General features: G+C 35.8%; 9 protein-coding genes and 1 pseudogene across 11 annotated transcripts; 8 read left to right on the top strand and 2 right to left on the bottom strand.

Moving 5' to 3' along the window:
• Positions 1-12,562: 12,562 nt before the first annotated feature.
• On the top strand, positions 12,563-17,175 carry LOC110382649 (vitellin-degrading protease). The gene is made up of 5 exons (XM_064041274.1): positions 12,563-12,639; positions 14,113-14,284; positions 14,765-15,017; positions 15,438-15,587; positions 16,709-17,175. Exons 1-5 carry the CDS (start codon positions 12,597-12,599, stop codon positions 16,886-16,888), a joined length of 798 nt encoding a protein of 265 aa, XP_063897344.1. The 5' UTR covers positions 12,563-12,596; the 3' UTR covers positions 16,889-17,175.
• A 4,733-nt stretch (positions 17,176-21,908) lies between these two features.
• On the top strand, positions 21,909-27,156 carry LOC110382758 (uncharacterized). The gene is made up of 9 exons (XM_049849925.2): positions 21,909-22,712; positions 22,841-23,063; positions 23,148-23,367; positions 23,616-23,894; positions 24,273-24,299; positions 24,531-25,383; positions 25,674-25,896; positions 26,280-26,499; positions 26,677-27,156. The coding sequence occupies exons 1-9, from the start codon at positions 21,909-21,911 to the stop codon at positions 26,960-26,962; spliced, it is 3,135 nt and encodes a 1,044-aa protein (XP_049705882.2). The 3' UTR covers positions 26,963-27,156.
• Positions 27,157-27,372: 216 nt separating this feature from the next.
• On the top strand, positions 27,373-29,543 carry LOC110382757 (UDP-glycosyltransferase UGT5). Its single transcript, XM_021343441.3, has 4 exons — positions 27,373-28,216; positions 28,310-28,532; positions 28,885-29,104; positions 29,252-29,543. Exons 1-4 carry the CDS (start codon positions 27,407-27,409, stop codon positions 29,535-29,537), a joined length of 1,539 nt encoding a protein of 512 aa, XP_021199116.3. The 5' UTR covers positions 27,373-27,406; the 3' UTR covers positions 29,538-29,543.
• A 105-nt stretch (positions 29,544-29,648) lies between these two features.
• Positions 29,649-32,172, top strand: LOC126056593 (UDP-glycosyltransferase UGT5-like; annotated as a pseudogene).
• Positions 32,173-33,095: 923 nt separating this feature from the next.
• On the top strand, positions 33,096-36,161 carry LOC126053513 (UDP-glycosyltransferase UGT5). The gene is made up of 4 exons (XM_049850158.2): positions 33,096-34,225; positions 34,668-34,890; positions 35,027-35,246; positions 35,679-36,161. The coding sequence occupies exons 1-4, from the start codon at positions 33,416-33,418 to the stop codon at positions 35,962-35,964; spliced, it is 1,539 nt and encodes a 512-aa protein (XP_049706115.2). The 5' UTR covers positions 33,096-33,415; the 3' UTR covers positions 35,965-36,161.
• Positions 35,956-39,554, top strand: LOC126056532 (UDP-glycosyltransferase UGT5). The gene is made up of 5 exons (XM_064041065.1): positions 35,956-36,087; positions 36,425-37,258; positions 37,628-37,850; positions 38,086-38,305; positions 38,664-39,554. Exons 2-5 carry the CDS (start codon positions 36,446-36,448, stop codon positions 38,947-38,949), a joined length of 1,542 nt encoding a protein of 513 aa, XP_063897135.1. The 5' UTR covers positions 35,956-36,087; positions 36,425-36,445; the 3' UTR covers positions 38,950-39,554.
• A 719-nt stretch (positions 39,555-40,273) lies between these two features.
• Positions 40,274-43,064, top strand: LOC135116581 (UDP-glucosyltransferase 2-like). The gene is made up of 4 exons (XM_049849910.2): positions 40,274-41,121; positions 41,626-41,848; positions 41,966-42,185; positions 42,504-43,064. Exons 1-4 carry the CDS (start codon positions 40,309-40,311, stop codon positions 42,787-42,789), a joined length of 1,542 nt encoding a protein of 513 aa, XP_049705867.2. The 5' UTR covers positions 40,274-40,308; the 3' UTR covers positions 42,790-43,064.
• Positions 43,065-45,427: 2,363 nt separating this feature from the next.
• Positions 45,428-54,678, bottom strand: LOC110382759 (uncharacterized). Its single transcript, XM_021343443.3, has 9 exons — positions 53,787-54,678; positions 52,589-52,811; positions 52,282-52,501; positions 51,806-52,088; positions 48,758-48,998; positions 46,526-47,367; positions 46,230-46,452; positions 45,928-46,147; positions 45,428-45,728 (listed from the first exon to the last, which is right to left on the bottom strand). Exons 1-9 carry the CDS (start codon positions 54,597-54,599, stop codon positions 45,443-45,445), a joined length of 3,351 nt encoding a protein of 1,116 aa, XP_021199118.3. The 5' UTR covers positions 54,600-54,678; the 3' UTR covers positions 45,428-45,442.
• On the top strand, positions 48,526-51,414 carry LOC110382754 (UDP-glucosyltransferase 2). Its single transcript, XM_021343437.3, has 4 exons — positions 48,526-49,448; positions 49,648-49,870; positions 49,959-50,178; positions 50,509-51,414. The coding sequence occupies exons 1-4, from the start codon at positions 48,639-48,641 to the stop codon at positions 50,789-50,791; spliced, it is 1,536 nt and encodes a 511-aa protein (XP_021199112.3). The 5' UTR covers positions 48,526-48,638; the 3' UTR covers positions 50,792-51,414.
• A 1,675-nt stretch (positions 54,679-56,353) lies between the features above and the next one.
• LOC110382749 (UDP-glucosyltransferase 2) lies at positions 56,354-62,902 on the bottom strand. Of its 3 annotated transcripts, none has more exons than XM_021343431.3 (4): positions 57,849-58,747; positions 57,433-57,655; positions 57,124-57,343; positions 56,354-56,729 (listed from the first exon to the last, which is right to left on the bottom strand). In XM_021343431.3, the coding sequence occupies exons 1-4, from the start codon at positions 58,710-58,712 to the stop codon at positions 56,447-56,449; spliced, it is 1,590 nt and encodes a 529-aa protein (XP_021199106.3). In that variant the 5' UTR covers positions 58,713-58,747; the 3' UTR covers positions 56,354-56,446. The 3 variants fall into 3 exon arrangements, with proteins under 3 accessions (XP_021199106.3, XP_063897133.1, XP_021199104.3); XM_064041063.1 differs by lacking the exon at positions 57,849-58,747 and adding an exon at positions 61,404-62,902 and having other exon boundaries at positions 56,388-56,729; XM_021343429.3 differs by lacking the exons at positions 56,354-56,729; positions 57,124-57,343; positions 57,433-57,655; positions 57,849-58,747 and adding exons at positions 60,193-60,589; positions 60,801-61,020; positions 61,096-61,318; positions 61,404-62,895.
• Between the last annotated feature and the right edge of the window lie 6,494 nt (positions 62,903-69,396).

Raw genomic sequence — 69,396 nt, 5'->3', positions numbered from 1 at the left:
AGTAGGTATACTGTATGCAATTCTTAAATTATTGATAAATTATTTTTAAATTATTTAATTGATGGTTTACCATAAAAAAGGAAAAACATATATTATGTCTATCTATCAAATTCATTGTGAATATTTTTTTAATATTTTTTTTTTTGTAACCGGTATGAAATGCCTATGTAGACAAATGTAACAAAAACACAATACAAATAAAGACATTTACAACATCTTATATCCGGATGCACGAAAACAAATGAAAAATATCTTGCACGACCCAAGAACCGAACAGCATAATTTGGACCTCCCAACTAACAAGGCGAGCCTTCCTTACCCAATTTTCTTTTTTTCGAAAATTGCATTTTTTGCCCACTGCCACGTTTTGTTCTTGTGATAAATCTTTCACATGAGCGGGTTCCGTACCTCGCTCAACCCTTGTCAGTTATATCGTACAACGAGATCTTATCACGTGGTTTTCCTAACCAATAAACACCATGTTTTAGAAAAAGAGTATTTGTGTTGTTTTTTGTTTGAAGTGTTCTTTGATTGTTAAATGAAATGGTATCGTTAGTAGCTTGATAGCATGACTTAGCTATGAGAAATAATGAAAATCTTGTCATAATTATCATATTAATCTATAAACGTGAATTTTTGGATGTTCTTTCTTATGTAAAAAATAATTCCAAGCAAATTTACAGTAAGTGCGTGAGAAGTAGTTCCCACGACACAGCTGTAGTTATGTGCAGGGTTATAGGGTATTTGACATTCATTATTTAAAGCTCATATTATTATGCAAAGGGAATCAGTCTTACCAAGGTATATCGCGATGCAGTTGACTGGTTTGAGGGAGGAGGGCACATAAACAGTCGCTCCGTGTTTAACAAATGGTACCCAAACAGCAGTATCTGGTAAAATTGGCAACTAATGAGATCTTCCCTACTAATATTATAAATGCGGAAGTAACTCTATCTGTCTGTCTGTCTGTATGTTAAGCTTTCGCGTCTAAGCCACTGAACTGATTTAAATAAAATTTGGTACAGAGATAGAGTTGATCTTGAGAAAGAACATAGGAGAGTTTTTATCCTGGACTTTTGAAGTTGATGTTTTTTTGGTCTCGTCTATTTTATGAGTCACTGAAAAAATATTTCAGGCAATACATTAATTGTCGAGTTAGGCTACCGATAAAGTAGTATATACGGACACGGGTGAAAAAAAAATTGGCCCATATGGATTGAAACATAGTTTCTAGCAAAAAGTTTTACGAAAATCCCAGAAGGTCTCCTTCATTCATCATCAGCAATCAAACATAACTTCTGATTGATGAACTTGAGAAAATCTAGTACTATACCTACACATCTTTTCCTTTGAGAAATCATTATAATTAATAGCTCCGAGATTCAAAGGGAAAAGTGTCATTTTCTTCAATTAACGCGGCTAAAAAGATTTTTTATATTTCTTTCTATTTTTTTTCTTTTTTCGTCCCGTCCGTCAAAGGAGGTTTGGGAAATGGACGGTAATTTGAAAATCGGTTTCGTTAAAATCGGGTTAAGGGATTTTTTAATTGTCCGGATTTTTAATTTGGTTACAGTTTTCTTCTTTTATTATAAAGCTTATATACTGGGTATATTATGACGTATAACACTGTAAATTGAAATGTTAGGAGGTCATTCCAGGTAGGCAAGTGCCTATGTAACTTTTCTAAAGCTATATGAATAGCCGTCAGAAAAGTAAGACAATTCACTGACGTAGATACAGCTCGCCTAGTCTATTTTAGTTACTTTCATTGCGTTATGTCCTATGGTATTCTACTGTGGGGCAAAGCTGCAGATATCGAAAACATTTTCGTACTTCAGAAACGAGCCGTTCGTGCAATATATCAGCTAGGTAGCAAGCATTCCTTAAGGGAGCTTTTCAAAGAAATAGGTATCCTTACTGTGGCATCTCAATTCATCCTTGCCAACATACTATATATTAGACAGAATATTCATCTGTACACTAAGAAAAGTGATGTCCACAGTATCAACACTAGGAACAAGCATAAACTGTGCGTACCCATTCACAGGCTTCACAAGGTGCATGGAACATTTAAGGGGCTAGGTATACGATTTTATAATAAACTTCCTCAGTCGTTATTAGAATTGCCATTTGATAAATTTAAAGTCCAAGTCAAATCTATTCTGTCGAAGAAAGCCTACTATACTGTTAATGATTACTTAAACGATAAGAGTAGTTGGTCCTCATGTTAAACACCGGACAGCTTCAAGAGTTATCATTGATAGTTGATGTGATTTATTTTAATTTTATACTTGACATTTTCCATTTTTGTATGTATCCTGACAGATTACCACCATCGTACTGTTTTCACGATGGGTTGTTTCGCAATTTTGTAAATGGTTTACTAGCGACTGTGAATCTATTAGTATTAACTGTTTTCTTGTTATGTGGTTGCAAGTCGTCATGCTTCCTTAGACGGTATTGCTTGCGGTAGCGTCGGTGGTCGGGTTGCCTCCCTCCCTCAAAAATGTGCGAGGGGGGCGATGGCTGATCCTCGCGTTATGCTCGTGAACGGGTGCTGCTTGTGGTACCAGGTCGTCTTGCTGACTACATATTTCTTGACCCGTAATATAATGTGTATGACTTTTGATTTGAACAGTAGTCCTAGTTCACCGTTTTCATTGTTTATGTTGTAAATTTGTTTAATTTTTTTTTTTTTTTTATATATATATAAAAACACGTCGTGTTTCACATGTCGGTAGGTACGCCCAAAAACTATACCTATTTTCACTGAATGGAGGCCTTATGTTCTCTCTTTTTTTGTTTTTTTTACACATTATATATATATATTTTTTTTTGTAGCTGCTTGAGCAATAGGTATGGGTAAGGTGTGTACTAGCTAACATGATTACATGTTTACTTGCTTTTTTTTTATACAAATTTATGTGTATAATTTTGAGTGATATTTTTATTTATTTTTTTGTATACGGTTCTTCAAACCATACAGACAGAATTGTGTTGCTGGGGAGTTTGTTCCACCACTTCTTCTTCCCAGCAAAAACACATAGGAAGTGGTGAAGGGCGGGCGTTTTGGGGGCTGTCTTTTGTAGATTTGACGTTCAAAAAGTGCTGATTTTCAGCCTACTTTGAATAAATGACTTTTGATTTGATTTGATTTAATATATTGTACTTAATTTCTGAGCCAAAAATAGCCAATCCGTGCTAAACAAGGAGGTGACTAACGCTCATTCCTTTTCTGTATGACAATAAAATAATAAAAAAGGCTGATAAAGATACAACAAAAGCAGCATAATGAAAAGCATATAAAAAATAATTATCACTTCTTTATCCGAAATTCTTCAAAAAATTACCAACACAATTACCGAACAAACACGACAATTTAAACGAACACGACTCCTTTTAAAAAAAAACATTAATAATATGACGTACCGAAAATACCCTTAATGGTCAGCAAAATGTACGAAATGTAATTAAAATGCCTTCCGCAAGAGATTTTGCTGTCGCAGCCGTTTTCATTAAAAGTTTGGCGACGCGTTGAATTCGTCACAGTCTCACTCCACATACCCAGCATACGGAGCCTTTAATTCACGAGTTAAGCCTTTAGATTTTGGTCCATTTGTTTCCACGTTTTTAGGCGGAGGAAATGGGCTATATTTGTCACGAGGTGGATAGAGCTACTTTTGTAGTAGTAGAAAAAGGGCAGCAAACTCTGAAATTATTTAGAGCTTCGGGTCATATCACGGTAAAAAAAAATCCCGACCCGGTTATTGTAAATTCCAGTCATAATGGTTTGCTAGCCTTTACGGTTTTCAAAAGTCTGCAACTTCTAGGTAAGAGTACCTCAGTGGCTGGGTTGGCTGTCTCTGAAAAGGGCTTACGTGTAAAAGAGATATAAAAAACTTCAACTAGACTTGTGTTTGCACACATTATCCCTTTTGTCCAGGTGAGCATTAAAAGATTTGAAACCGCTATCCTTTCGTCCACTTTAGCTTAAATCTTTTTGCCAGACCACTGAAAAGTATAAAGATATTAATCGTCAAGACACATTCGTGTGAGCTAGGCATATGTTTTTTAATCCAGAATGTTTTTTAGAATTGGTTTTTGTAATACTGGTCTATTTTATTTTCTCTGTCGACAAGATAATAAGTGAAAGCAATAGATTTAATGAAGCTTTAATTTTAATGGATTTTTGTGCAACTGACGGTTAGGCTTACAATGATCCAGTAGACCCATATACTAATGAATTATATACAAAGTTACAACAGTATTTATGTCTAGGTAGGAGAATATATCACAAAAGAAAAACCGAAAAGATAAGCTACAAATATCCGATAAACATACAAACGCCTCCAAAACCTACTTTAAGCTACCCCTTTTAATGTTTCCCAAAAGACATTCTGCTATCACTATTTACTTTTGCGTTACATCTGAAAAGCTTCAGCATTGACATCTGTCATTGAATTAGACAGCTTCGCACAATGATTTCAAATTCTTTTTTTGCAATAAACAGCTGGCATTTCAAGACGTCTTACAGCAAGCACATACTATAAACTTTTAGTCGGCCGATACTTTGTTTGGCACTTAATAATTCATTTTCCCTACACAAAAAAAGAAGTTTGGCTGTAGAAATACGGCTCCTGCCTTCTGTAAACAATTAGTAGGCCTTGAGATCGTTTGAGTTCGTAAATCAGTATGAAGATGAATCAAATGGTTGTACGCATATTACGAAGATCAAATATCAGAACGACTAAAAACTTTTATTGAAGTCACGCTTATTGTCTTAAATATATTTTTTTCAACCATTGGACCGACTTTCAGCCGACTTTTTGGTCTCCAGTGTGCGTGTAATCTTAGACTTTTATTTGTAAGAAAACATCTACAATTTTGTAAATCCAAAATGTGTGAATGTCAGGCTTATCTCCTAATGTGTTTAGATTTCACAAATTGTTTGTAAGATATAATGTAGGTGTTAAAAAATGCCTAGAAGTGAGGTTGACGACCTTTAAGAGAACGTGTGTAAGATAAAATTCTTTTTGGAAAATATAATATTATTTTTGTTAAGCCGAGATGAGCTTAAAATGTGAGCAGCAAATTGTATTAAGATTATCAAACAAAAAATATGATGTGAAATTGTTATTAGTCGCTTTTCACAGCAGTAAATGAGAAACTGTTTATGTTTATTTTCTTCTGTTGCAATTTAAATTAACTTTCTTTTTATCTTTGTCACGTATTAGCAAAAGGTAAAAAAGGTGTACCTTACTTATTTATAAAAACCTACGCTCAATTATACTGCATAAGTTGATAAAAAGTTTTTCCAATCAAAACTAAAAAATCGCGCTTGAAACTGCGTATCAAAAAACCAAAAGCTTCAAGTAACGACCCTAGGACCAAAAAAAATTATCAACAATAGCAACTTAAACTAAGAACGGTATTTAATCCCGCCCAATCGCTATGCAAAGTCCCGGCCCGGGCAACATAGAGGCTTCAACCAGATTATGTAGAGAATTCTCCGTTTCCCGTGCGTCCCGAATCCCGGGACTAAAGCCCTGTATTTCCCAACTCTAGCTAACTCTAGCTCTCTGGTTTTCGGTCAAAAGAGCCCGTTTTGGAAATCTAGGTTACGTTTGCCTGATTCTAAGTAGCATTTTGGCTATTGTAATGGAGTATGTATAGTTTATTTTAGCAATAATATTTATGTAAAATTAGCTTCTAGTGGCGGTTTTACTTCAGGCGTTGAGGTAAATAAATAGTAACAAAATAGAAACTATCACAGTTGAAAACTTTGTTTGATTGTATATTGGTGTGCTTGTGTGCTTTGACCCGTTAATTTCAAGAAGTACCAATCAGATTTCTAAAACCTTGCAGTTTTAAATATATCAATTATCGAAGAACGCTACACTAGATCACTACAGATCCGGGAAGTAGTCCCAACGGAACGCGAGTAAAACTGTTGGTACTAGGAGTTTCTGCATAAGTTTTTATTGCCAATCATTTTTCAGTGTAAGCTAAGATCACAGTAGGCTTACGGCATCAACATACTTTCCCTAGGCCTAATGGCGAGTTCAGATATTATTTTTAAACACAAAATACAGCCTTCACCATCACTTCAACGTCAAAAAAACTTTTACATTAAATAAAAGAAGTTAGCGGCCTATTTATAATTCCCAATACAACCTGTTTAGGTTAAAAGTTAAATATGAAGCCATCAATTTTGTTCTAAAATTGTTTATTATATATCAAAGTTATGTGGGTCATTTGGTAATTAGTAAAATTAAGCAAAAATGTTAATTGGTTCTAGGTACTTGATAACCTAATAGGCCTTGCTTACAAAATATTTCAATTTTTCGTGGAAAAATTTATTTAGGCCGGCGTGTAGTCATGGTAGTGGTTTATTATATGAGAGCTTACAACCTCCTATACCGAGATTTAAACATATCCCATGTTTTAGTGCATAAATAAAATATTATGTATTTACACCCGGAGTTGGGTACACTTGTAGTTATCAGAATGTAATGTAAAACAGGTATCTATCAAAATGTAGATGTACAGTTAGTTAAAAATTATGGCATAATTTGTTAAAAGTTTATATGAGTTTGCTAAGGTTCACTAATCAGAGAGTTTCTAATAATAGTAATGAGGTTCAAACAATCCCACCGGTGCTTAGCGTTGTAGATCACATTTTTCGCCGACTCTACAGCAAAGAATATTTTAGTAAATAATCAGGTTCTGGACGAAAAACTAGGAAGACATCAATCATCTCAAATCGTCAAAAATACCCAAATATACACATACACATGAAGAAAACTTCAGATCAAAACAAAAATATTTTCCTTGCCTTTACAAAATAGCTTCGGAATAAATCCTGTTTGCTGGGTACATTTATTGCAAGGGCCATCCCTTCATCCCTCCCCTCCACCCCTCGTACCCCGTAAGGGATAGACACGTACATAATTGTATTGGCGGGCTCTCCTTGCTGACGCGAAACTTCGAGAACGAAAAGATTTTTTAATGTTTGAGCTGAAGATGTTTTGGAAACTATTTTTGTAGGGTATGTTACTGAATTGGGAGTTTAAAGTATTTATATTTTTTTTTGCTATACGTACCCTTAACGAGTTCACTTAAATGCTGCAGACACAATAGTTAAACAATTGGTGTGTATCACATATACGACTCATAGGACAGTGAAGTTATTAAGATAGAGAGTACAGTTAGACTGGAAGTCAACCCCAACATAGTTGGGAAAAGGCTAGGCAGATGACGAGTCAATATTATGGTCTTATATTGAGAAATATGTCATCCGATTTACATTTTATTGAACTGACGATGGTAGTTTACATAAAAGCCCTTTTAATAAAAATATGATATTATACAATGTACATGAATGTAATACAAACGTGAAACTGACATGAACATCTAGAAAATAAATACAATGTTGGTATTGTCACTTCTTATATTATTGACTTCCAATGCATTGCAAGTTTCATAATGCAAAATGTATCTACGGCAAACAGTTGCAATCTTGATATGGGAATGTTGTGCCAAATGTTTTAGTTTATAACAAAGAATTGAGACTGGATCCAACAGAATAGAAATTGGATTGGATGACTTTTTCACTGACTACAAAAAACAAATGGAAATTGACTATAGGTTTATAGGTTCCCAAGACAAACTATATGGCTATACTGAAAGCAGCTGTACCTAAGATATATACAAATTTATTCAAAAATATAACTAAATAACTTCACTATTGTCATTCAAATAAAATCAAAAACCTTCAAAAGTTTTCGATACCAGTTTAATCTTTAAAATCACTACATTTAACTTTAAACTTTTGTGCTCCAAATAATAACCATTTGTGCTTACAATTATTAACAGTGATACCATCCTGAAGTTCTCAGAAATTTAGCGGTACTAACAATAGAAAATTCAATGTTAATTAAATTATTTCAAGCACATTTTTGAATGTCATTACAGACTAGCCACTTTTATGTAACTTATAGTTGCTTTCCCCTCCTTTTAAGACTACACTAAATCGATGGATGATATGTCCAATGTTGCTGGGAAACAGTGGATGTGGGTTACCAAAAATCAAGCAAATTGGCGAACCTTACACTTGTCCAACAGTAGACGTTTTTCGGCTGACACGACGTTTACACACGTTTTACCGCCAGTATTGTATAGATCACTATAAAACTGTGAAAAAGACTTCTTAAATAGCCCATTTATCGAGGAAAGCTTTTCAGTAGGTCTGATACTGGCTGGGTACCGAATACTTGTAATATTGCGCATATTGATTCACTATGGTTCATTTCCATACTATTTGAGCCAGACTATCGGCTGACTAAAAAGTTTGCAGTGTACGCAAGTTCTAAGACTTTACCAATTCTAGTTAAGCTACGCCTACAATTTGAACAAATAATGCCCAGTTATAACAAAACAATTGAGGAACAAACAAAGGTATTGTTTTAGGTTTGGAAGAAATGTTTTCATACCAGTACTTCTGAATACTAGGTTAATAAGGTTTCAATAAAGACCCATATGGCCTTACTACAAAAACTTTAAACCCTGTTTTACACTTGTCTAATAAAATTTTGGCTGCAAAATGAACCATATGTCAACGTCATAATTTGACATTTTTTTAGACAAGGCATAAACTGACGTTTAAAAGTTTTTGTGGTAAGACGGATAATGTTTTCATACTTAGCTGTCATTGAACATCTTTGGCAGTCGTTGTGGTAGTCAGCAGTTGTATAAGTCTGACAACCAGTCTTACCGTGGTTGCCCAGGTAACTGGGTTGAAGAGGTCAGAGATAGGCAGTCGCTCCTTGTAAAACACTGGTCCTCAGTTGCATTCTGTTAGACTGAAAGCCGACTCCAACATAATTGCTAAAAGGCGAGGCAGATAACGAATATTTTCATACTAGAACTAGGTTCTGTTTCAACAATATTGTATCAAAATCGTTAACCTCTATCTAGCAATACAGAGTACCTATAAAATCTCATTTAGCTAATTGCCAACTTTCATCCAAACTGAATCAGCAGTTTTACTACAAGAGCTTAACAAACAAACAAAGTTACATTCGTTAGTTACACATGAATGCGGAACTTTCCTTAACTCTAAATAGTTTTTTCCTTAATATGAAAAGGAAAAAATATTGTACCTGCTAAAGTAGAATAAATCAACCGTAACTCCTCAAAAATGACCGAAAAAAGAGTTAAGCCACTAACAAAAGATTTCCAAAGTCAAAGAAACTTACCGAAACAACTTTTGTTCGCAATATATATAGACGACTTAGAGCGCTTAATCAACCAGAAACGAAATATCTTATGTGTAAAAGTCTGCCTATTTCTGGGGGCGAGCGGGCGGAGCAACGCAGGAAAATAGTGATAGCTCATTCATGCATTTTTGATCACATCGTTCATACGCACGATAAAATTGACAAATACTGGCCTTAACGTGACATACATATGTAGTAAATTCAGCCCTAAAAGGAGGTGAACCCATCTACTACTAAACAACGTAGTATCCATAAGAATGCCAGAATTGACCTAACATGCTAAATGTCAAAATTAGCTGAACGAGATCTAACTACCTGAAAGAAACTACCTTTATTATCAGTTAAGAATGCGTTGTTTGAAAAAAAATACTGAAGAATGTGATAAGTACGACCAGCTCTCTCATAACTTTACCAGAGAATAATTCACAGCGGATCTCCAGTTGGCCACGTTCTCTAAGACAGATGACGACGCTTGACCGACCTTCGCTTATAACTTGAATATCCAATCAAAGATCGGGATATTTCCATTCACAACTTTGGCTGAAACTACTAACAAGTTTCTCGATACACTAAAATAAAACGTAAATTACCTGTGAAGTTGTATAATGGAATGGAAAGCAAGAAAGACTTTATTTTAGGAAAGAAGGAAACAATATCGTAAGTTATAAAAAAACTTAGAAGAGTCGCCTGGAGGCGGACACGAGATGTGAATACGGAATTTCGTTTTAATGTTGTAACACACTGTTGAAATTTCTGACGAGCATTTAAGATGTTTATACAAGTCCTAAAGTAGAGAAAAATCTGACTAAGGAACTTTTTTAGGTTATTTTCAGAAAAATAAGTCTACTGGCGCTATGGACTTAAATCAACAGCGGCACTTTCAGCAGATTTTTTAAAATCGTACTAATATTTAACTTCTGCTAGCAGTTTCTATAATTAAAAAGATTTTCGGATTGGTCAAGTAGTTTCTGTAATTATCAATAAACAAGAAAACAAACAAACCTCTCAGCTAATAAGCTTCAGTGTTTTTTTTTCCATCTACCTATATTACCTGCTTTTTACTTGTTGGATAAATATACTGTGTTTGTGTCAAATAGTATTATCACTTTGTAAACAAAAACAAACAAAATCGATAGTAAAAGCAATAGGAAATTAAAAAATATCGTTTTAATTTAATTTTGTGTTTGTTTTCACATTGAAAGACATTATATTTTAGAACTAAAGATAGTTTTTTTATACAAGTATGGTTTATTATACACAATGATATTTTACCGACTTATTTATGACCTACTTAACTTAGATTCTTTCTGCTTTCTTTTTAATAGAAACACACTAAAAATCAGTGTCACAATGGCTTTGAAATTCTTCTGCAATCAAGACCAAGAACAATTATAAAAGTACTCATCCCTTATCATATTGCGTAAATGTCACTAGAATTTGTGCTATTAACCCTGACACAGTGGTCTATCTTCTTATCAGATAAAGCCCTCAAACTGGAAATATTTTGAAAGATCTCTTGTTACTATTATATGTATTAATTAATTGCCACAATAGTTAATGATTAGATAAAATTATGCGCGCGAAGGATTTCGGTCAAAAGCGTGATTTCAATATATTGTGTTCCGTATATTTTTCACTTACAGATTTTTTTAACAATGATTCTATATATATATATATAATTTTTAACTGCTTTCTTTAGATGTCGGGATAAAACTTTGACCATTTTTCTATGACTAACATTTACTCGCGGTTTTCTCTGCATCAAGAGGAAACTAAAATCTACCTCAATAAACAGCCTACCGATATTTTTTCAAATCGAACCATTCAGTTCTTGAGTTTAGCGTGTTCTAGCAAACAAACAAACTCAACCTCTTTATAGTACACCGTATTTTTTTAAAATAAAATAATACGAAACTTTTCGTTGTTAGAAAATTTTATATTTTCCATTATTTTAAGGAAAATACAATAAAGGGAATCCACCGTTATCTAAAACAATAGTCCCTATATTTATTTAATATATCGGTCACGAGTTATTCAGTAGTATTTACAAACGATAGTTTATAGAGTTAATGAACCAATTACATAGAATAATACACTAAATAAACTCTTATAAGTGCTTCTGAGTATTAAATAAAACCTACTTGATCGAACAAGTGGGTAAATAATTTCAGGTTAGAAGTGAAATCCGTAATCTATGTAGGTAGAAGTTTGTGTAAAATGTTTTCGCAGGTATATAATAATAATGAAGAATTTTTTTATTAGTATATTGTCGAAATTGCTGTCTATTAAATGCACAGGTTAGGTTACGGACGAGTCAAAAATAAGATTAACCACCACATGCCTTGGTGGATGGGGACCGTCTATGCTATAATGAGTTTCATCGTGTTTCGGAAGAATTCAAGAAAATGGGTCCCGTATGTCATTTTAGCATCATTGACATTTGGCATCAGAAAGTCTGACCCCTCTGATTATCAGGTTATATAAGAAAGAGACACTTTTTTATTAAAATAAACATTTCTTAAATATTTTGGGAAAATAAAACATTTCTATACTCAGTAGTTATTCTCATAAATAGGTAAGGATGAGAACAAAATATTCCATCGTTAGGTAACCTGTTAATGGCGTTGATGACTCAATTAGTTAATGACTACGGTATTATGTTCCATTACTTTTAATTACCACTTGTCTGTCTCCGGGTAAATAGTTTAATGTTTTTGAATAACTTCTTTAAGCTGTGCCCTTTAGGGTTCATATTGTTTCTAATCATAATGTACCACCTGTAAAACATATGCTAATAAAGAATTGAGTATAAAAATAGATTTTGTATTTTTGGAAAATTGCCTTCAATTGGATGAGTAACTGTAGGACAGATTAAAGTGAAATTAAGTCGTTGGAGATTGATCATTAATAAAATAAATTGTATGTCATTCGTAGATAAATCTTATGTCTAATCAAGTTGGCCAACCCTGGTATGTCATGATTTCATGTTAAAACTGTTTTATTCTGAACAGCCGACTCTTCGGTCAAAAACAAAAACGGGCATAAACATAACTTTCCGTTTGTCACAGTCGAGTAAAGGCAGGAAGATGATAGTAATTTCCTTAAAAATTCAACAGAACCCCAAATAGTTAACTAAACTTGACACAACTTATCAATCACATAAACAAACATACAAACAAATATAAGATTCCTTTATCAGTCGAGTATAGTTTCAAGGCTACCCGTATCAGTTAAATTACGTTGACCTTAATAATCTTTTGTAATTTTCAGGTATATATTGAATTACTGTTGTTAATAGACAATAGTTTGTTAGGCAACATGATTTCGTTGGTGTTTTGTTTCGCGTTCTTTAGTTTTGTCGGTGAGTTTCTTTTTCGTCCTTTTTGCTTCAATTTTTAATTTAAAAAGTTGTTACGGGTAGTCAGAAGCCAGTAAGTCTGACGCCAGTCTAACCAAGGGGTATCGGGTTGCCCGGGTAACTGGGTTGAGGAGGTTAGATAGGCAGTCGCTCCTTGTAAAGCACTGGTACTCAGCTGAATACGGCTAGACTGGAAACCGACCCCAACATAGTTGGGAAAAAGGCTCGGAGGATGATGATTTGTATTCAAAAAGTTGATAGTTTTAAAATATTTTTAAAGATTTTTTCAACGGGTTGTAACGTTTCTTTTTAAAATAAAATTTCTCCGATTTTATGTTTTACGAATAAGATAGATCTATCAAGCATTTTGATAAAGTAAATTCAGTTGATATTGTCAAAAATTGGTGAACTTACAATAAGTAAACAGGCCAAAAAACAACAGTATATTGTAGTAATATTAAATTACCTAATTATGTCTGAATGTAGGTTAATTCGAAACAGCCTTTCTAGAAATTCTGTTTTGTATTGTCCTCAATATTAATGCTCACCAAAGCTCCATTTTGTTTTAAGTTTTCAGAAGAACCTAAAATAAAGAAACTAGATAATTTTTATTTAAAACCTTATTTATTCCACTTGACTAAATTTACACGCCTTAAATGATTCAGTAACTAATTTAGCTAAGAATTCCCAAAGAAAAAAATCTAGCCAGAATTCTTAATGAAAAAAGCGTTTCTGACTGACTAAATACTAATTAGGGAGCCATTTAGGTCTTCTGAATTTAGTCAAGTGGAAAAAGACTTAATTGGTTCAATTTCTAAAATACTGTCTGTCTACCTTTCACGACAAAGCAGAACCGACTTAAATATTTAGTACACAGATCAAGCTCAAAGTATGAGAAAGGACATTAACTTTGTTGTATTGAAATAAAGCATTAGATATTTACAGAACTGGTTCGATTACTAATAAAAGGCAAAATAATATAGAGAGCGAATGATCGTTAAAGATCATTCAAATAAATTTTTTTATTTCCTGTTTTCGTGCCTATGTTTGCAGTCATATTTCAATTGGCTACTTTTTATCCGATTGCTGCAAGGAATTCTCTCGAGAAGTGGAATAGACCTCGAATAAGAGCTAGTAAAAAAATATCCAAATCCAAACTAATATTATAAATGCGAAAGTAACTCTGTCTGTCTGTCTGTCTGTCTGTCTGTCTGTCTTTCTGTCTGTCTGTCTTTTCTTCACGCCTAAACTACTGAACCGATTTGTGTGAAATTTGGTACAGACATAGTTTGAAACTTGAGAAAGGACATAGGATAGTTCTTATGACAAAAAAAAATAAAAATAAAATTATTCCGGACATATAGCGCCATCTATTGGTCAAATCAGAAATCTGCTGGTAGTCACTATTCCACGCGAACGAAGTTGCGGGCAAAAGCTAGTGTATTATAAAAAAAATATTTTTCTCACAATTTTCAGTGTCAACGCCCACGATAAAATCCCTTGAGGATTTAAAGATCGTTGGGGGTGAAGATATAGAGATCACTGATGCTCCGTACCAGGTGTCTTTGGTGAGGAGAGGGAGGCACTCCTGTGGTGGGGCGTTAGTCGCTGAAGATATTGTGGTTACTGCTGCTCATTGTATTAGCGGGTAAGTACATACTTGATTACAAATAACATCTTTACTGACTTTAAATGGGAGTTTGCCATCAGAATAAGTTGAACTAGTTGACAGTGGTGGTCATATGAAAGATTTATTGAAGTACATAAATTAATTAACCATATTTAAAAAGAAGAAAGTTCTATGTTCAACGTGTTTTTTCCACAACAGTTTCAAAATTCATGACTAAAGAATGAACTATGACTAGGTAGCGCAGTTGCTTGGTAATGTGCCTGCGACGCCGTAGGTAGCAAGTTCCATTCCCACATAATTCAGACATTTTATGTGCATGAATATGGGTGTTTGATTTAGTCTAAGTTTTCCTTTGCATAATGTGTGTTGTATTGAATAATGAAAAGTATGTGTAAACGTATACACAGTATTAGCTACAATAGTAGCTTTGCCTAGATGATGTTATATCATAAAAAGACAACCTGCAAAGTCTGTCTACAGTTCTATACTTTTTTTCAGATCATTCCCAGAGATGTACGAAATCCGTGTCGGCTCATCATTCAGTCAGAAGGGCGGCGACTTATACCCGGTCGGTGACTTCAGATGGCATCCCGACTTCAGTTACTCAAAGATGGACAGCGACATCGCAGTCCTGTGGTTGAAGAAGAAAGTCGTGTTCAGTGATCGAGTGGCTCCGATAGAAATGGCTGATAAGGATGAGGAGATTTTGGATGGCGATGTGACTGTTGTTACTGGATGGGGTAATCTTTTTGTGAGTATTGTTTGCAAATTAAGTCATTTCTTAATGTAGAAAAATTGCCCTAGATAACAAAAAGGTGGCCTGTATCATGGTTGAGTATTATGTACTCTTGTTTATGACTCCGGGGTATATTAAGCCTTTGAATCGTATTCTATCTCTTGGTCATAATCATGCGATTGTAAAAGAAAATGTATATAAAAAATCAAACGGACAGAGATTCAGTATAGGGCTCTTATATAATGGGTAGCAAAGAGCGTAATAATTACAATTGAAATAAGATCGACTTTGCTCCTTCCTCAAATGATTTATTTGGGAACGGGGCAGTTAGAAGAAGAAGAAGAAATTAGATAGATTTTGTAAATTGTCGCAGCTTGTCAAAAAAAGAACTATATTTAGTTATCTGATAGCAAAACATTTCTATTAATTTTACAGGAAACTGGAGGCATGCCACACATTCTACAAAGGGTAGCAGTTCCGAAAGTGAATGAACAGGAATGCAATGCTGCTTACCAGCCAGTTTATACTATCACAAATAATATGCTCTGCGCTGGAACCAGTGAGGGGGGCAAGGATGCTTGCCAGGTAACTTTTCATTATACATATATCATCTCCCGACTCTTTTCCCAACTATGTTACAAGAAGCGATTGGCTATCGGACCTTCTCAACCCAGTTACCCGGACAACCCCCCTTGGTAAGACTGGTGTCAAACTTACTGACTACCAGTTTAAAGTGCCCATCGAACCACAGTCATTGGTGTCCAAGATATACTTAGAAACTAGATTCAAACTTAGAGAAGGTTCATTGGTACTTGCCTGAGCTAAAATCGAATCAGACACTCATGCTTGAAAGGTTGGTTCTTTATCCACTAAGCCACCACGACTAAACGAGGTAATTTCAGCTATACTTTTGGAAGGAATATCCTTGCTAATAGGTTATATCTTCTTATTATTGAGTCTGGCTCTCTAATATCCTTAGCGATTCAATGGTGTCACCAAAATGTTATTTTCTTCACATTTTCTTCGCAAAACAAATGTATTGTAGAGGTGTAGGTACTTGTAGGGTGCGAGTCACTGCTAGTGTTGTTTGCGAACAAAGGTTGCAATTATACGGATATTTTATAACAGTACGCAGGCAATTAGTTACTGTTTGCTACAGAGAGTAGACCAGAAGAAACATAGAATGTGTGCGTCACACTGTCGCACACCTGTACAATCTTACCTAGAATAGCAAAACATGCTCCATGTTTACATTTATAGACATGGTGAATGAAAAAAGTAATTATTTCGGCTTTTAGATAACCCTAAAATAATTGACACATATTGTTTTCTTTTCTCTCACAAACAAACATAACGAACATACATCACGATTGAATTTTGTGTTTCATCACTTTTGATTACAAATTTTACATAGACGTGACGTCACTAGCCCCCACTTTCAATCTTTGTTGCGTTATATCTTAGTAAATATTTAATGTTTTGTTAAAATAAAAATATGTGTCCAATAGTTTTGCCAATCTAAAATACAAACTAATTAGAATCACATTTTTTAACCCTTTCATTACGCCTATCGTTGAGTTGCTATGCGAAAAAATGTTCGAGTTGCTTTTTGAATACATCACTGCGTTATTCATTCTACTTGAATTTTCTCTTTGATAAAATCCACAATTCTGCCATTCTCATAGATTCTTCTTTCTATTCCTCAGGGAGACAGCGGCGGTCCTCTAGTCCACAACAACAAGTTAGCTGGTATTGTCTCCTGGGGTCTCGGCTGTGCCAGACCAGACTACCCTGGAGTGTATGCCAAGGTCTCAGCCTTGAGGACCTGGTTGGACAACAATATTGCTATGCTACGGTGGAAGCATGTTCAGAGGAGTGTTGAGTGATTTGAATTAGGGTTAATTAGGGGATATGTGAGGTTGAGGCTACATTGAATTTATGGCAATTTTTGGCATTGATGAGCACACCGAGATGACAATTTCATGTTCTTATTTGTTTGAAGACTTGGGAACTTGAAGCCATGGTACCGAAGAATATTTTATGTCATTTTGGTGTCTCCAGTTTTGGTCTGGTCACTGATAACTTCAATGTAGCCTAAACCTTAGAATATTTTGTGTATGTACCTGTTTATACCCATAGGAATTCTTGTTAAATTTAATGTTTTTTAAGCTTTATCAAATAACAATAAAATGCAAATTTTACCAACATAATTAATTTTCTTTACTTGTCTGCACTCAAAAAGTTTCAACCCATAGTTAAGTACGTTCTCTTAAATTCTCACATCAACGTAACTTTAACAAAACTCTTCGTAAAACCTTTTAACCGTACAGAATGGTGGGAATTAAAAACTTAACTACGGGAACTCCAAAAGCACTAAAGTCTAGCCTTTTAAAAGGATAAAAGACGGGCGAACGATAAGGATTGGGTGCTTTGAAATTCGAAGCGTAATGCATGAACGAAAAACTTTTTCTCACATCATTGATGCAGCTGAGATTAGATAATTTAAAATGCAACATTTTTAATGAAAATAAGCTTAAATAGATAACTTAGTTCATCACCAAACATTTTAACTATATAATAGTAGCGAGAAGTCGAAAATCGATCTCAGTGGCGTGCACTTGGAGAGGCCTATGTACAGCAGTGGATGATGATGATATAATAGTAGTTGAATTAGGAAAAAAAATATAAATAATACCACAAGTACATATGTACAAAAGAAAGACGTTGAAAAATTCGTCCCCATTGCTATCCAAGAGGCTTTCAGTATATGCCACTTTAGATGGCAATGCTGATTTTCTGTGCAAAGTACTAGCCAGCCTTTATTAAGCAATTAACCGCTCAGATAGTTCATTGTTTAAATAAGTATTATTACGGCTTTTAAATCGTACACAAGTCTTGATATTTTGAAATCTCCCCTCAACATAATACGCATTTGTGTTTTGGATAAAAATACAAAACAATTTGCATATGTAAATAATTTGTTAACAAAGTAAAAATTACTGTTGCGGGCTTAATCATTATGGAGATCATCTTTTGTTTCTTTAGAGCTATTGTTTAGTTGAAAACAAATTAAAAGGGAGGATTTTTTCAAAAGCTTGCATTGTTTCAATTTGGCGGTTTTGAAATGAGTAAACAAGAAACTACGGGAAAAACGGCTGAAATAAGCATGTGATGATCAGGAGAAATGGGGTAAGATTGTGACTTGTGAGATGATGTACGTGGGCGGTCCCATAATGAATTGGCCTAACTATGAACTAATGGAGGAAATTAAACGAAACCGATTTTATTTTTCTATATATTCAAAACGAATACCAATACAGTTCTGACATCTGCGAATTAACATCTCTTCACCTTTATAAAAGTAATCACAATTTTACCCCAAAAAAGGCAGCCTTTTGCCTTTCTAGGGGGCTTTTCATCCTTATAACGCCATTCCATTGACTCGCGCTTGCTTTGTGGATCATTATACAAAATCATAGATTCATCACCAGTCACTAGCTGCTCGATCACATCTTTGAATTTTCCTCCACTAAGATCCAAAAACTCTGAAACGCAACGCCCGTCTCTGTAGCGCTGAAAGAAGTTTCGGTACCCATCTTGCACTCACTTTTTTCATGTGAAGATGTTCATGGAGCGCATGATGAAAAATGCTTTTAGGGAGCCCAAGGCTAGCTGCAATTTCTCTAATCTTCAAATGGCGGTCACTCCGAACCTCCTCTTCAATAGGAGTAATTGTTTCGGAAGTGAACACCTCCACAGGCCAACCGTCATACCCAATGTCTTCGACGGTTTCTCTCCCGAGGCGAATCTTTTTACCCAAATTTTTCACTGTGTTATAGGAGTGGACAGACTCCTTATACACGCCATCCGTTCATTCTTTTATTCGCGCAGGGGATAAACCTGCTTTAAACAGAAACTATATCAGACTTAGATACTCGGTTTTCGACATTTGGAAAAAATACGCGACTCTCGTCATTCGTATGCCTCCTAAACTAAAACTAAGCATTTCATGTCGATGCGTGTTTTTTATATTAAGTACACGATAAACGTACTTTTTAATGACACATAACATGTAGCGATATGTCGCCTAGAACTATATCAGGCCAGGTCATTATGGGACCGCCTAGGTAGCTCGAAATTCACATCATCGACATTAGGTACTTAATTTAAGTAGAGTTATCTCAGAAACATGTTTACGTAATTATGCCAATGATGGTATGGAAACATGTTGCCCTAACCAAACTTATTTTGAAATACTGTTTTCTGAAGCCCTTTGGAATCCTGAAGCCTGGGCCGTGGTAATTCTTATGTCCATGTATGTCGTGGTAATTGTCAGCTCCGATTGGCTGGACTGCGGGATTGTTCGAAAAAGTTTTCGTGTTCCTAAAGGGCTTAAGAAGGAACATGCTGATTTTTTGTCCATAAGAGTCTGACGCGCCTCATACACAGCGGGAGGGTCATTTGATGATTTCCCATTCAAAAACTCGATAGGCTGATCGACCATCATGATCTGTTAGGTACTTAACCACGAGCGTTTAATTGGCAACATTAAGCCATACATATATCACTATATTAGTATAGCAGCACTGTACTGTCAAGTGTCAAGTCAATTAGACACTCGTGAGTGAGACTGCGACAAGGCTGCCGGATACGTCGGCTATATAATTAATAGTGATTTAAATAGGCAATCTGATATATGTATAGTTAGCAGTATTCTGAGTACCTTTGTCCCCGGTTTGTCTGACTTTGAGACCCAGATTCACTGACCACATAGCCGTCCGCTTTCCTTAAAACAAAACAACTGTTTACTCTAAAAAAATATCATAGAAATTGTTAATACCTACACAGTTGTTTTAAGAAAACTGTCGTTTATGTTGTAGGTGAACATGGGCTTTTGAAGAAACACGATTTTTTTTTCAAACAAGCTCGTATCAAATTGTCTACAACTCGAAAACCACAAATATTCGCGGAACATATGTATTTACATGGAGTACCTTCATGTGTTCTTAAGCACTAGGAATCTAGATTTTGCGGTTAAACCCTTTGAAACACCCTTTATTTTATGAGGAAAAAACACATTTCTGTGAGTCACCCAAGATCTGTAGTAAGATAACAATTTCACTATTATGTCCAATCATTTAATAACAATTAATGATAATACTACTAATTGCTGCGTTTTCACCCGCGTCCTGGAAAACATATTACATGTGCACTTGAATATTTGAAAAGTATATTTGTTTAGCTGTTCTGTTAGGTAATTAATGTGGAGCTATGAGGTGTCGGGTATGATATCCTAGTCAGAAATATGTTGATAATAGTTTTTGAAAATATCTTTATATCTCTAATCTAAGTTATTTCGTTTGACCCGTAAAAAATATGAATCAGTTTCAGTTCAAAATAATTTACTTTAATTACGTATAAACGTGGTATAAACATACCAATTATTATTGAAGTATTATAAAAATACTACTGCAAATTGCCTTTCATGATGACTTTCAAAAACTTTGTTGCGTATCGAAAATAGCAAATATTTCATCATAATATTTTTAATCCATAACGATAAGAAAGCCCTAGCAACAAAAAAAGGCTTTACTTAATCATGTTCATTTCCAGCCTAGAACCAAATACAGCACTGGTACGGTAGACTGCACATCAGTGGTAACTGTCATGCACCTTAACTCGATAGCAATAAGTACGATTTTCCTATAAAACTGTTTGCCACTGACCTGAGGTTGACCGTGCTCATCGGTATTTTTACATCGAGCCTCTGTCTATCTGTCCTCAGATACTCCTAGGTAGTTACCATGGCAACACAAAACTGACCACTGGTAAGACACTGGTTGTCAGGCGTCTTAGCTTATTTTGACAAATGACAGTCGGGACCCACAATTTACAGATTAGCCATACGAAAAATAAAAAGGAGTAATTAGTCCGTCTTTTAGATAACCCTTAAATAATAGACACGTATTTTTTTTCTCTCACAAACATATAACAACGAAGATACGACGCTATTGAATTTTATGTTACGTCACTTCTAAGTACAAATTTTACATAGACGTGACGTCACGAGCCCCCACTCTCAACCTTTGTTGCGTTATATATCTTAGAAAATATGTAATTTTTTGTTAAAATAAAAAATACATGCCCAATATATTTTGTCAATCCAGAATGAGGACTTATTAGAATCACTGTTTTAGCCAAATGGGTAACTGGGTTGAGGAGGTCAGATAGGCAGTCGCTCCTTGTGGCACACTGGTAATCAGCTGAGTCCGGTAAGACTAGAAGCCGACTCCAACATAGTTGGGAAAAGGCTCGGAAGCCGATGATGAGGATGTTTTAGCTAACTCGTCATACCTATTTATAGCCCTACTTATAATATTGAACTAATTATTGTCCTTAATCTTTTTCTTGTATAAGATTTTGTCCGTTACGGTTTCGCGATAAAATATTCTAACCGATTGCGGTGAAATTAGGTATGCAGATAATTGCAACGTAAAACGGCTATTAGGGAAGGTACTATTTATTGGAGTGAACGATGGACTTGCGTCGCACTATGATTGAACCGTAAGAAACTAGTAATATTTCGATAAAAATGTTCGTTTGTTTGACAAGTTTCATGTGTCTAACGATACCATTCCAACGGTTTCAGGTGTTGAATTAATAATTAATTTAATACTTCTATTAACAAAATAAAAACATATTTTATCTGAATATTTTTGTATATTTTCATAGAAGATGTGGTTCACTATTTTTCCCATTTTAACAGTTATTATAAAGTCGGATTTCACAAAAGCGAAACACTATGAATAAATCAGATCGAATTAACTCTGGTGATAACAAATTAAGATAAAAAGAAACCACAATTCAAAACTAAATCTCATAATAGTTTGAATCTGCCGTGTGATCATGTCCATTACATTAATAATTTTATTGTTGCTTTCTTATAACGAGGCGGCTAAAATATTAGCTGTATTCCCAGCACCGTCTATCAGTCATCAGGTAGCGTTTCGTCCTCTTACTCAAGAACTTGCCAGGCGAGGACATGAAGTCACGGTCATCACGCCAGATCCTGCCTTCCCCAAAGGAGAAGCACCACCTAACCTAAGAGAAATTGACACACATGGCAGTTACGAATTTTTGAAAGTACTACACGAAGAAATAGCTACAGGCCGCGGTGACATAGTTAAACAGATACAAACAGCTATGCTAATGATGGTTGAAGTTTTTGGATACCAAATGAAAATGGATGAAGTGCAAAATATATTGAAAGAGAAATTCGATTTGCTCATGTTGGAAGCTTGTGTGAGAACAACATTAATACTGACACACGTTTTTAAGGTTCCAGTGATACAAGTGTCTTCGTTAGGGGTTATGGGTTTTAATGTGGATCAAATTGGAGCAGCCTGGCATCCTTTGCTGTATCCCACCAGTTTAACTCAACGAAGTTATAATTTAACCACTTGGGAAAAATTAAAAGAACTGTACAATGTTTATAAATTAGACAAAATAATGAAAGACCTTGAAACAGATGATAATGAAATGGCTAAAAAGCTTTTTGGACCCAATGTACCTCATATAAGGGAATTGACTAATAATATTGATATGTTATTTCTGAATATAAATCCCATATGGGAAGGGAATCGCCCAGTTCCTCCCAATGTTATTTATATGGGTGGATTGCATCAGAAGCCAGCAAGTGAATTACCTAAGGTAAATTTTCTTATTTTCTACATATTACGTATTATTGACAAGAGCATTGGAGAACTATACTTTGATTAAAACATAATCCCGAAAGTACATGATCTAAGTAAATTAAAATCTAAGTAAACTGTTTACAGGATCTCAAAACATACTTGGACTCTTCAAAGAATGGAGTGATATACCTCAGCTTTGGTACAAATGTACAACCTTCACTATTACCTCCAGAGAAGGTACAATTAATGATCAAAGCATTCTCTGAGCTACCTTACGACGTGCTGTGGAAGTGGGACAAAGATGAGCTCCCCGGACGTACTAGCAACATTAGGATATCGAAGTGGTTGCCACAGTCAGACCTTTTAAGTAAGTGCTAACGATTAATATTTCTTCATTCAGATTTCGAAGCATTATCAAAACAATTGTTTTGTCTAATGTGTAAATTTTTAGGACACCCAAAGGTGAAATTATTCGTTATGCAAGGAGGTCTACAATCAACAGATGAAGCTATAACAGCAGGAGTACCTCTGATTGGTATCCCTATGTTAGGCGATCAATGGTTCAATGTAGAAAAATTCGTTTATCACAAAATTGGAGTGAAGCTTGTTTTTTCTACACTAACGTTGGACAAATTCAAGGATGCTATTAATACGGTCATTGGAGATGAAAGGTCAGTAACTTAAGATATATTTTTAAGACTTATTTCCAATCTAAAAATTTTAAACCGATATTTCAGAAAAGGAAGATTATCTGCACAAATTATTGAAATTATTCCAAAATTCCTTTAACCATCCTAGATTACCTCGAACAACACCTAAGGAAGTAGGTCCTTCTGGACGCGAGTAAAACGTGGAATTATTTAGAATCTGATCCAAATTCTATGGCAATATTTACATGAATGTTATGTATATTTTTCAGTTACCGTCAGAACATCATAAAACTTGGTGGCCTGATGCGTGACCAGCCGATGCAACCATTGAATCGTGCGGTGTGGTGGACGGAGTACGTGCTGCGTCACGGCGGCGCGCGACATCTGCGCTCTCCCGCCGCTAACATGTCGTGGACGCAGTTCGTCGAACTAGAACTAGTTTTAACTGTAGTTACGACTGTACTCAGCAGTCTTCTAGTATTGGTAGTGCTCATGTGTTACTTGTGGAAACATTTTACCCCAACATCTAAACATAAAAAAATAAAGAAGCAATAATATTTATTCTTTTTTAAATGATATATATATTTCTATGTAAGTATAAAGTATGAATTACATTTTACAATCCTGGGCGAGGTTCCACCAATGGCGGCACAATTGTTCGCAAACCTTTCGTGCACGCACTGCAGTGCGTGAACGTCCAAATATTTGCGTCAGTCGCTCTTACGACACAGTACCACATAGTGCCGCATCTGAGATATTGGGGAGAATAGAAGGGAAACACAATTCATGTCGACTGTCTAGCCTTTTCCTAACTACGTTTGGATCGGGTTTCACTCATACCGAATGCGGCGGAGAACCAGTGTTTTACATGGTAACATAATAATATTACACCGTAATAAATTCCTGACAATTCTCGTTCTGTACAGGCTCTACACTTCGAAGGACTTGGAAAGGTGAGGTTATTAATTAAAGTAAGTATATCTCATAAATATGCCTCAGAAACGGGTAATAAAATTTTTTTTTCAACAAATAGACGAGTCCAGTTACTTTTTGTAATTCATCATCAGAAATCAAGAAATAACATGTAATAAATCAGAAGGGTTGACCAAAGATAACAATAATCTCTGTTATCAAATTTCGGTCACAGCTATTTTTAAACGGTCTTATTAAATAAAAGGACGCAGTTTTCATTTTGATTATTATAGTAATCTGAGCTTCTGCGCGATAATGTCTATTTCTTTAGTTTTATTCTTGTTATCGTTTTCCTATAACGATGCAGCTCGAATACTGGCAGTATTCCCAGTTGCATCAATCAGTCATCAAGTAACATTCCGACCTCTTACTCAAGAACTTGCCAAGCGAGGACATGAAGTCACGGTCATCACACCAGATCCCGCCTTCCCTGAAGGAGGAGCACCAGCTAATCTCACAGAAATTGATGTCCACTTCACTTACGAATACATGAGAAAATTTTACAAACTATCTTCTTCTGCAGAAGGCGATGTTGTTAGTCAGATGAAATTCGCATTTGAAATGATGATTGAAGCCTTTGAAGTTCAGATGAAGAGTGAAGGTGTGCAAAAAGTATTAAAGGAAGGAAAATTTGACTTGCTTTTAGTAGAAGCTTGCGTGCGACAGGCATTGGTTCTGTCACATGTTTTTCAAGTACCAGTTATTCAAGTAGCTTCAGCTGGACCAACGAACTTCAATCTAGACAGTTTTGGTACCGCTTGGCATCCACTGCTGTACCCTCTTCCTTTTTCACAGCGCGTTTATAACTTGACAAACTGGGAGAAGTTGACAGAAATATGGAAATTCTATCAACTAGAAGACATATTTAATAAATGCGGAGAAAAGGAAGATGAGGCGAATCGAAGGGTATTTGGACCAAATGTGCCGTCTGTAGCAGAGCTAGGGAATAACGTGGAAATGTTGTTTTTAAATGTTCATCCTTTTTGGGAAGATAATCGTCCCGTTCCTCCTAGTGTTATTTACACGGGTGGATTGCATCAGAAACCGGCGCAGGAACTACCGAAGGTAAAAGATTTTGCAATCACAATAATAATATCATTTAAAAATGTAATAAATATGTGCAAGAATAAATAAATGAAAATTAAAAATATCATTTATCAATAGTCATGATTATTAACAAGAAGTTTTGATGATGTCAGATTTGACAAAATCATTTGATAAGTTTCTTAATCTTGCAATCGCCAAAATATTAATAAATAGTTTGTTAAATATAGCTAAGATTAGAAATGTCGTCAGGTGTATTTAAGGAAAATTACAATTATATGTAAATGTTCATAGTTAAAATTGGTTCACAGGATTTAAAGTCTTATTTGGACTCTTCAAAGAACGGTGTGATATACATCAGCTTTGGCACAAATGTACAACCTTCACTGCTACCTCCTGAGAAGGTACAAATACTGGTCAAAGTATTCTCTGAGCTACCTTACGACGTACTATGGAAGTGGGACAAAGATGAGTTCCCCGGACGTTCTAGCAACATTAAGATATCCAAGTGGCTGCCACAGGCGGATCTATTACGTGAGTATGACACATTAAGACAAATCCCTTAAAAATAACTTATGATATTAAATGAAAATTTAAGTTTGTCACTTAAGACTCAAATAGGTGTATGATCAGTAAGTACATAATTCAAGATATACATAATTATATAAAAGCGTAAATTATAGATCACTAGCCGTTTTCCCGAGGTTTCACCCGCGTCCCGTGGGAGCTACTGCCCGCACCGGGATAAAATATAGCCTATGTTACTCGCAGATACTGTAGCTTTCTAATGGTGAAAGAATATTTAAAATCGGTCCAGTAGTTTTTGAGTTTATCCATTACAACCAAACAAACAAACAAACAAAGTTTTCCTCTTTATAATATTAGTATAGATTAATTTAGAGATTGATAACTTCCAGGGCATCCAAAAATAAAACTCTTCATAACACAAGGAGGCCTACAATCAACAGACGAAGCTATAACAGCAGGAGTACCTCTGATTGGTTTCCCAATGTTGGGTGATCAATGGTACAATGCAGAAAAATATGTCTATCATAAAATAGGAAAACAATTGAATTTGGCAACAGTGACTGAAGAACAGTTTAAGAATGCAATAAATACAGTTATAGAGGATAAATCGTAAGTATATAAATGTTTCCAGTCAATTACGTGAATAGTTATGATTAATACTTAACAGATAACGCACTTAACGCAAAGCGATGATAATGCATAATTTTAATTAATTAACGATGAATGGTTTTCATACTAGGTATAAATAAATAATAATTATGTAATAACAATCACGGTTATTTCTAGATATCGTCAAAACATGAAAAACCTGAGAGATTTGATGCGTGATCAGCCAATGACACCGTTGGAGCGTGCGGTGTGGTGGACGGAGCACGTGCTGCGTCACGGCGGCGCGCGACATCTGCGCCCTCCCGCCGCCAACATGTCGTGGACACAATACTTAGAGCTAGAACTAGTTCTTACTGTAGTTGCAACTGCCCTGAGCAGTCTTCTGTTATTCGTAGTGCTCTTAAATTACTCATGGAAACATTTTACCTCAGCACCAAAACATAAAAAAGTAAAGAAACCGTAAAGTAATTTTTTTGTATACTATGTAAATGTAGTTTTTGTTAATAATGAATTATTTATACTTTGATGTTTGAATTGCCAAATAAAAAAAAACAGTAATACGAACTTCCTTTATTAAGAAAGTCTATGATATAAATAAATAAAACCCTAATTATAAGAGATAGAAATGTAAAATTAAAGAAATATTTTACATTGAAATTGGAAGCAAAGTTCATTTATTCCCGACCCTAATATTTACAGAAAAAGGCAAACACGAGATGAACAAGAGTAATTGGTTGACAGGCAGATTTATAACTTTGACTGTAACATAACCTTTTTTATCATAGTGTTATTTCAAGTCAAATCTGATAAAAAGCCGTCATTATCAATATACGACTCATGTTCTATAAAAGGAAGTGAGTTAATACTCAGTACCATAATTATCTGTTACGATCATAATAATACAGACATGTTTATTGCTTTGATTTTGCTCTTTTTATCGTGTTCAACTAATGATGCTGCTAAAATACTGGCTGTGTTTCCTGCACCGTCTATCAGTCATCAAGTAGTGTTCCGACCTCTTACTCAAGAACTTGCTAGGCGAGGACATGAAGTTACGGTCATCACACCAGACCCTGCCTTCCCAAAAGGTGAAGCACCAGCTAATCTCACAGAAATTGATGTTCACTTCTCGTACGAGAGTTTAAAAGAATTTCATAAGGCCACTTCTTCTGGGGATGGAGATATTGTAAATCAATTCAAACTTGTATTGGAATTGCTTAACAAAGTCTTTGAAGATCAGATGAAATTTGGAGAAGTGCAAAGAATATTGAAAGAAGGAAAGTTCGACTTGCTTTTAGTAGAAGCTATGGCCAGACCGGCGCTGGCTTTGGCACATGTTTTTAAAGTGCCAGTTATTCAGATATCTTCAGCAGGACCCATGAATTTTAATGTGGTTAATTTTGGGACAGCCTGGCATCCCTTGCTGTATCCACTATACTTCAGTCAGCGAATTTATAACTTGACGACTTATGAAAAAATTACGGAGCTATGGAACTTTTACAAGCAAGATGGACTATTGAAAAGTTTAGAAGATTATGAAAACACAATGAATCAACGATTATTCGGAAGAGATGTGCCAACTGTAGCAGAATTGACAAACAATGTGGAAATGCTGTTTTTAAATGTGCATCCTTTGTGGGAAGACAATCGTCCAGTGCCTCCCAGTGTTATTTATATGGGAGGATTGCATCAGAAGCCGGAGAAAGATTTACCGAAGGTAAGAATATCGCCAAACAATAAAAAGTCATTACGTCTTTTTGTACCAATTTTGTACATTGTTGATGGATTTTATTTTTATCATGATTTGCAGGACCTTAAAACTTACTTAGACTCCTCAAAGAATGGCGTGATATACATAAGCTTTGGTACAAATGTTAAACCTTCACTGTTACCTCCAGAGAAAGTACAAATTCTGGTCAAAGTATTCTCTGAGCTACCTTACGACGTGCTGTGGAAGTGGGACAAAGATGAGCTCCCCGGACGTAGCAGCAACATTAAGATATCCAAATGGCTGCCACAATCGGATCTATTAAGTAAGTACAATTTAATAATATAATACGTATAAGGCCGATTTCGGCTGCGGCAGCTGTTCTCATATGAAGAGATCACCCAGCAGGACATAACAGCGCACAAGCATTTGCGCAGAAACAAGTGCATTGACCTTACTTCACTCTCATAGTCCAATGAAACGGCAACTCGACACGACCGGGGAACGATCGGGTGTAAAAATACCTACTGGCTGACCCCGTAGCCTTAGTATGCGTTCATTTTGTCAAACAACTGAGAGTTAAAAATAATGTTTGATTATGATTCACCGGTAGCGAATTAAAAAATATACTGTAGGAATTACAAAATATATAACTACGATCTATTTAACTTTTTCAGGACATCCAAAGATAAAGATGTTCATAACACAAGGAGGTCTACAATCAACAGATGAAGCTATAACCGCAGGAGTACCTCTGATTGGTGTTCCAATGTTGGGTGATCAATGGTACAACGTAGAAAAATATGTGCATCATGAAATAGGCATAAAAATAGATTTGAAGTCACTGACCGAAAAAGACTTCAAAGAAGCTATAAATAAAATTATAAACGATAAAAGGTGATTAAGTATCCTTCATTAATAATAAATTGATTGACATCAAGGAGTGATGATAAAAAAATATAAACTAAAGATGAAATAGCACAATTTAATTCAATCACGTCAAAGTATTGTCAATAATATTTTTAATGCTTTGATAATTTCCAGATATCGTCAGAACATACAAAAGCTTGGAAGTCTGATGCGTGATCAGCCGATGACTCCGTTGGAGCGTGCGGTGTGGTGGACGGAGCACGTGCTGCGTCACGGCGGCGCGCGACATCTTCGCTCTCCCGCCGCCAACATGTCGTGGACACAGTTCCTCGAACTAGAGCTAGTTCTTATTGTATTGGCGGTTGCACAGAGCTGTCTTATACTAATGTTAGTGCTGATAAAGTGTCTGTGGAAATATTCCAGTTCAAAGCAAGAGCCTAAAAAAATTAAGAAACGATAAACTTGATTTTATTTGTTATTTAAGCATACACACATTCCTATTCACATAAGAACTTTCTACCTTAACATTCTGTGTTAACATGTGTAGATATCATATATTTATTGCGTTCTTAAGCTAGAGCCAATTATTGAGTGTCTCATTGAACTCTTTAATTTTCCTGATAAGTTTATTTTAAGAGTTGTCTTGACAAAAAATCTGAGACTCCGATTGCCGAGTCATTAAACATTACGATTATCACTGCGATTATTATTACCTGTATCATTTAATTTAAATTGTTTATGTTGTGTAATTGATGTATGTTGAATATCATGTTATTATCCTACTATTTCCCAATTCTTTGCATGTTTACCAAATGTAAATACTCCGTGTTTTATGGAGACAAAAAATCTGCTACATACAAAAATTTACTACTTGTCTGATATGATAACAATTCAACATTATCATTATATTTCGGTTAAAGCTACATTTAAGAAAGGAAAATAGTTAAGTCTCATTCCTCATATCAATTTGACGCTTCTGTGAATAATGTACGTCAGTTGGTTTATCTTTGTGTAATTGTTTACATACAACGATGCGGCTAAAATATTGGCAGTGTTCCCAGTACCGTCTATCAGTCATCAAGTAGTGTTCCGACCTCTTACGCAAGAACTTGCCAGGCGAGGACATGAAGTCACGGTCATCACACCAGATCCTGTCTTCCCAAATGGAGGAGCACCTGCTAATCTCACTGAAATCGACGTTCACTTCACTTACGAATATATGAAAGAATTTCATAAAGCAGCGTCTTCAGGAGACAGTGATAATATTCAACAAATAAGAATTGCATTTGAGGTTTTTAATAAAGTTTTTGAAGTTCTGATGAAATTTGAAGAAGTGCAAAAGCTATTAAAAGAAGGACATTTCGACTTAGTTTTTGTTGAAGGTTTAGCACGTCCTGCTTTGGCTCTATCACACGTTTTTAAGGCTCCAGTGAAACAAATATCTTCAGCAGGTCCTTTGAACGTCAATGTGAAAAGTTTTGGGTCAGCCTGGCATCCTTTGCTGTATCCTCTCAACTTTAACCAGAGAATATATAATTTGACAACTTTTGAGAAGATAACGGAGCTATGGAACTTCTATAGATTAGATTCCTTTTTGAAAAAATCTGAAGATGACGAAAACAGAATTAATCGACGATTATTTGGGTCAAATGTTCCACCTGTGGCAGAATTAATGAGCAACGTAGAAATGCTGTTTCTAAATGTTCATCCTTTATGGGAAGTAAATCGTCCCGTTCCACCCAGTGTGATTTATATGGGTGGATTGCATCAAAAGCCTGAGCAAGAACTACCGAAGGTAAAATATGTAAAATAAATAAGTCAGCAATTTCCTCCTTTTCTGAGTGCAAATAAAATATCTTGTCTCGGCAAATCATGACACGACTAGTCACTTCATGTCACGCTCGATAAACATGAAGCGATATGATAAGAACCCCAATGAAAACATCAATCGATTTGATTACTGATAATATTATTATGTAAGGAAATAAATAGGTACAGATAGAGGCAGAATTACTGGATATTTAATGTGTTCCATTATTCTCTATTTTTTTAATCATTTCAGGACCTCAAAGCTTACTTAGACTCATCAAAGAATGGTGTAATATACATAAGCTTTGGTACAAATGTTCAACCTTCGCTATTACCTACAGAGAAGATACGAATACTGGTGAAAGTATTCTCTGAGCTACCTTACGACGTGCTGTGGAAGTGGGACAAAGATGAGCTCCCCGGACGTACTAGCAACATTAGGATAGAAAAAGGGCTGCCACAGTCAGACCTTTTAAGTAAGTTTTCATATTAAAGTGCTTTATAACATACTGAAGGTAAAATATGAAGTATTAATTCGGTTATGTATGAATTTTCAGGGCATCCAAAGGTCAAGCTATTTATAACACAAGGAGGTCTACAATCAACAGATGAAGCCATAACGGCAGGAGTGCCTCTGATTGGTGTTCCAACACAGGGTGATCAATAGTACAATGTAGAAAAATATGAACATCATGAAATTGGTCTCAAACTTGACTTGAGTTTTACTGAGGAGACATTCAAGAGTGCTATAATGAAAGTTGCAGAAGATAAAAGGAACGTAAATCTTTATTATTGCTTAATAAACAAGATTTGTACTTTATGCACTCTTGGACAGATCTTTGTAATCTCTCTCTAGTTATGATAAACTGACCTAATATGTTCAATTATTTCTAGATATCGTCAAAACATTAAAAAACTTGGAGGTCTGGTGCGTGATGAGCCAATGCCACCGTTGGAGCGTGCGGTGTGGTGGACAGAGCACGTGCTGCGTCACGGCGGCGCGCGACATCTGCGCTCTCTCGCCGCCAACATGTCGTGGACACAGTTCCTCGAACTAGAACTAGTTCTTACTGTACTAAGTGTTGTAGTTAGCTTTGTTTTACTTTTTTCTGTTTTAGGTTATATCTTATGGAAATATTTTTGTGTAGGTTTTGTACCAACGAAAGTAAAAGATAATTAAGAGACATTTCTTGTTGAGCTGAACTGTGTATGAGATGAATAATTGAATTCTCGAATAATGTAACCTGTAATGGAAATAAGAAAAATAAATTAACTAAATTTTGTTCTGTTTCGTATTTCTTTCTGTTAGTAACCTACACTTTCTCGAACTGCACTCGTACAATCAATCTACCTATAATATGAATGTTGAAAATGATTCAGTGGAGGTAACTTTAGAATTAATTCATTGAATTCTTAAGAAATTTGATAATATATGCTGGACTCAGTAAACTAACAGAAATACTATGTGTGCCACGGGGCCGCAAACTGAGAGATTTTTTGAAATACAATGAGTGAAAGTGGCGACTGAAAACATGGTTCTGAAACCTGGCCTCAAAACTCTGAAACTGCCGGCATATCTTATTTATTTATTGACATTCGGCTCCATGTAAAACAGTGGTACTCAGCCATTGAGACTGTAAGTAGCCCAACATAATTGGGAAAAGGCTAGACAGATGGTGAATTGATACAACATTATATAGGATAGTTTATAAGGAGCATCTTTAGGTCTAACATTCTACACGTGGACCACATGTGGCTGGACCACATGCCATTGATTTTCAATCACACAGACTGACCGAACCACATACTTAAAGGCTTTTTATCACTGAGTGGGAAGCGGTTCCTTTAAGATCCTGTGAAACGTGGCTATGGAAAACAGCCCGGTAAAGTAAAAATGATAAGTATTAATTTTTACGTGACAAATACAAAAATAATCTATTATAATAATACAAATTAACAGTACATGGCATTTCTATTTAATGTACGTTTGAACGATTGTAATTTTATGCTTTAATGTTACCAACCATCATTACAGAAATTGTAATATATAAGTACTGATTATAAAATTAATTAAAACTGTTCCATGGATACTATTTAGTTTTATGTAGTTTAATTGCTAACAAATACCGCGTTGTGCCGTCAATGGTCGCTGTGTTTATACTCAGCGTAATCTATTTTTAACTTCCACGTTATGTAACCTTGATTCGTTAGTTTCGCTGCCGCATTCAATGTGTTGTGTATAGTGTCGTGAGTGAACCAAAATTTAGATAACAAAAATGTGAGATCAAAACACGCAACATTTTGAGTATTCACGTAATCTCAAAAATATTATCCGGCACAAAATAATACGATACTGAAATAGCCGCTTACATTAACAAGTTCCAACAAGTCCAATGAAGTTAAGATTAAAATCAACGCAAACAAACTCGCATTCATAGGCGATTCCATTCAAACGAGTGATAAGTTTTATATATAAAAGGAAACATATTCATTTTGTCTCTCATAGCTATCTATATCGCACGTTCAACAATGTTATTAGCCTCAGTTATATTATTGCTATCAATAACTGGTAACGATGCGGCTCGAATACTGGCTATGTTTCCAGTTCCGTCTATCAGTCATCAAGTAGTGTTCCGACCTCTCACTCAAGAACTTGCCAAGCGAGGACATGAAGTCACGGTCATCACACCAGACCCCGCCTTCCCAAAGGGAGGAGGACCACCAACTCTCAAAGAAATTGACGTTCACTTCACATACGAGGTATGGAGTAAAATGTTTGCAGTCACTTCTACAGGAGAACAAGACATGATTAAGCAAATGGAAGTAGCATTCAACCTGATAGCTAATATAGTTGAAATCCAATTAAAAGTGGATGAAGTGCAAAGAATATTGAAGGAAGAAAAGTTTGACCTACTTCTAGTTGAAGCTTGTGCTCGACCGACTTTGGTATTATCACACGTGTTCAAAGTACCAGTAATACAAGTTTCGTCATATGGACCTTTGAACTTCAATATTGACACTATGGGAATGGCATGGCATCCTTTGCTATACCCTCTGAACTTAAACCAGAGGCTTTACAATCTGACAATGATGGAGAAATTAAAAGAGGTATGGAATGTATACAGACTTCACAATCTCATGGATGAAGTAGAAGTTGCAGAGAACGCTATGGCTAAACGTTTGTTTGGACCAAATGTGGCAACGATACAGGAATTAAAGAATAACGTTCATATGCTGTTGATGAATATTCATCCATTATGGGAGGATAACAGACCAGTCCCTCCTAGCGTTATTTATATGGGAGGAGTACATCAAAAGCCCGAAAAGGAATTACCAACGGTAAGATTATTTACTTTGTATAATTTTAAAATACTATTAAATATGGGCTAGCGATGAAACTTTAGGTAGTAATATAAACACGGAAACTAAATCCAAAAATTACATGGCAATTTATCTCCGTAATGTATAAAAATATTCTGATAAAAATAAATCTTATCAAATATGATAGTCACGTTTAAAAAAAAAATCCAAAGGTCACACTGATAATGACGTAAATACGTAATACTTCGATACTGATAACTATTCTATTTACAAGTAATTGCATTAATCTTATCACAGTTTAAAAGTTTAATCACCATCAGTCTAGTGATTTACAGTTCACTTTTGGTCAGACATCTTTCCTAACGTGTGACATATCGCCCAGTCTTCATCTTTAACTTCTTCCGAAGAACAAACTTCACTGCTGCAAACTATAGTAACATTTCAATATTCGCAATTGCAGGATCTCAAAACATACTTGGATTCTTCAAAAAATGGCGTCATATACGTCAGCTTTGGTACAAATGTTAAACCTTCGATGTTACCTCCAGAGAAGGTACGAATCCTGGTCAAAGTATTCTCTGAGCTACCTTACGACGTGCTGTGGAAGTGGGACAAAGATGAGCTCCCCGGACGTAGCAGCAACATTAAGATATTCAAATGGTTACCACAGTCCGATCTTTTGAGTAAGTAGAAGTACTTTTAGCTAATTATTAATTTGTTTATAGAGGTAGAATTTAATAGAAATGTTGGATCTTATTGCACATTTTTTTCGAATGTGCTCCCACTCTCAATTGCTAATTTTATGTTCATGCATTTCAGGGCATCCAAAGGTTAAAGTATTCATAACACAAGGAGGCCTACAATCAACAGATGAAGCTATAACGGCAGGAGTACCTCTGATTGGATTCCCAATGTTGGGTGATCAATGGTTCAATGTAGAAAAATATGAGTACCATAAAATCGGATTACGACTTGACATGAACACTTTGACTGAGGAACAGTTCAAGAGTTCAGTTGAAAAAGTCGTTGGAGATATAAGGTGAGTAAAGTAAATCATAAAAGCACGATTGCTTATTATGTTAATTTTGTAAACCAATAATTTGCCTATCTTATTCCCAACTGTGTTGGGGTCGGCTTCCAGTCTAACCTCTATGACAGAGCACCAGTGTTTTACATGCAGCGATAACCTATCTGACCTCCTCACCCCAGCTACCCGGGCAACTTGATACCCCTTGGCATACCAATCCACAACAAGTCTTAACTTGTTTTCCGACTTTGACCTTTCAGATGTTCAAATTATCGTGTGTGAATACCAAATTATCGTGTCTATCACAACACGGAAGAAAAACTTGTCACAACAAGATCACTTATCTACGGACCTACCGCACCAAACGTTGATTAATCTTATGATCGATCAGTATGCTTTTGATTTAGTCAATTTTGTATAGCTAAAATTTACCTTTATTTACAGCTATCGTAAAAATACTGAGAGACTTCGAAGCCTAATGCACGACCAGCCAATGAAATCATTAGACAACGCGGTATGGTGGACGGAGCACGTGCTGCGTCACGGCGGCGCGCGACATCTGCGCTCTCCCGCCGCCAACATGTCGTGGGCAGAATATTTAGAACTAGAACTAGTTTTTACCGTCCTCTCTATAGCACTAAGTATACTACTACTAGCTTCATTTATCCTTTATAAGTTATGTAAATATTTTGTTGGACGTCCTCTTGATAAAAGAATTAAAGCCAACTAAATGATCAGACTATATTTATACTGAAAAAATGGTGTATAATATAGATAAGACAGTGATGTGTTGTTGTGTATGAAGATGGCCCCAGATTAGTTAAGGTACTGATTGTGTAAGATTGTGTAATACGTAAGTTCTCTAGTAATTTATTGTTTAAAAAATTGTTTTAGTTACATTTGAGTCAAATAAATCAATGGTTTTAAGACTGTTTTTTTTTTGGAATATTTTGAAGTTATAGAAGAACTATTCAGCTATTATTATAATTATAAAAAAAGTGAAAATGTTGCACAACATTTTGCAATACACCTGATACAAAACCTCTGTTATATCCAGTGTTCCTAAAATCCCTTTAGATAAAATAGAATAATCATTGCTATCAGTTTACGTAAAACAGATGATTTTATCAAAATAAGGAACACTGTGCTATCTATATATAAGGAAACATAAAACATATTATTCTTTGCAGTATCTCTCAAGTGCTCACACAATGTTGCCGTTTGTTTTACTTGTTTTTGCATCATCAATAACCTGTTATGATGCGGCTAGGATATTAGCTGTATTTCCCGTACCATCTATCAGTCATCAAGTAGTGTTCCGACCTCTTACTCAAGCACTGGCCAAGCGAGGACATGAAGTCACGGTCATCACACCAGATCCTGCCTTCCCAAAAGGCGGAGCACCTGAGAATCTCACAGAAATCGATGTCCACTTTTCCTACGAAATCATGAAAGAAATGTACAAAGTTACTTCTTCGGGAGACGCAACTATGGTACAGAAAATGAGAGTAGGCTTTGACCTGATAGCCAAGGTTTTTGAAGACCAAATCCAGAAGGATGTAGTGAAAAATGTTTTGAAAGACCAAAAGTACGATTTGTTATTACTTGAAGCATGTGCGAGACCTGCGTTGATGTTATCTCATGTATTCAAAGTGCCTGTGATTCTTGTGTCTTCATTTGGACCTATGAATTTCAATGTGCAGACTATAGGATCAGCTTGGCACCCATTGGTGTTTCCTCTAAGTATGAACCAGAGGGTATATAACCTGACAAATTGGGAGAAGATATCCGAACTATGGAACTTATATCAACTAGATATTGTGCTTAAAGAAGTTGAAGAGGAAGAGAACGTAATGGCGAAACGATTGTTTGGACCTGATATTCCACCTATGAGTGAATTAAAAAATAATGTTGATATGTTGTTTTTGAACATACACCCTGTTTGGGAAGGGAATCGTCCGGTTCCTCCTAGTGTGGTTTATATGGGTGGTATGCATCAAAAACCTGTAGCAGAATTACCAAAGGTGGGTTTATTTGAATCTATAACTATTGCGCTAACTGCCCCATTAATCTATATAGTGGTCATAAGTTTGTGCGAGAGCTAAAGACAGCGTCCCAGGTTCAGTTCAATTTAAAGCAGAATTTTAAGCAGAATTATTATTATTTTAAGCAGAATTATTATTATTTTAAGCAGAATTACCAAAGGTGGGTTTATTTGAATCTATAACTATTGCGCTAACTGCCCCATTAATCTATATAGTGGTCATAAGTTTGTGCGAGAGCTAAAGACAGCGTCCCAGGTTCAGTTCAAGGATCAAGTTCAATTGGCATCGCATCCATTGGATATTTGGGTAAAAGGTTCTTTATTAAGATTCTTTTGTATTTATTTCCAGGATCTCAAGACCTACTTGGATTCTTCGAAACATGGTGTCATATATGTGAGCTTTGGTACAAATGTACAACCTTCACTGTTACCTCCAGAGAAGATACAAGTGCTCATCAAAGTATTCTCTGAGCTACCTTACGACGTGCTGTGGAAGTGGGACAAAGATGAGCTCCCCGGACGTAGCAGTAACATTAGGATATTTAAGTGGCTGCCACAGTCAGACCTCTTACGTAAGTAACCATCTTTTGATAAAATACGAAAATGCGAATTATTGAGATTCCATAAAAAAAATATTCCTTTGTAATAAAATCATCAGGGTTATTTTGCCTCCATTATCGGCTTATAAAAAAGATAATAGCGTAATTTACTTCCTGAGTATATAAAACAATTTTAATGCCGTAATGTTTGAGGAAATTTTTTTGGTTTAGGAATATCAAAAACTTATGTTTGATTCCGTATTTTCAGTGCATCCCAAGATAAAGCTGTTTGTCATGCAAGGAGGTCTTCAATCAACTGATGAAGCTTTGACCGCAGGAGTCCCTATGATAGCTTTCCCAATGCTAGGTGATCAATGGTACAATGCAGAACAATATGAGTACCACAAGATTGGAGCCAAACTTGCTATTGACACGGTGACTGAGGAACAATTTAGGAACACTGTTAAAAGACTCATTGAAGATGAGAGGTAAGTTATCGAAGCTAAAATTATTATGAAATATTGATTAATTTGGATGCTTACTCATTTTGATAAAATTTATTGATCTTCTAATCCAAATTACTATCTGCCTGGAAATCAAAAACTAAATTGTCATGCAGTTTAGACAATTAAAACCTAAGAGTGTCTTAGGTATTAAAATTATTACCAACAACCCAACTCCACTACGCATTGGAATTAGCTATATCCATCTTCAAATATCCCTCTATGTATTGTCAAACCCTAAAAACATTCATCTTAAGTACAGTAGATATTCCGCCCACTATGCCAGTGATACAAGCAAAAATAATACTGATGAACTTATAGATTTTTTATTTATTCTTTACAGCTATCGTCGCAACACAAAGCAACTTGGCAAGCTGATGCGTGACCTACCAGTTCATCCACTTGAAAATGCCGTGTGGTGGACGGAGCACGTGCTGCGTCACGGCGGCGCGCGACATCTGCGCTCTCCCGCCGCCAACATGTCGTGGACACAGTACCTAGAGCTAGAACTAGTTTTTACTGTACTCAGTGTGGCACTAAGCTTTGTCCTGTTAATCTGTCTTCTAGTGTATAGCTTGTGGAAGTACTTTAGTATAAGTTTAGAGCATAAGAAGTTGAAAGACAATTGAATGGAATCAAGATTTTGTCAGTTCCTGTAAAAACTTAACCGAACCATTTGAGTTGTCAAGTCGCCTATTTAACTAGTGGGTGGCAATTCCTCGTGTTTTCTTCGGTTTCTTCGGCATTCTTCGGTTTGGTTCCTACCAGACTAAGGGACTATGGAGTCCCGGATTTTTTTAAGTAATGTAAATGTTGTTTTCCATAGACTAAATATTATGTATTGTCAACAGAGTTATTACATATAGTTATTACTATTGTCGCCAAAGCAAACACGCTGAAGCCCTTTTGAAACAACTTTAATGAATTTGACGAAATTGTTTGGTTATCGAAATAGTTGCAAATGATGTACAGCCATAATGCTTAAATTTTATAACTGTGTGAGAATTAATTAATGAACAGACTTTTTTTTATTATTATTATTTGTATAATGTTAAGGATTAGTCGTTTAGAAATATTGTATTGGACATTGAATTTGTTTGAGTAGGTCCTTAATTGTTGAACTCGAGATTCTGAAGCATGTACCTTATTATTTTAAAGAGCTCTTTTAATTATTTCTTTAACTGTGGTTGTGTTAATAGTAACAGTGACAGAATAAAAGTGTTTCAAAACATAATCTCTATATTTTATTCATCCCTTCTTTGATATTATTTTAGAGCTTCTATCCTTTATTAATATACCCGAACGACAAATTATACGAAACCGTTTAAAATATAAATTAAGCTTAACCTAATATTATAATTAAAAGGAATCATTCATTTCTTTGTACCCTAAAGGTTCTAAAATTACTGAACCGATTTGAAAAATTATTTTACTGCTCTAAAGCTACACTCTTCCCGACTAACATAGGCTATATTTTTTATTCCGCTACGAACGGTAGTTCTCAGGGCATACGGGTGAAACCGCGTGAAACAGCTATATATAAAACTGATTTCTCGCAGTTTATAAATATAAATAATGATGAAGCACCCTTACCTGTCAATGAAACAAGGATTATAATTAGGTACACAAATTGTTTTAATCCTTTGCTCACCAATTATGAATATTTATAAGTTCACCAAAATATAATACAAGAAACTACTAGACCAGCCAATCTCCATTCAATAACATATTATGATTTGTGACAGTTTTCATTATTTACGTGAATATGACAAATTCAAAACGCTCTACAAAACCACAGAAACAATAAAATGTATTGTATTCATGAACTTCAGTCAAACAAACTTGTACAGACACGTCCAATAAGATAGTATTATCAATAACACCAAACAAGCATTGTTCAGCAATAAATTAATCCAAATATGTAGATAACTATATAAAGACCAGCGTTTACATTACTTCCCATAGTTGTTTCAACCGTCAACACGACAATGTCGCCTGTTCTACTAATATTTTTATTATCAATATCATTCAATGATGCTGCAAAAATACTGGCTATGTTCCCAGTGCCGTCTATCAGTCATCAAGTAGCGTTTCGTCCTCTAACTCAAGAACTTGCAAAACGAGGACATGAAGTCACGGTCATCACACCAGATCCCGCCTTCCCTAAAGGAGAAGCACCAGCTAATCTTACAGAAATTGATGTTCACTTTACTTACGAAAAAGCTAGAAGACTTTACGAAGTAACATCGGCTGGAAATGGAAACTTAATAACAGGAATGCAATTCGCTTTCAATATGTTGGTTGAAGCTTTCGAAGATGAAATAAAAGTGGACGAGGTTCAAAGATTAATAAAAGAAGAAAAGTTTGATTTGATCCTAGTAGAAGCTTGTACACGATCAGCATTGGTTCTGTCTCATATTTTCAAAGCTCCGCTGATTGCTGTATCTTCGTTTGGAACTATGAACTTTAATGTGGAGACTATTGGAGCTTCGTGGCATCCTATGCTGTATCCTGACAGCTTAGGCAAGAGAATCTACAATCTATCTATACCGGAGAAATTAGTGGAGCTATGGGACTTTTATAAAATGAATTATGATATACTAGGTGAAATTGAGAAGAAGGAAGACAAAATGCTGCAAAGGCTATTTGGGCCAGATACGCCACCTTTAAGTGAACTTAAGAATAATGTTGAGATGCTGTTTTTAAATATTCATCCTATTTGGGAAGGCAATCGTGCGGTTCCACCGAGCGTTGTTTATATGGGTGGAGTGCATCAAAAACCTAAGAAAGAATTACCGGCGGTAAGTCATCTTTTTTCTTTAACAGCCATTCAGAGTATTCTTTCTGTTGTTTTGAATACTTGATATAAGGTTTGACATTACTTGTGTGGTCTTATGTGAAAATGTTATCCCTAGTTAACATATAGATGGAATAGTAGGAACGACTGTAAATGACGCAAGTCATTTGTTGTACTAGGTAGTGTGTGCATTACAAATAATTATTAAATGAAAACGTAAGGCTTAATTACTACAGGTCAAAGTGTAATAATGTCGGTAATTTTCCGCAATGATGTGCAAAAATGTAAATAAATATGCTGTAACAATTATAATAAAAATTGACAAAGTCATGTAACATTTGTTGGACCAGACATCTTATCTTTTTGGATTATTTTGAATGACAATGACCTAAATAAGTTATCATCACGCTGACTAACATTATTATAACATTCAAATATCATAGATAATACATTGAAGTAATTAGTACTAATCTTATCAATAAAATAGTAACAAGGATTTCTTTTCTAGGATTTAAAAACGTTCTTGGACTCATCCAAAAATGGCGTAATTTACATCAGTTTTGGTACAAATGTACAACCTTCGCTGTTACCTCCAGAGAAGGTACAAATATTGGTCAAAGCATTCTCTGAGCTACCTTACGACGTGCTGTGGAAGTGGGACAAAGATGAGCTCCCCGGACGCACTAGTAACATTAAGATATCCAAATGGCTGCCACAGTCAGACCTATTAAGTAAGTCAAAACAGTCTCAGGTTCATTGCTTTTTAATATCATTTAAGATTATTTTAATTCATCATAAAGAGGTAATTTAAAAATAGAAGTTACTAAAATATATACTTACCTTTTTAGGGCATCCAAAGATCAAGGTATTCGTAACACAAGGAGGTCTACAATCAACAGATGAAGCTATAACAGCAGGAGTGCCTCTGATTGGTTTCCCAATGTTGGGTGATCAATGGTACAATACAGAGAAATATGAACATCACAAGATTGGAGTCAAACTTGAATTGGAAACATTCACTGGGGAAGAATTTAAGAATACGATAAACGATGTCATTGGAGATGAAAGGTTCGTAAATGTGATCTTAGACATCATTCTTTCATATGATTACAGTAATTTATTTGAGTCATTGCTAACATTTTTCTTTTATAGGTGTACGTCTTTATTTTCAGTAGCTATTTTTAACCTTCTTTTTAACCCTGTTAAATTTTTCGTAGATAATTTTTATTTTTATGAATGGATTCTCATATTTGGCTACACAACGTAGAGATCTGTACATAGATATAGATTTTGAAGAGTGGGTGACAGCATTTCATAACAATAATGATCCATTCATCTGTAGCTGAATCATAATACGCCATCTAAAGAGATAATATTTGTTCACAGTTATCGAAAGAACATTGAAAAACTTCGTACTCTAATGTACGACCATCCCATGACACCGTTGGAGCGTGCGGTGTGGTGGACGGAGCACGTGCTGCGTCACGGCGGCGCGCGACATCTGCGCTCTCCCGCCGCCAACATGTCGTGGACGCAGTTCCTCGAACTAGAACTAGTGTTTACTGTATTAAGTGTTGCCTTAGGTTTTGTTTTACTAGTGTCTCTTCTACTTTATTACTCTTACAAGCATTTTATTTTAAGTTCAAAACTGAAAAAGCTTAAAGATAACTAAATAAATACTTATTTATTTTATATTATTTATAACTTATGGAAATATTTCAGTCTGAGTCCTGAACAGAAAAGCTAAAAGATTATAAGAACTAAAAACATTATGATAATTTATTTATAAAAGCATAAACATACTGATGATAGTTCTTTACTAGTTGTTAAGCGTTAGATATTATGCGTGTGGTATTGTTTTTTTGTTGAATAATTTTAGTATATAGAATAAGCTGTGATATAATGTGGATGTGTGTGGGTAAATAAAATAATGGGAGATCAAAAATACTTTCGGTCGTTTTTTTTTACGTTATATTTGGTAATGTTTTAATAAAAAAAAAATACAAATTATGGATGCAAAGGTATATAAAAGTAGCCGTTTTCCCGCGGTTTCTCTCGCTTTCTGTGAGAAATACTACCGATTAAATATTGCTGGTATAAAATATAGCCTATGTTACTCGAGAAGGGTGTAGTTCTACAATGAAATAATTTATCAAATCGTTAAGTATTTCGGAGGAAATACTTTTTTGTTTATTTATACCCTACAAACAAATAAACGCAAAAATGTTTGCGCTTAATTATACCTACTAGTATAGATATCAAACATTTATTTAATTTGTCTATTATTATTTACTAGGACACCCTAAATGTCGAATTTTTAGAATTCCAGAAAAAGTTATTCTGAAAATACGTACATGTGCATCATGCGTGCTTGCTCATGAAGAACTAACTTCAATACATTGATAAGAATCGATAAGTGTTATCAAAAACGTATTATACAAATCATTCTGATTTCTGCTTATTCATGGATCACAGTTGTAAAAATGAGAGCTCTATACTTGATTGTTCAATTACATGGCATGCTAAACGCGTGATAATATATAGAACGTCCTTATTCATCTTGTGACTGATAGCTGCTGAACAGGTGTAAGACTGTACTTCGATCATTAGGTAATAATATGTCTATCTGACTAGCCATTTCCCAGAAACAATCAGGCTGATTATCATCAGTATTACATGCTTACTAAAGTGCCTTTTTTTACGACGTCAAAAACATCAAAAATGATCCCTCCCGCCGTGGGTTAGCAGCGGTGAGAGAGTGTCAGACTCTTACTGACTAAAAACCGTCGTGTTCCGTCGTAGGCCTTTTATATACCAGGTCCAGTCAGTCACAAAGTCCGCTTACGTGCCTATTTCGTGGTTGGCACATTTTCTGGTTTTCGATATGCCTAACGAATGTGTTAACGACTGCCTAATAAAACTATAATAATGAATTTCCATATCTCAATCTGAATCCTTCATCGTCACCATAGGCGTTTTTACTATACTGTTCTACTGGCACAGACTTCCTCTCACACAGTGAAGGAATAAGCGAGGCGGATTGGTCATCATCATTATCATTTATCAGCCTATTACCAGCTACTGAACATAAGCCAAAAGGTTAAATAGAGGTTAATATTCCAGATAATTATGCAAAATGATAACGTCACATCTCAACAGTATTAACTATTGTTATCAAGTGCTACTCTAGAACCACGTGTGAGATAATGTTATAGATTTCCTCCTGTCACTGTGACGTCAATTAATTAAAATAAATTATGTTGTAAAATGTCTCGTAACTTCAGTACCCCGGTTATAGTACTAATATGACTTATTATATTGAGAATTATCCAAAAAAAGACCCGCTTCCAATAAATAATAATAACAAACAATGTCGGGACACCTTTTCAGGCACGGTCGGTTAGCCCCTTGGTTAGTCGGTGAACTTGTGTTATATAATATAAATTTCATGTAGCTACATATACACATATTGATAAATACATATTGTAACACCCAGACCACGGCCAACAAACATGCTCATCACACAAATGTCGACCGAACCGGGAATCGAACCCGGGACCTCAGGTTCGGCAGTCCAGCATGGTGACCATTGCGCCATCGAGGTCGTCCAATGGGCACGACTTATCGTGCCATCTGGGAGCGACATAAAAGGAGCTTAACTAACATCTGTTAGCTGCCATTGCAAGTGCCGAGGAATTGGTCTAGCCGAACCACAGTTTGAGGGACAAATAAACAGCCAGATAGACAAAACATATACGTATTAGGATGCAAAAATACGAACTTAGTAAAAAGCGATTATCTTAATGTTGCTAACAGACAGACACTTCAATTTTATTTACTTGTATACTTTTTGATATCAGTCAATAGGTACAAGATACTAAAATATTGTATGATGATGACAGAGCAATATGTGTGATATAATTCATGATAAATATTATACAATGTATGATATAAGTTGTGAAAAAAAACTGATAAAGAAAATTGCGTTTCATCGTTTCATAATAACATACTAACTTAATTAATAATAATAAATTTTGGAACTTTTTCACTAGTCGTCAGATTTTTTCTGTAAGATCTTGTATAGTACAAAAGCCATGCATATTAAAATGATAATAATTTGCCCATAAAATAAAAAAAAAATTGGGAAAGTTACCACTAATAATTAAAAACATTTTTTATATAATATTTTTTATTTGACTTATCACTTAGGAATAATTCAATTCTTATAAACATTCTGTCATACACACATTTACTAACACTTCCATTTAATTAAATGCAAGTTTCATTGTCCTATTAAATTAACTTAACTTAATTAAGAAAAAAACCTAATGATCTTTAAGCTTTCTCTGTTTCAAATATAAACTAAAATACTTGTTCAACTTATAAACTAGAAGTAAAATTGATAAAGCAAAGACTAGAACAACACTTAATACAGTAAGAACTAGTTCTAGCTCTAAATATTCTGTCCACGACATGTTGGCGGCGGGAGAGCGCAGATGTCGCGCGCCGCCGTGACGCAGCACGTGCTCCGTCCACCACACCGCACGCTCCAACGGTGTCATAGGCTCATCGTTCAGTATTTTGCCAAGTTTCTTTATGTTTTGACGATAACTGGAAAGATGGTTTAGGTCTTAGACATGGTGTCAGAAATTTATAAAAACTTTTTGGCCTTATCGGTCTAAATTTTTAATGTTTTATTGGATTTAATTCAAAAACACATAAGAAGGCTAAATAAAAAATAACTAGCAAACCAACTGCGTCTGTAACTATGTAAATTGGTGAAGAAATATCTTATTTTACTGTGACTCACCTTTCATCTCCAATGACCATATTGAGCGCATTTTTAAATTTTTCTTCAGTCAACGAATCCAGATCAAGTCTGAGTCCAATTTTATGCTGTTCATATTTTTCTACGTTGAACCATTGATCACCTAACATTGGGAAACCAATTAGAGGTACTCCTGCTGTTATAGCTTCATCTGTTGATTGTAGACCTCCTTGCATTACGTAAACCTTGATCTTTGGGTGCCCTGAAAATTAACAGATATTATCTTTAACTTTAAATATAGATTATTTATGAATAACTTGTATAGAATAAGCAGTGTCTCTTACTCAAAAGATCTGATTGCGGCAGCCATTTTTCTATCCTAATATTGCTAGAACGTCCGGGGAGCTCATCTTCGTCCCACTTCCACAGCACGTCGTAAGGTAGCTCAGAGAATACTTTGACCAGTATTTGTACCTTCTCTGGAGGTAACAGTGAGGGTTGCACATTTGTACCAAAGCTGATGTATATCACACCATTCTTTGAGGAGTCTAAGTAAGTTTTGAGGTCCTGGAATCGGATTCTTTATGTCAAGATTTTTTAAATAAATGCGTATTTTACATTACTAAAATTATGTACTTACTTTAGGCAATTCCTTTTCAGGTTTTTGATGCACTCCACCCATATAAATGACACTAGGAGGTACAGGTCGATTGGAATCCCACAGAGGGTGAATGTTCAAAAACATCATATCAACGTTATTTTTTAACTCCTTTAAAGGTGGTACATCTGGTCCAAACAATCGTTGAGCCATTTTGTGCTCATCTACTTCAAGTTTTTCATAAACCTTTTCAATTTGATAAAAGGTCCATAGCTCTTGCAGTTTTTCCCACATGGTCATATTATTGATCTTCTGACTTAAATTCATTGGATACAGAAAAGGGTGCCAAGCTGATCCAAAAGTAGCTGTGTTAAAATTAATAGGACCAAATGAAGACATCTGAATAATAGGCACTTTGAAAATATGTGTAAGGGTTAACGCTGGTCGGACCAAAGCTTCTATGAACACCAAATCGAACTTCTCTTTCAAAACTTTTTGCACTTCATCAACCTTCATTTGTACTTCAAATATGTGAATTATTATTTTGAGCACTGCTTCCATTTGTTTCACCTGATCGTCATCACCGACAGACGTGAATTCATAAAACTTCTTCCATTCTTCGTATGTGAAGTGTACGTCGATTTCTTTGAGAGTTGCAGGTCCACCTCCATTTGGAAATGCTGGGTCTGGAGTGATGATAGTAACTTCATGTCCTCGCTTAGCAAGTTCGTGAATAACAGGACGGAATACTATTTGATGACTGATTGAGGGCACTGGAAATACTGCCAGTATTCTAGCCGCTTCATTATCAGTTATTGTGAGAACCAAAACAAAAAATGCGAGCGACCTCATATTACGAGTGATACAGATGACTATGACGATTCAAGTGGGCACGTTTTCTTATATACCTATCTTTTAAATAGATATTTTTGGTCGATTATAATCAGATGAAGATAGTCCCTTATGGGTGTTATTGTATAATTTTTGTCTGTAATGCTATCTACACGGTGACATCCACAAAATATTTTATCTATTGGAAAGATGATATTCTGTTCATTTAATCTGTATTTTGTAGCTTGTGTGATATAGACGTCTATTCTGCTCGTCCTTTAGTTAATAATAAAATATAAAAAAAATAACCTGTACACATTGGTATACAATAAAACCTGTACATATTTTTTTGTTAGTCGTTTGTTAGTTATTGTATAGTTTAGAATAGTTAATTTTAAGCCAATTACTTAAAAATAATAGTATGATAGTGGCCAATGTACTCATAGGTTTATTTTGATCACATGCTGAAGCCCCTTTTCATGTCTTACCTCCCCACTCAGAAACATTTAATGGTTGCTTAAGCCATTCCTTAGTGAAGGATTTGTATGACATTCCATCACTAAGGAGTGACTTAAGTAATCATTAAATGTCTCTGAGTGGGGAGGTTAGACATTTAAGAAAGCAGTTGAAAAATTAGGTATAAAGATATTTTGAAATGGTTCTTGGAAACTTTGACAACTGCCTTCGCTAAATTAGAGACGACGTGGTGATTGTGGAATATAGAGATATTGAACCGATAAGATTTTGCGAAAAATAACGGTGTACTATATCATCAAAAAATAAGATGATGGAAACGATCTGGAAACTATGTTTTAAATAAAAAACCTGAATCATATTTCCAGATAAATATATCCCAAATCATTGTTAAATACGTACAATTCGGGATATTATTTTTCCGCGTATGGTTTTAAGATTAAAAAGAAGTCAATTGGGAAATTCCATAACACTTCAAAAGATAACATCACAATTAGAGTAATTGGTAACTAAATATTATCTTCAAGGTACATTATCAGAACATATGAATAAAGCACGCGTTAGATAAATTGCAGATATATCTGAAATGTGCTGGTCATTGTTGTATAATATACTTCTTCATACTATTACAAGCATTTTCCTGTAACTTAACCCAAAGAAATAATCTCTTCATTTCAGATTTTGAACAACTGTGTGAATTCAGAAATAATGTTTCCTTCTTATGAATATCGAAAGATTAATATAATAGATTCGCTTATAACAACCCATTAAGTTTCTCGTCATTCAATCTAATAGTAGCATATAAACGAACGTCCTCAATTTATTTCCATCATTATCTTGAACGCTTGCCATGATATCGGTCGCTTTATTTATATTTACATTATCAGTAACAAACAACCATGCAGCTAAAATACTGGCAGTGTTTCCAGTACCGTCTATCAGTCATCAAGTAGTGTTCCGTCCTCTTACTCAAGAACTTGCCAGGCGAGGACATGAAGTCACGGTCATCACACCAGATCCCGTCTTCCCAAAAGGAGAAGCACCAGCTAATCTTACAGAAATTGACGTCCACTTCACTTATGAAGAATGGGAGAAATTGTATAAAATCACTTCGGCTGCTGATAGTGATCTGATCAAACAAATGAGAGGAGCTTTCAGCATGATAGTTGACGTCTTCGAAATTCAAATGAAAGTGGATGAAGTGCAGAACCTATTGAAAGAGAAGTTCGATTTGATTTTAGTCGAAGCTTGTGCCCGACCAGCTATAGTTCTGTCACATATTTTCAAAGCGCCATTGATTCAAGTGTCTTCATTTGGACCTATGAATTTTAATGTAGAAACTGTAGGATCAGCCTGGCATCCTTTGCTGTATCCAGTGAATTTAAGTAAAAGGTTATATAATTTAACTATGTGGGAGAAAGTCTTAGAGTTATGGAACTTTTATAGACTGGAGAATGTTATGCGTGAAGTAGAGTGTGAAGAAAATAAGATGACTCGACGATTGTTTGGACCAAATGTACCTACGATAAATGAGTTACAGAATAACGTAGATATGCTGTTTTTGAACGTTCATCCTGTATGGGAAGGGAATCGACCAGTTCCTCCAAGTGTTATTTATATGGGTGGTATGCACCAAAAACCTGTGAAGGAATTACCAGAAGTAAGTTCGGTATTTAATTTTCTCTTTAGTTCGTAAGCAGCTATCAAGTTATAAGTAGTTCAGATTAAAAGTTTCGGATCTTATCAAGTAAACGCAAGTTATATCACGTAACTAATAATCTGTGATTTTTACATATTAGATAGCAAAATACCGGAATCAAATATACATAATACAAAACAGTCATCTTATCTGTTTCCAGGATCTCAAAAACTACTTAGACTCTTCAAAGAACAGCGTGATATACATCAGTTTCGGTACAAATGTCAAACCTTCACTGTTGCCTCCAGATCGAATGAAAATACTCCTCAATGTCTTATCTCAGCTACCTTACGACGTGCTGTGGAAGTGGGACAAAGATGAGCTCCCCGGACGTACTAGCAATATTAAGATATCCAAGTGGCTGCCACAGTCAGACCTCTTACGTAAGTAGAGATTTCTCTTATATAAGCTCTCGCAAGACCACCCGTCCGCAAAGAACGAACCATTAATTTTCTTATTAAAATTTTCCAGGGCATCCAAAAATCAAAGTATTCATAACACAAGGAGGTCTACAATCAACAGATGAAGCTATAACAGCAGGAGTGCCTCTGATTGGTGTTCCAATACTTGGTGATCAATGGTATAATGTAGAAAAATATGAGCATCATAAGATTGGAGTCAGACTTGATTTGGAAACGCTGACTGAGGAACAATTAGACAAAGCAATTAATGACGTCATTGGAGATAAAAGGTGGGTTGGCCAATTTTGTTTTGGTATGTAAAGGCTTTAGTATGATCAAAATTCCTAAGTTAAAATAGCAATGCGTAAACTGGCGATCAGCGTTTATTAACGTTTAGGAGACCCTAGAGACAGAAGGGGTTACATCTATTCTTGTAAAAACAACTAGTATATTTAGTAGTTTTGAAACGAACAAGTACATATTTTTTTGATAGGTACCTAAATGTGTGGGTATAGTTAATTAGAGCATGAAACGAAAAAAAAGCACAGATTGTGAAGGCAGATTGTAGTTCAGAAGCTGCATTTATTGAGAAAGTTTATTAATATTTTGTTACTTTCCAGATATCGTGAAAACATTTTGAAACTCGGGCAAGTAATGTTTGATCAACCACAACCACCGTTGGAGCGTGCGGTGTGGTGGACGGAGCACGTGCTGCGTCACGGCGGCGCGCGACATCTGCGCTCTCCCGCCGCCAACATGTCGTGGACGCAGTTCCTCGAACTAGAACTAGTTCTTACGGTAGTAGCTGTTTTGCTACCAATTGTGTTCCTGTTGTCAGTTTTTGTGTATAAAATATTTAAGTATGTTAGCGTAAGTCCTAAAGAGAAAATAAAGAGCAATTGATATAATCAATATGATGAGATTGATGACTACTTTAAGAAAGATTGTATGATATGTATTAATCAAAATGTAATTGTTAGGTACAGAAAAAGAATTAAGGTCACTGTATTTTTTTTTTACATTTTTAGTTACAACATACACTATGTATTTTGGTTCTGTAGACTGTTCGTGTTTTACAAATTAATTCTTTATCTTTAATGCTCATGATTTTGCATTAAAAGTGTGAAATATTTTGTTTGTAATACATTGTATGACCTGTGATATTTTAGCAAAAAATGATAGAGAAAATAAAATTCATCCAATTGTTGTGATAATACGTAGATAATAAATTGTAAAGAAATATGAGTATCATTATTTTACTAAATGATTTTCATGTCATCATGTTTATCTTCGTTTCAACTTTATTCATAGTCATTAAGTTTAAACCATGTTAAGATTTGGTCCCCTTCAACCACACTTTGGTCCGACTTTCAAACATTCCTGATATGCCAAAATTACATTGTGGGTACCTATCAAATATGTAAGTTCTTTGATAGAAGTCCTCGTTTCTGGATCCTTTTTTTTAGAAAGTATATCTATCCATATTGACTTTCACTCCGTTCATCCATTGATTCATCCCCTTCCACTATATCCATCTACGTTCATGACCAAAACCATTGTCATAACCAGATCTTGATTCCTTTGCAACACATTACATGACAGCTGATTTTAAACAGTTTTTATTTAACCAGTTCGACTTTCAATGTTCCTGAATAAAACCTTACAGTCACAGTATTAGGAGATAATAGGAGCAAGGCGATCAGACAAAAATGTAGGACAGGGAAGCAGAATTCACGTCTAAACAAAAAAGGCAATGAAAAATACATATTAATTCTATGATTTATTACGCTCAAAGCTTATCACAGTTTGTCCTTTATCTACACAATATTTTTTGTAATTTTTTAAATAAATTAATCAACACAACAATAATAAAGTAGATCTGTCATTTTCAAATAAATATTCTTAACTTTAAAATCAATTATCTTTTAGCTTCTTCTGCTCCGGACTTAAAACAAAATGCTTGTAAGAGTAATACAGTAGAAATGACAATAGCAAAACAAAACCTAAGACAACACTTAATACAGTAAGCACTAGTTCTAGCTCTAAATATTCTGCCCACGATATGTTGGCGGCGGGAGAGCGCAGATGTCGCGCGCCGCCGTGACGCAGCACGTGCTCCGTCCACCATACTGCATTTTCAAGTGGATCTATTGGCGTGTCCCGGATGATTTGGCCGAACTTTTTGATGTTCTGACGGTACCTGTAAAGAATAAGAAATAAATTGTATTTTTATTGACTACTTGTTTAAATTTTGGCTACTAAACTTTATTCTGGTTTAAAAATTGTCTAGTTGAATTAAAAAATTGGGAGAGTAATAAGCCAGTAAAATTTCCTCTGCTGGTATATCTTTTGGATTAAATAGTTGTGTTATCGCTCCAGGCCTCTTGACTTACTTTTTATCCCCAATGACTTGAGTAATTGCATTCTTAAATTGTTCCTCCGTCAACGTTTCTATATCAAGCCTGACTCCAATCTCATGTTGTACATATTTTTCTACATTGTACCATTGATCGCCTAACATTGGAACACCAATCAGAGGTACTCCTGCCGTTATAGCTTCATCTGTTGATTGTAGACCTCCTTGTGTTATGAACACTTTGATTTTCGGATGTCCTGAAAATTCAAGATTGAATTAAAATTTTGCACTTTATCCTAATTTTATTAATCCATGACCATCCCTTTTATGATATGACAACTTACTTAATAGGTCTGACTGCGGCAGCCACTTGGATATCCTAATGTTGCTAGTACGTCCGGGGAGCTCATCTTTGTCCCACTTCCACAGCACGTCGTAAGGTAGCTCAGAGAATACTTTGACCAGTATTTGTACCTTCTCTGGAGGTAACAGAGAAGGCTGTACATTTGTGCCAAAGCTAATGTATACCACGCCATTCTTTGAAGAGTCCAAATAACTTTTGAGATCCTGCAATTACATAATTTGAATTAACTTGGTAATGTCATCGTCCATCTTAATCGTAGGAATGTAATAGGATATGAAAATTTATTAGAAAAATGTAGACAAAGATAACGATGGCAAAATCCCCACTAATGTTGTAAATTCTGAATTAATTTCCGCTATCTTTTTATAAGGTTTTTACACCCAAGCCACTGAACTGATAATAAAATTACGAAAACAGGTAGTATGCACCTGAGAAAATTTTTTTTATCGCAAACTATTGTTCTTCCAGGAGTGAAACTGATTGGTTTAAATTACACTACACTTTATCTTATATTCCCTATTCCTTGTTATTCTTCGTTTCTAGCTAAATTTTCTAACCGTCTATCTAAAGGAACTAATCTATTTGGAAAATTGGATTTACCAGAAATATACAATCTATAATTTGTATGTCATTCTGCATATGTTATTGACTTTGTATGATGAAACTATTTATTGAAATCAAGAAACAATAGCCACTGCTGTGGTTGACCATGCTATTTATAGTAGTCAATCCACACAAGCCCGTAATTTCTTACTGCCCTATTACAGTAATAAGTATTTATTTCCTACTTGTCCATAATGGATATGACCTTCCGAAGAATACAGTACTTTAATCATAGGTATATGTTGTTGCTATTGACATAAGAAAACTCTAATCTAAAAATTTTCCACAGAAACCAACTACGTGTATATATATAGTTCTAGAACATAGACACTGTCAGATTTGTACTATTTATAGCAGATAAGAAACCTCCTAAAAACTGAAGATAGAAATAACTAGTTAAATACCTTCATCCACCTTAAAAGGAAGAAATAATAATTGCCTATTTAGAAAGAAATAATTATCGGGACAACGGAACAGTTGGTACAATCTTAATGAATGATTACGAGTTACTGACCCACTACGAGATAAAGAGCAATTACAATGAGTTCATAGTATTAATAATATTGACAACTTACTGTAGGCAACTCCTTTTGAGGTTTCTGATGCAAACCACCCATATAAATTACACTCGGAGGAACTGGACGATTCGTATCCCATAGAGGATGAATATTCAGAAACAGCATGTCAACGTTATTTTTCAATTCACTTATCGGTGGTACATCTGGTCCGAACAATCTTTTGCCCATTACCTGCTCTTCTAACTCCCCTTGTTGCATCACATTCATTATTCTGTATAACCTCCACAACTCTACCAATTTGTCCCACTTGCTCAGGTTGTTAGTTCTTTGGCTAAAATTCACGGGGTACAGCAAAGGATGCATGGCTGATCCAATAGTTTCAGAATTATAGATAAGAGGACCAAACGATGACACTAGTATCACAGGCACTTTGAAAACATGAGACAGAACCAACGTGGGTCTGGCACAAGCTTCTAATAACAGCAAATCAAACTTCTGTTCTTTCAATATTTTTTGCACTTTGTCCACCCTCATCTGAACTTCAAATATCCTATTTATCAAGTCAAATGCTATTTCCATTTGTTTCACTAGATCATTATCATCCCCCGAAGTAGTTTCATAAAACTTTTTCCAGTCTTCGTAAGTGAAGTGGACGTCAATTTCTGTAAGATTAGCTGGTGCTCCTCCATTTGTGAAGACAGGATCTGGTGTGATGACCGTGACTTCATGTCCTCGCCTGGCAAGTTCTTGAGTAAGAGGTCGGAACACTACTTGATGACTGATAGACGGAACTGGAAACACTGCCAGAATTCTAGCCGCATCATTACAAGTAATTGATAGTATAAATATAAACAAGGCAAGCGACATCATAGTACGGCCGGTTGGGATTACTGTGAGAAACAAAGTGAAGACACGATGTCTTATATAGGTATCTGTTCTGATAAAGTTCTTTTGTAGCTTCTAATAAGGTGACCAAACAAACGAATATTATCGGACTTCCCGGTTGAAAATACCAATTTCACATGATTATGCAATAATTACACGTGTATATGGTTATTTTTATCCTAAAATACCGGCCAAGTGCGAGTTTGATTCGCGCACGAAGGGTTCTGTAAACATAAGCAAAAAACACGTTCTTGAAATATTTATTTTATTTTATTTTTCAGTATTTGTTGTTATAGCGGCAACAGAAATACATTATCTGTGATCAACTCTCTAACTATCACGTTCATGAGATACAGCCTGGTGACAGACAGACGGACGGACGGACAGAGGAGCGAAAACAATACTATTGCTATTACTAATACTTTGGGTACGGAACCCTAAAAATGGATTGTCACAAGTTAGAGCATTTAACCAACTGGAGCCACCATGAGCACAAATCTATTGCAAAAAGTCAAAAATTGACCCGCAGGTGCCGTAAGCTAGGCTTTTTCTTTTTGGAAAAAGTATATTAAAAAAAGTGTATATGAGAAAGAAATTTCAAGCAGAATTAAAACCATTGCAAAGAGAAGGCAATACGACAAAAATTATTTAAAAAAATATTAACGGGTAATCTGGCAAAACTTTGAGTTGTAAAAAAAATGCCAAAGTTATAGATAAGATAAGATCTACAACTCATGCAGATAATTTACAAATAACTTCTGTAAACAATTATAAGAGTAGGTACCTATTCATTGATATTTTAAAACACTTTATGTAAATAAACAAATAATTTATAACAGTTATGCCAATCATCAAAAGTAGAAAAATCTTTTTTTAACTGGTTTTTAATGTTTTATTTTGAATTGTCTTAGATCATAGAACCTAATCTGTAGAACAGTTATTTTTTGTCATCGGCGGCTGCGGCTGTTCTCATCAGGAGATCAGCCAGCTGCGCAGGACGTATTATAGTGCACGAGCATTTGCGCAGACACAGGTGCACTCCCTATTCCTTCACTCTCATAACCCGATGGGACGGCAATACGACACGACCGGAAAGAGATCAGGCGCAGGACCGACATTTACGTGCTCTCCGATGCACGGGTGAATCAATCACCAACTTCCAGACTACGGGTTGCTTTGTGAAAGTTTAAGGAAACCTACAAAGCGATTTCGGCCCGACCCGGGAATCGAACCCGAGACCTCGAGCTCAGCAGCCGCGCTTGCGACCACAAGGCCAACGAGGCAGTCGAATACGTTAGTATTAATAAATGTTGCTCAGTCAAATGTTATTGCTTTTTGTCGTAATATTTACCAATTAACGTCTGAGTTTGTTGCTCTTTTAACTTCTTGAACATAAGCCTGCCTTCGTCCGACTTTTTGTAGGACAGATAATCGGGCCAATTTTTTGTAGGTATTAAGATTAAGATTTTATTATCTTCTTTTTGTCAGATGTGTGTATTGCGCTATTGCTATCAGTGTGTTCAATTTTTCTAATACTAAAAAATCTGTCACCGATTATCGGACGTGGGCGGGCTGCTTAATGTATGTTGGGTTTGATAGTTTAATAGGCGATATTAAAGAAACACAAGATGTTCAACAATAAACAAAAAAATGTAATTAATCTCATAAAACAAAATACGGCAATGAAAAATAAACAGAAATTTTAACAGAAATAGACTTAAAGCTTATCACAGATTTTCCTAGACTTACGATACAAAAATATTTTTAAGAGTAGTAGATACTCTATGAACATCAAAACTAATGAATTTTCATTATTGAATAAATCGATTTAACTAATTGTCTTTTAGCTTCTGTTTTGGACTTAAAACAAAATGCTTGTAAGAGTAATAAAGTAGGAATGACAATAATAAAACAAAACCTAAGACAACACTTAATACAGTAAACACTAGTTCTAGTTCGAGGAACTGCGTCCACGACATGTTGGCGGCGGGAGAGCGCAGATGTCGCGCGCCGCCGTGACGCAGCACGTGCTCCGTCCACCACACCGCACGCTCCAACGGTGTCATTGGCTCATCACGGATTATTTCACCAAACTTTTTCATGTTCTGACGATACCTGCAAAATAATATACTATTATGTAGATTCTTTCTCATTATCTACTAATAATAAATCACCTTAAAACTTTCGTCTTCAGGTTCCAATCTTGTCTCGTTAAATAAAAAAATTGGGAGTACTATTTCCTAATACTAGTCACAGAACTTGTTGGAATACTAAACATAAATGGTGTTTCCGAACATTAGATTAGTTCCTAAATTTGTATCTGGCATCCTAAATATTCTTCACTTTTTACGTCTCTTGGATATAAAACCGTTCTTACTTAAACTCAGAATCATTTTATTAGTTTCCCTCAGTACTAGTTAGTATTTTGGATTCAAAATTTATTTGATCCCTTCAGAACTTTGGAACTACACTAGACAACAATTATTTAAGCTTAAATATTTTGACTCACTTTTTATCTCCAATGACTTCTGTTATGGCATTCTTAAATTCTTCCTCTGTCAACGTTTCTATATCAAGCCTGACTCCAATCTCATGTGTTATATACTTCTCTACGTTGAACCATTGATCCCCCAACATTGGAACACCAATCAGAGGTACTCCTGCTGTTATAGCTTCATCTGTTGATTGTTGACCTCCTTGCGTTATGAACACCTTGATTTTAGGATGCCCTGAAAATTCATGATTGAATTTAAATTTTGTAATTGATCCTAATTTTATTAATCCCTGATCATCCATCTTTCAGGATATGATAACTTACTTAACAGGTCTGACTGAGGCAGCCATTTTTCTATCCTTACGTTACTAGAGCGTCCGGGGAGGTCATCTTCATCCCACTTCCACAGCACATCGTAAGGTAGCTCAGAGAATACTTTGATGAGTATTTGTATCTTCTCTGCAGGTAACCGTGAAGGTTTGACATTTGTACCAAAGCTGATGTATACCACGCCATTCTTTGAGGAGTCCAAATAACTTTTGAGATCCTGCAATTACATAAGCATTGATTTTTATATAATTTAAGAACATATGTAGGTAGATAGTTTTCTGGGTTTACCCAAAAAGTACAATATGATATTAATCACGTGTCTTTATTTATAGCTGATATGTTATCTCCGAATAACTTAAAGATTATTTCAAATGTTTATTTTTAGACGTTAATTAAAATTGAAGACTTACTTGAGGCAACTCCTTTTGAGGTTTCTGATGCAAACCACCCATATGAATAACACTGGGAGGAACTGGACGATTTGAATCCCATAGAGGATGAATATTCACAAATAACATGTCAACGTTATTTTTCAATTCACTCATCGCTGGTACATCTGGTCCAAACAATTTTTTTACTGTTTTATTCTCTTCTTGCTCCACTTGTTGCATTACACTTATTATTTTATATAAGCTCCACAACTCCTTTAATTTGTCCCACTTGGTTAGGTTGTTAAGTTTGAGAACATAATTAATTGGATACAGCAAAGGATGCCAAGCTGATCCAACAGTTGCTGAATTGAAGAAAATAGGACCAAACGATGACACTTGAATCACAGGCACTTTGAGAATGTGAGATAGAACCAAAGCGGGTTTCACACAAGCTTCTAGTAGGAGCAAATCAAACTTTTGTTCTTTTAACATTTTTTGCACTTTATCCACCTTCATTTGAACTTCAAATATCCGATTCATCAAGTCAAATGCTGTATGAGTTTGTTCTATTAGATCATTATTAACTCCCGAAGTAGTTTCATAAAACTTTTTCCATACATCGTAAGTAAAGTGGACGTCAATTTCTGTAAGATTGGCTGGTGCTTTTTCATTTGTGAAGACAGGATCTGGTGTGATGACCGTGACTTCATGTCCTCGCCTAGCAAGTTCTTGAGTAAGAGGTCGGAACACTACTTGATGACTGATAGACGGTACAGGAAACACTGCCAGTATTCTAGCCGCATCGTTGTAAGTAATTGATATTACCAATATACACAAGGCCAGCGACATCATGGTACGACCGTTTGGGAATACTATGAGAAACAAAATGAGACGCGATCCCATATATATGGGTACCTATCTGGTATTTACAGGCTAATTATATAAAGGTATCTGTTCTGATAAACTTTTGTATCTAATTATTAACGAACCATCACTATCGGGGTTCCATGTTGAAAGTAAGAATTTCACATAGTTATGCAATAATTAAATATCATAACTCTAAAAGAGTTTGATTGATAAGTTAGAGCATAGCAACCGGAGCCACAATGACCATACATCTCTTTAAAAAAAAGCCTGCCAATTGGCGGGAGTATGTTCATTTTGAATAAATAAAAATAAAGACAGAATTAAACCCATTACAAAGGGAAGATAATAAGAAAAAAAAATATGGTCAAAAGGAAGACGAGGGGGAAGATTTTAAGGTACATATGTTGGCAGAACTATACATAAGTTTAAGAGATTAATATAGGATTCAATAAGAAAATAGAAATATTTTCAAATAAGGTTTTGAAGTCAATAGTGTAAATACAAAAGCTGTAGATTTTTTAATCGCCTTCCTACAATGGGTGACGAAGTAACCAAAGCTGCATCCACTAGACACTGACTTAAAGGCCGATGCACCTTAAATACATAGTTCTTTTTTTGCTTTTTTCAATTTTTATTTCTTTTTTATTTTTTTGTTTCTTATTATTAACTACACCGTTGTCGTTCACTTAGGACTACTTTTGCCGGCAATCGTGAGAAACAAATTTCTACTCTTAAAACCCCCCTTTCTCTACCTCACATCGCTCGTGAAATATTTTTCTGTTTTTTTTTTTGTTCTCTTTTTCTTATTTTTCTTTCTTTGCTAATTTTCATCCTAGTATAATTTAATGTTGAAGTTAAAAGTTGTAGATGAAGATTTAGAACTTCCTTGTGTGATATTATGGGATACAATAATTAACCTCTCAAGTATGAATGTAGGTTAGATTCCAGGTCAGGCAAGTACCAATGCAACTTATCTAAGTTTATATGTAGTTTCTAAGTATATTACACCAATGACCGTATTTCGGATCAGGAGAAACTGAAGGACCCGGTTGTTATTTGAACATCATTGACAGTTGTTACGGGTAGTTAGCAACCAGTATGTCTGACAATCAGTTTTACCTAGGGATATTTGGTTGTCCGGGCAACCGGGTCAAGGAGATCAGATAGACAGTTAAGTAGCTAATTTAAACACTGGTCCCCAGTTACACCTGGTTAGACTGAAAGCCTACTCCAACAGATGGAAAAAGGGTAGGCAGATAAGTAGGTGTAATGTGGTATGTAGTAAAGATGTAAATAAAGTCAGGTTAAGCTACCGAGTACTAGGTTGATTGCTAACTTTAATATTGATAGATGTAGCTTACTCAAATGTCATGGATGGTTATGTTGGGTCAAAAAGTCGTAGAAACAGATATTAATGGATGACCATTCAAAATTAAATATAAAAGGACTGCAAAGTGGAATCAATGACAGAACACAAAATAAAGCAAAGGAAGATAGATTAATCTATATTTTTTATTACGCTCAAAAGCTTATCACAGTGTACTAGACATACAAACACATATACACATTAAATACACATAAAAAACAAATTACATAAATTAGTGTTTTACTTTTGAATAAATAGATTTAACTAATTGTCTTTTAGCTTCTGTTTTGGACTTATATCCAAATGCTTGTAAGAGTAATAAAGTAGAAGAGACAATGATAAAACAAAACCTAAGACAACACTTAATACGGTAAGCACTAATTCTAGTTCAAGAAACTGTGTCCACGACATGTTGGCGGCGGGAGAGCGCAGATGTCGCGCGCCGCCGTGACGCAACACGTGCTCCGTCCACCACACCGCACGCTCCAACGGTGGCATTGGCTCATCGCGGACAATCTCGCTGAATTTTTTTATGTTCTGACGATACCTGGAAAGTGTCATATTTGTAGATTCTTTCTATTATAATATTATTGTCTACTTAAAAATATGGGGCCTTAAAACTTTCTTTTATATCTTTAAAAAATTGGGTTGAGTACTATTTGCTAATAATCTTGCAATTTGCAAATCTTACATTGCTTGTAGGTCTCCTATTTTCTTCAAAGATTCAGACCTCTGGAAAAACAACAGTTTTGACTTACTTTTTATCTCCAATGACTTCAGTTATAGCATTCTTAAATTCTTCCTGTGTCAACGTTTCTATATCAAGTCTGACTCCAATTTCGTGTGTTATATACTTTTCGACGTTGAACCATTGGTCGCCTAACATTGGTACACCAATCAGAGGTACTCCTGCCGTTATAGCTTCATCAGTTGATTGTTGACCTCCTTGCGTTATGAACACCTTGATGTTAGGATGCCCTGAAAATTCAAGATTTAATTAAATCTTCGTGATTGATCCTAATTTTACCAATCTTTCCGGATAGGGTGACTTACTTAATAGATCTGACTGTGGCAGCCACTTAGATATCCTAATATTGCTAGAACGTCCAGGGAGCTCATCTTCGTCCCACTTCCACAGCACGTCGTAAGGTAGCTCAGAGAATACTTTGACCAGTATTTGTATCTTTTCTGCAGGTAACTGTGACGGTTTGACATTTGTACCAAAGCTGATGTACACCACGCCATTCTTTGAAGAGTCCAAATAACGTTTGAGATCCTGCAATTACATAATTACTGAATGTCAGGATTTAAGCGTAAAATACTATAGAAACATGGCTTAATTTATAGCTTGGAATACTTACTTGAGGCAACTCCTTTTGAGGTTTCTGATGCAAGCCACCCATATAAATAACGCTGGGAGGAACTGGACGATTTGTATCCCATAGAGGATGAATATTCACAAACAGCATGTCAACGTTATTTTTCAATTCACTCATCGGTGGTACATCTGGTCCAAACAATCTTTTAGCCGTTTCATCCTCTACTTGGTCCACTTGTTGCATCATACTGACTATTCTGTATAATGTCCAGAACTCCATTAATTTGTCCCACTTGGTCAGATTGTTCAGTTTAAGACTAAAATTAATCGGATACAGCAAAGGATGCCAGGCCGACCCAACAATATCTGAATTAAAGAAAATTGGACCAAGCGATGACACTTGAATCACCGGCACTTTGAAAACATGTGATAGAGCCAAAGCGGGCTTCGCACAAGCTTCTAGTAAGAGCAAATCAAACTTTTGTTCTTTTAATATCGTTTGCACTTTATCCACCCTCATCTGAATTTCAAATATCCGATCTATCAATATGTATGCTGTTTGCAATTGTTCTAAAAGATCGTTATTATCCCCCGAAGTAGTTTCATAAAACTTTTTCCAGTCTTCATAAGTAAAGTGGACGTCAATTTCTGTGAGATTAGCTGGTGCTTCTCCATTTGTAAAGACAGGATCTGGTGTGATGACCGTGACTTCATGTCCTCGCCTGGCAAGTTCTTGAGTAAGAGGTCGGAACACTACTTGATGACTGATAGACGGTACTGGGAACACAGCCAATATTCTAGCCGCATCGTTACATGTAATTGATAGTACTAATATAAACAAACAAAACGACATCATAGTACGACCGACTGGAATTACTGTAAGATATTAAATGAAAACGCTTTTCCTTATATAAGTAGCTATCTGTTTTGATAAACTTCTTGTATAGCATCTAATAAGGCGATCACACAAATGAATATTATCGGAGTTCCTAGTTGAAAATAATTTCATATAGTTATGCAATAGTTACACGTGGATAGGTTTATTTAACTATAAGGAAAGTTTGATTGTCACAAGTTAGATTATTGAACTAACCGGATCCACTATGAGCACAAGTTCCTTCGCAAAAAATACTGCTAATTCACGTACGGATAACACAGCAACACGATATATGTATAGTGATAGCTCACTCAAGATTTTTTGATCACTCATCGTTACGCACGCACACTGCGAAATTGTCACACATTAGAACGAACTTATTGGACACATTCATTCATCACTTACGACTATAGCGCCTTTTAGACCGTGACAAAGATACGACAATGGTGGCTCCTGCTGGTTAAACATTCTTAGAAGCCTAACGGTCAGTACTCGAGTATGATAAAGTCACGGCATTATTCGACAGCTTGCGGTTAGATACTAAATTTCTATCAGGCGCTACCTTGATAGCAATAAATTGTTGTATTTATTCCAAGTCTGAGCAATTTAAGACAATTTTGGCAATAAGAACTGCACTCTTGTTATTATCTCTCGCTTTGATTATGTAATTGAAATCTGACAGATTGATCAATTCTTCGTTTTTGACAGTATCATCATCTGCCTAGCCTTTTCCTAATTGTGTTTAAGTAAGCATTATTTTTGACAGTATGTTAACAAAAAATGGTGATCCGCTTATAAGTGTAGCGTGATAATATTTTTCTTAATTTTTATGGAAGAACAAAATAAGAATTTAAGAAGTCTACCTATATGTTAGGTACAGCCTTTTTATCGTTTCACTGCTGGGCACAGGCCTCCTCTCACACGGAGAAAGATGGAGCGTTTCTTAGCGTTAAGAGAAGATTTTATGAATAAAATAAAACACAGAATGACCTTTGTATTCACTCACGGAACTCGAAAAAGTAATTACACAATATTACGAAACAGCAAGAAGACAGTTGGAAGATTACCGATCATTCGCTAGGTTCGTGTACAGAACTATTGATAAATATATGCCGACTCACGCTTATATTAGTATTTATGGTAATTGAGCCGTATCTTGTCTTAACAGTCTTGCTCTTGAAATAGAATGACGGTCAAGGTGATTTATGATTGTAGGAAGTCAAAGTTGTATAAGTGGTATACTTTTTCATCACCTCTTGAATGGTTTTGCAAAATTATTCGGAATTTTGACCTTAGATCCTATTTCGGTGTAATTTTTTTTTTAATTGGCATTGTAGATTTTATTTCCTGTGATTACGAGACGTTTCTGAGATGTGATATTAGATAGAAATGGATTATAGACTAAATGATCTTCAAACAATTTCAATTGCACATCTTAAGACTACATTGTATATTATCAGTTTGCATACATCTGTGCATTTACCGCGGTATGTGTTCAAAGACAAGTAGGTATTTGTCTAATTTTATAAGCTCTGCACTTGTTCTTTGCCAAGATTAGGGACATCCACTTATAATTAATAGGTATTTCTTTGATAAATAATCTTTCCACTTTAATCATCATCATTATCATCATCTCAGCCATAGGACGTCCACTGCTGAACATGAGCCTCCCCCTTAAATCTCCACAGATACCTGTTGGAAGCGACCTGCATCCAGCGTCACTTTAATCACCAGTTGTTAAAACGAGAACTACCTCTATACATACTAGTTCGACTGTCGTGTTTAAAAACTATCGGCTTGTATCGTGACTTGTTACGTCATTTCACACCCTACGTCATTCCATCGTTTGCCAACACTGACGATATATTTGACATACATTTCTGACATACATTTCTGAAACTGCCTCGTTGGTCTAGCTGTCGCAAGTGCGGCTGCTGAGCACGAGGTCTCGGGTTCGATTCCCGAGTCGGGCCGAAATCGCTTTGTGGGTTTTAGAAGACTTTCACAAAGCAGCCCGGAGCCTGGAAGCTGGTGATTGATACACCCGTGCATCGGAGAGCACGTAAATGTCGGTCCTGCGCCTGATCTCTCTCCGGTCGTGTCGGATTACCGTCCCATCGGGCTATGAGAGTTAAGGAATAGTGAGTGCACCTGTGTCTGCGCAAATGCTTGTGCACTATAATATGTCCTGCGTAGTTGGCTAATCTCCTTACATGAGAACAGCCGCCGTAGCCGATAATCGGCTAGGAGGACATCACATTTCTGACGATCCCGATTACTTACGAAATTATATAACAGATGATATATAGAGTCTAATTGGATCTCTTCGGCCGTAGACACGTGTTTGAGTCATGACCGGCCGTTCAGAGTTCATTGTCATGAACATCATTGATTTAGAAGAGCTCGCTGTCTCGTCATTTGACTCATTGATATATACGTCTATACTTACGTATACTATAAATAGTAAACATTTATTTTGGTTGCTTGTTTATTTATATCCTAAACCTTAAAGTATATAAAAAGGCTTTAAGGTCTAATGCCTATTTTCATCAACAAATACCAACATTTTGGGATCCCCTAAGAGCATTTAGGCAACACTTAATATGAATTTCGTTTTCACCAAAGTCTAAGTGTCCCTTATAACCTTTATTATTGGGGGAGCCCTTATTTTAAGTGACACTTAGTTAGGGAGATTGTTGGTGAAAATGGGCATAGAAGGCTAGGCATCAAAACTACTGAACCAAATTGAAAAAATTCTTTCACTGATAAAAAGCTAAGCTATCCTTGACTGATGAAAGCTGTATTCTACATGGGAAGTAGTTTCCTCAACTCAAGAAAACCACGGGAAACAGCTAACCCTACTAATATTATGAATGCGAAAGTAACTCTGTCTGTCTGTTACGCTTTCACGTCTACACCACTGAACTGATTTTAATAAAATTTAGTACAAAGATAGAGTTGACCTTGAGAAAGAACATAGAATAGTTTTTATCCCGGACTTTTGAAGAAATGCGATATAACCGAACTCGACGCGGGCGAAGCCGCGGTCGGAAATATATATATGCACGTGGAAAACCCAAGTGTGACCCTGTGACTGATAAAAGCAATCTTTATTGTAAAAATGTGATCATTTGTTATCAACAGATTACTCTGATCGTAAAATCCGGTTAGCGTTGGATAGCGTCAAATCTATATCAGACAGATATAGGTATAGATAAAGATAAATATGTAGACAAGCAACAGAAAATTTTAGTTCCTTTAAACATATTATCTGCTGCAATCTTCTGTCGCGTTATCAGTGTGCGTTGTTAGATAAGATGCGATCCCAAAATAAAACCGATTTCAACTGATTGATCTACATAATTACTTATGCAAGTATATAAATTCCTATGCAGAAACAAAAATTGTAATTTATTTTGAAAAAAAAATCTAAATTGACGATCCAATTAAATAAAACGACAGTCATCATCCTCCGAGCTTTCTTCCTAACTATGTTGGGGTCGGCTTCCAGCCTAACCGGATGTAACTGAGAACCAGTGCTTTTACTAAGAGCGACTGCCCTATCTGACCTCTTCAACCCAGTTACCCGGGCAACCCCATACCCCTTGGTTAGACTGGTGTCAAATAAAACGGGAGTCAATGTGTAAAAACTTAATTTGCTGTTCGAAAACTCGTGTTATCAAAGCAGTCTAGAATCTTAAGACCCAAACTAGTAACGCTCAAGTTTACAACAACCGAACTTTGATTTTCTTAAAACAAATGTTTACTTTAAAACTTGTAGGTACGTAAAGTTTTAAGAAAACTGAAGTCAAATCATTTATTTCATTTAGGCCTTAACAAGCACTTATGAACGTCAAAAATATTACTAAGTTTGATTCTAGTTGGCCATTCCAAAAGTAGCTTCCTATGGAGAAGAACGGGCAAGAAACTCCATGGTTACTGACGTTAATGTTATCATCAGATTTGAGCCTAAGGACGTGAGAATATTCTAGTTTTTAGTAATCGGTTTAATCCGCTAAACAGTGATAGAATTTATTACGACTAATATTTCCTCTCGGACTGGCCTCAAGCAGCGATGGATAAAGAAAAGTGGAAGGCTTTGGGGGAGGCCTTTGCCCAGCAGTGGGACAGCATAGGCTAATTAAAAAAAAAAAAAAAAAATATGCTTCCTTAATCCTTACTAATATTATAAATCGGAAAGTGAGTTTGTTTGTTTGTTTGTTTGTTTGTTCCGCTTTCACGCCGTAACTACTGAACCGATTGCTTTGAAATTTTGCAGACGTAAAGTTAGAAGTCCGGATTAAATAATAGGGTACTTTTTATCCCGAAAAAAATAGATATTCCCGAGGGAAAACAAAAATATTGTTTGCTTGATGGATGGATTGTAGATGGCGCTGTATGTCGTTTAAAACAAGGTAATATATTGCAAACGAATATAAACATGTAGAAGCTAAATGATACGATAATGAATCCCCGAAAATGAGGAATTCCCGAGGGATGATGTACAATTTACAATTTGAAATAACTATAATTCAACGAATTACTAATTGGTATAAAGTTAAGTTATTTAGTTCTTGAGGTATGCGATAGATGGCGCTGGGTGTTTTTAAAACGTGGTAACGATGTGTTTTTAAAATACGTAAGAAGTGGAATGATAGCTTTTTAAAACGTGGTGACGTTGTTTTTTTTAAGATACGTAAGAAGTGCAATGATATCTCGCGCTTTAACCTGTAGCTCATTGTTCAATCGCGAGCTTCTCGATAGCTCGATAGATGGCGTTGTGCTTTTCTGTATCGCGGTGTTAAGGTTCGCCGCGAATTAGTCTTAAGGTGTTTTGAAATCAGTGGGGCCCAGTGGGGCCAGGGGGCCAGCCGGGGCTGCGGGTTGTTCGAAAGAGATACCGCGGCCCTGGTATATAAAAGGCCTAGGACGGAACACGACGATTTTAGTCAGTAAGAGTCTGACACTCCCTCACCGCTGCTAACCCACAGCGGGAGGGGTCATTTGATGATTTTACACTACACACTACAATAAAGCACAAGGCCAAACTCTAAGGGTTGCTGGAGTACACTTGGAAAAACATTGTTTTTCGCATGGTCAGCTCTATGTAGCGTGTTCCCGGGTTTCCAGTGCCCAAAATCTGCATGTTTTTGCTCCACAAGGGAAAACGTATAATATAGTGTACCATTCACTTTTGGTTTAACAACTAATCGTATCCAGCGTTACATCGCGCTTCTTAGATTTTTCCGTAGGAATGAGAAGTTTTCTTATAGTTGTGATTTATACCGCAATATAACCGAATTCCACGCGGGCGAAGCCGCGGGCGGAAAGCTAGTCAAAACATAATCTTCGATAGGTAATATTTAAAATACGGAAGATTCGTTTTTATTTTGGTTTAGCTTTGGTTAGGATAAGAAATGTTGACGAGAGCATAAACCCAGATAGAATTTGATGCTTTTAATATATTTTTCCCGTGGTTTCGCCCACGTCTGAAGGGTTTAGGTTTAGGGCTTCGCCCAATCGGAAAAAAAATGTCTAAGGTAAGACTGGCAGTCTACCTTTGAAGGCGTTAAGTCCACCGGGGCTGCGGGATTGTTCGCGCGAGTTACCGCGGCCCTGGTACATAAAAGGTCTACGACGGAACACGACGGTTTTTAGTCAGTAAGAGTCTGACACTCCCTCACCGCTGCTAACCCACAGCGGGAGGGGTCATTTGATGATTTTACACTACACACTACAATAAAGCACAAGGCCAAACTCTAAGGGTTGCTGGAGTACACTTGGAAAAACATTGTTTTTCGCATGGTCAGCTCTATGTAGCGTGTTCCCGGGTTTCCAGTGCCCAAAATCTGCATGTTTTTGCTCCACAAGGGAAAACGTATAATATAGTGTACCATTCACTTTTGGTTTAACAACTAATCGTATCCAGCGTTACATCGCGCTTCTTAGATTTTTCCGTAGGAATGAGAAGTTTTCTTATAGTTGTGATTTATACCGCAATATAACCGAATTCCACGCGGGCGAAGCCGCGGGCGGAAAGCTAGTCAAAACATAATCTTCGATAGGTAATATTTAAAATACGGAAGATTCGTTTTTATTTTGGTTTAGCTTTGGTTAGGATAAGAAATGTTGACGAGAGCATAAACCCAGATAGAATTTGATGCTTTTAATATATTTTTCCCGTGGTTTCGCCCACGTCTGAAGGGTTTAGGTTTAGGGCTTCGCCCAATCGGAAAAAAAATGTCTAAGGTAAGACTGGCAGTCTACCTTTGAAGGCGTTAAGTCCACCGGGGCTGCAGGATTATTCGAAAGAGTTACCGCGGCCCTGGTACATAAAAGGCCTAAGACGAAACACGACACACGTTAAGTCTGCTGTTGTACATTGTGCAAAAAGTAAAAATAAAAAAGAATAAAAAAAACGGCTGCCTCTATGAATACGATTGTTTTCAAATCCAACCAGTAAGTACCAGTAATAACAGAGATTAACACTCATAAACAAACAAACTCATTACTTTAGTACACGTAATATCTGTCAAACCCCTAGGTATTTACTAGCTCATTATGTGTGCCAAGAATAAATAAATAAGTAATTTATTAAACAATTCAAATTAATTCTTTTGAGTAAATATTCCTTTTAACACAAACGTAATTAGCTTAGATACTAATTATTATTATCAGCGCGTGTTTTACGAGTGTTCGAAATCTGAATAGCGTACATAGATAATCATATTTAAATCAGTATAATTTTTCCATGATGACTGGATTAGACGTTTCATACATGACACCGAGCATGGTCGCTGTAAGGCTAAGAACTCACGAAGCGATTTTAACCCGCGACCGCCGCGGCTGCGGGCCCGTAGCTTCTGTAGAATGCAGATATACATGTAAAAAATTAAAGCACATTTCACGACGCGTTTTACGCCCGCAGTCTGCGCGTTTGTTTGCGGGTCCCGCTGCACCGGCGGGCAACTAGTAGAACCGCGCGGGCCGCGGTCACCCGCAGCCTCGGCGGGTTGCGCCCGCGCGCTCCGCGGTCGATTGGCCGGCGATCGCAGTAGCGCAGAGGCTGCCCGTCTTGCGTCTTGCGATCATTGGCCGCCACATTTGCGGGCGATAATCTCAACCGCGACGGATGTGTAACCGCGCAAATAACCGGTCT

Source organism: Helicoverpa armigera, chromosome 24 (assembly GCF_030705265.1).
Source record: "Helicoverpa armigera isolate CAAS_96S chromosome 24, ASM3070526v1, whole genome shotgun sequence".
NCBI classification, from domain to species: domain Eukaryota; kingdom Metazoa; phylum Arthropoda; class Insecta; order Lepidoptera; family Noctuidae; genus Helicoverpa; species Helicoverpa armigera.
This window is presented reverse-complemented; position numbering and strand designations above follow the sequence as displayed.

What these genes read in the sequence shown, in the direction of transcription:
- LOC110382649 (XM_064041274.1), top strand. Translation starts at nt 12,597, where the DNA reads ATGATTTCGTTGGTGTTTTGTTTCGCGTTCTTTAGTTTTGTCG. An exon ending in CTGGATGGGGTAATCTTTTT is followed by an intron (nt 15,018 to 15,437) that starts GTGAGTATTGTT and finishes TTAATTTTACAG; the next exon opens with GAAACTGGAGGCATGCCACA. An exon ending in GGGGCAAGGATGCTTGCCAG is followed by an intron (nt 15,588 to 16,708) that starts GTAACTTTTCAT and finishes TCTATTCCTCAG; the next exon opens with GGAGACAGCGGCGGTCCTCT.
- LOC110382758 (XM_049849925.2), top strand. Translation starts at nt 21,909, where the DNA reads ATGTCCATTACATTAATAATTTTATTGTTGCTTTCTTATAACGAGGCG. An exon ending in ACTTCGAAGGACTTGGAAAG is followed by an intron (nt 24,300 to 24,530) that starts GTGAGGTTATTA and finishes AAAAGGACGCAG; the next exon opens with TTTTCATTTTGATTATTATA. An exon ending in GCCACAGGCGGATCTATTAC is followed by an intron (nt 25,897 to 26,279) that starts GTGAGTATGACA and finishes GATAACTTCCAG; the next exon opens with GGCATCCAAAAATAAAACTC.
- LOC110382757 (XM_021343441.3), top strand. Translation starts at nt 27,407, where the DNA reads ATGTTTATTGCTTTGATTTTGCTCTTTTTATCGTGTTCAACTAATGAT. An exon ending in CGGAGAAAGATTTACCGAAG is followed by an intron (nt 28,217 to 28,309) that starts GTAAGAATATCG and finishes CATGATTTGCAG; the next exon opens with GACCTTAAAACTTACTTAGA. An exon ending in GCCACAATCGGATCTATTAA is followed by an intron (nt 28,533 to 28,884) that starts GTAAGTACAATT and finishes TAACTTTTTCAG; the next exon opens with GACATCCAAAGATAAAGATG.
- LOC126053513 (XM_049850158.2), top strand. Translation starts at nt 33,416, where the DNA reads ATGTTATTAGCCTCAGTTATATTATTGCTATCAATAACTGGTAACGAT. An exon ending in CCGAAAAGGAATTACCAACG is followed by an intron (nt 34,226 to 34,667) that starts GTAAGATTATTT and finishes TCGCAATTGCAG; the next exon opens with GATCTCAAAACATACTTGGA. An exon ending in AAAGTCGTTGGAGATATAAG is followed by an intron (nt 35,247 to 35,678) that starts GTGAGTAAAGTA and finishes CTTTATTTACAG; the next exon opens with CTATCGTAAAAATACTGAGA.
- LOC126056532 (XM_064041065.1), top strand. Translation starts at nt 36,446, where the DNA reads ATGTTGCCGTTTGTTTTACTTGTTTTTGCATCATCAATAACCTGTTAT. An exon ending in CTGTAGCAGAATTACCAAAG is followed by an intron (nt 37,259 to 37,627) that starts GTGGGTTTATTT and finishes ATTTATTTCCAG; the next exon opens with GATCTCAAGACCTACTTGGA. An exon ending in GCCACAGTCAGACCTCTTAC is followed by an intron (nt 37,851 to 38,085) that starts GTAAGTAACCAT and finishes CCGTATTTTCAG; the next exon opens with TGCATCCCAAGATAAAGCTG.
- LOC135116581 (XM_049849910.2), top strand. Translation starts at nt 40,309, where the DNA reads ATGTCGCCTGTTCTACTAATATTTTTATTATCAATATCATTCAATGAT. An exon ending in GCCACAGTCAGACCTATTAA is followed by an intron (nt 41,849 to 41,965) that starts GTAAGTCAAAAC and finishes TTACCTTTTTAG; the next exon opens with GGCATCCAAAGATCAAGGTA. An exon ending in GATGTCATTGGAGATGAAAG is followed by an intron (nt 42,186 to 42,503) that starts GTTCGTAAATGT and finishes ATTTGTTCACAG; the next exon opens with TTATCGAAAGAACATTGAAA.
- LOC110382754 (XM_021343437.3), top strand. Translation starts at nt 48,639, where the DNA reads ATGATATCGGTCGCTTTATTTATATTTACATTATCAGTAACAAACAAC. An exon ending in CTGTGAAGGAATTACCAGAA is followed by an intron (nt 49,449 to 49,647) that starts GTAAGTTCGGTA and finishes ATCTGTTTCCAG; the next exon opens with GATCTCAAAAACTACTTAGA. An exon ending in GCCACAGTCAGACCTCTTAC is followed by an intron (nt 49,871 to 49,958) that starts GTAAGTAGAGAT and finishes AAAATTTTCCAG; the next exon opens with GGCATCCAAAAATCAAAGTA.
- LOC110382759 (XM_021343443.3), bottom strand. Translation starts at nt 54,599, where the DNA reads ATGATGTCGCTTGCCTTGTTTATATTTATACTATCAATTACTTGTAAT. An exon ending in CTCAAAAGGAGTTGCCTACA is followed by an intron (nt 52,812 to 53,786) that starts GTAAGTTGTCAA and finishes ATGTAATTGCAG; the next exon opens with GATCTCAAAAGTTATTTGGA. An exon ending in GCCGCAATCAGATCTTTTGA is followed by an intron (nt 46,148 to 46,229) that starts GTAAGAGACACT and finishes GTTAATTTTCAG; the next exon opens with GGCACCCAAAGATCAAGGTT.
- LOC110382749 (XM_021343431.3), bottom strand. Translation starts at nt 58,712, where the DNA reads ATGGGATCGCGTCTCATTTTGTTTCTCATAGTATTCCCAAACGGTCGT. An exon ending in GCCTCAGTCAGACCTGTTAA is followed by an intron (nt 57,344 to 57,432) that starts GTAAGTTATCAT and finishes ATGAATTTTCAG; the next exon opens with GGCATCCTAAAATCAAGGTG. An exon ending in GAAGTCATTGGAGATAAAAA is followed by an intron (nt 56,730 to 57,123) that starts GTGAGTCAAAAT and finishes ATTATTTTGCAG; the next exon opens with GTATCGTCAGAACATGAAAA.